Source organism: Monodon monoceros, unplaced genomic scaffold, assembly GCF_005190385.1.
Source record: "Monodon monoceros isolate NGI ecotype Baffin Bay Population unplaced genomic scaffold, NGI_Narwhal_1 Super_Scaffold_2, whole genome shotgun sequence".
NCBI classification, from domain to species: Eukaryota; Metazoa; Chordata; class Mammalia; order Artiodactyla; family Monodontidae; genus Monodon; species Monodon monoceros.
In genome coordinates, this window is record NW_021703776.1 from 48,256,869 (window position 1) to 48,328,957 (window position 72,089).

A 72,089-nucleotide genomic window follows, 5' to 3' on the forward strand; every position below is an offset into this window, starting at 1 on the left:
CCCTCTGGGGTCACTAACGAAAACTTTTCTTCTTGGAAACTCCTTTCCTTATAGGCTAATTGCTTTAAAACCTTGTTTCCCACCTCACTGTCTTGTCTCCTAGCCTTGGCCTTCAGTTCCAGTTTGCAATCACTGAGTTTCTGAAGGGAATCAGAAGGAAGAGGTGGAAGTTGGTCTTTGGAGCCAGTAAGTTTAAGGAGCTGATGGGGAAAACGGGTCCTAAGAATGAAGTAGGTATAAGATATTGGTCTCAGGTCTTTCCTTTCATTAAGTTTGACCTCCTCTTAACCTACATCCTAAATAAGACTATATTATACTTTCTGTCTACCTGGAGTCGTAAAAAAAAAAAAAAAAGCAAAACTTTACCCCCCTACTTCTATTATATGACAGTTTCCAGTAACAGGAAAAGTAAGCAATTCTGACATTATTATGTCTTTATTCATCTCATAGCTTGAGGAGGTAGAGTATATCTTAAATACATTTTTTCAAGAAGGTTACATCAATGGTATATTTTCTGAAAAACTCTGTCTTTCTTTGTCTTCATACATGAGGAAGGATATGGCTGGGATGTCATTCACTTCCAGTTCATAGATACATTATTTAATTGCTTTTGTCATTTAGTGTCTTGGAGAAGAATCCTGCATATGTCCGGCTCTGTTCTTTAACACTGTAGCAATCTATGAACCTTTCCTACCCATATACTTAGGAAGGCTTTCTGCCATGGGCATACCTAGAATTCTACAGTAGTCTTTTTTTTCTTGCTTGTCTATTTACCTCTCTCTCTCTCTCCCTCTCTCTTGCATTCGAAAAAAAGCTTACATAGTTTTTCCTCTTTATTCATTTTATTTTGTCAGTTTCAATTCCACTCTTTCTTTTCTTCTTCCAGTTTTCCCTGAAATTCTGGTACTTCATTTTTCATTTTCTTACAATCTTATCTTGCCTTTTACCCCTCTCTTCTAATTAAGATTCTTCTCATCACAGTCTGTGCAACCTATGTGCACAAAGGTCTTCTTTTTCACAAAGGCTGTATATTGGCATTCTGTTTTCTGAAATGTTTTTCCTGCAGTAAATCATGTTTGCTTTTCCTTTGAGTCTTTAAGGACTTGTTCATTTAATATGAATTGAGTGTAGTTTCATAGATCCCATGCTGGTTTTTATACCTTATGCCTTTTTGTAGGAGAAGAAATCAATTCCTCCATTAAGATAGTATATGTAGACTTCCCTTGGCATTTTTAGTTACTACCATTCTCTTTAGTGCCCAGATCTCTACCTCAGAATTGCAGCTGGAGATGCATCTATGTACAGAGAGCAATTATCAGAGTTCAGCAGATAATAAACTGACCCAGATTTCTTAGGTGATATAAGGTATTCTTGTGTTCCCACTTCAAGATGCTTCCCGAGATTCTGAACTGGAATAAAAAACGAAGACAAAACAGAAAACCTCACACTATAGCTCTTGTTGCAGGCTTGCCAATAGCATTTATTTGGAAAACCATAACTTGCAAGATGCAGTGTTTATTGGTGATCCCTCTTCTCCCTTCTCCATTTCCTTTTGCATTGTTTACCGGGAGTCACAAATTCTAACTGATTACATATAGAAAGAGTGCTGCCGATGAGGGATTGTGATTCCCTGCTTCCAAGGTAGCCCCAAGACTTCCCTGCTTTGTGCTAGGCCCCTCCTGTGTGGTCCCTTTCCACATTGGACGAGGGTTGGTCTCTGAGAGCAACAGCATACAGCAAAACACCATGGGATTTAACTTCTGTGATTCGAAAAGCCTCCATCTTGAATATTTTCTCAGTCTCTTTTTCTTTCTCTTTTCTGGTTACTCATTCTGGGCGAGGCCAGTTTCCACATCTTGTAGACACTCAGGTAGCCCATGGAAAGAACCATTTGGTGAGGAATAGAAGCCTGTCAGCAGCTACGTGAGGGAGCTAGGAAGTGGATTCTCTGGCACCAGTCAGGTTTGAGATGACTGCCGTCCTGGCTGGCAACTTAACTGCAATCCTGTGAGAGGTGCTGAGCCAAAATCCTCCAGATGAGCTGCTCTCGGATTCCTGACACTCAGAAACTCTGTGACGTAAGAAATGATAGTTGTTTGAAATTGCTCGATCTGGGGATAATTTGTTATGGAGCGACAGATAACTAATATAAGAATGGAGAAAAACATTTTGGGTAACCTCAAAAAATAGCAGTCATAAAGTATATGGATAGTTGACAAGATGTGTGGTGGTTTACCCCAAAAATGTTTTTTCTAAACTGGGAAACAAAGAATAAGGAAAGAATAAAGTCTCTTTCATTCAGAAAAGGGAGTTTTCTCCTTTCTAGCATGGCTGCTGAAGTGGGCAGGAGTTTTTCAATCTAGCTCTTTTAGTATCACAATTAATACAAATTTCTCTCAGACACTGATAACAGATTTTCTAAAAATGTTGGTTTATAGCATCATTATGAGTTTCTTTATTTTTCTATATCTTCATAGGTATTTTTGTGACTATTTGGGAAAATCTATAACAGGATTTAGTAAGCCAACTCAATTTTGAAGTAGAATTTCTGTAATAAAATTAATTATATATGATTTCAATTATTTTAAATTTACTTATGTTCATTTTAGGGGTCAGGATATGGTATCTTGGTGAATGTTCCCCAACTATGATGGTCAATTTTTCTATTTCTTTTGTCAGCTCCATCAGCTTTTGCTCTATTCATTTCAAGAATTTTGTTTGGTGTGTACACTTGGCATCATTATGTGTTTCTGGTAGATTGATCCTTTTATCATTATGTAATGTCATTCTTTCTTTTCAGCAATTTCTCTTTCTCTGAAGTCCATTTTACTGGACATTAATAAAACTAATCCCTCTTTTTTTAAATTCACGTTTAAGTGGTATAACTTTTCCATCCTTTTACTTTCAATCTACCTATGTCATTGAATTTAAAGTGTCAGTTTCTTGTACACAGTTTATAATTGGGACATGTTTTCTTTATCCACCCCGTCTTTTGCTCAGTGTATTTAGACTATTTACATTTAAGGTAATTATTGATATGCTACAACCAATTTGCCATTTTGTTTTCTCTTTGTTTCTTCTTGTTTTTGTTCCTTTATTTCTTTTTTCTGCCTTTCTGTAGGGTATTGCAATACATTTTTAGGATTTCATCTCGATTTATTTAAGGTCTGCTGAGCAGAGAGGAGCAGGGAGAAATGAGTCTATGCCATCTTACTTGGAGTGTTAGCCTCATTCGTCTACTCTTGATTTCTTGACACACTACTCTTGACATAGTACCTGATATAATCCACACCTAGTCTAGTTGAAATTATACTTCCTATTTATTCAGAAAATGTGCAGTGTTGGGCTATTCTTTTTGTAGGGCTGGCCACAAGGCATATTATATGAAAAAGAGCAGTTGCAGGCTATTCATTGACTGTTTATTGGTCAAAAAGAAAGGGCATTGCTCAGTGGGGGGAATTTCCTAGATCAATCAGATTAGCTCCATCCAAAAATCTTGACAGATTAATCTGTATAAAACTATACAACTAGCAGTAAGAAATGTCAGTGATGAAGATCATGAAGGCAAAGAGAGAGACAGAGAGAGACAGAGAGAGAGAGAAATTGGCAAAAACCCATCTACAGAGTTGCCTAGAAACCTAAACATCTATGTGTCTTCATACAATAAGCACCCACACTGTCTCTAGAATGTGACTTGAATAAGTGTTTGTCCCTGTCAATAATATTATAGAACCACCAAAATAATGCACTACACCTAGAAACTCTAATGAGATATGATTGGGAAATATTAACCTATTCTTTTATCTTGATCTTTCCCCCCATTCAAGAACTAGATTGTGGGACATCCTCAGGAATGGGACGTTACAACAGAAAATCAGGGGAAAAGTTTTGTAATTTCAAAAGCTCAGAACATAAAAAAAAAAAAAGAATGTGGTAAGGCTGAGCTAGACTTCTTACTCCTAGAGGAAATACAAGACTTCAGATAGCCTCATATGTCCTGGGTACAGCATGATGATTCTGGTGTGTCCAAGAATGGAACAAAAATGTCAAGTACAGAGCAAAATCTGGCAACACACACATTCTATTGGCCAGAACTAATCATATGATCCAAACTAGACACAAGGAGGCTAGCAAATTCTAGTCTCTGGCTGGGCAGCAGCTTCCCAACGATTCTACATTATGGAAAGGGAGCATAAATTTGTAGTGGTACTGAAAGTGCGTTCTGCCACAGATAGGTTGTAAAGTGTTCATGGCAATTTTGCCAGATAATTATAATGTGCTTTCTAAGAGGTGATAATAATTTGTATTCTCACTAGCAGGGTAGGAGTTCCAGTTGCTTCATATCTTTGTCTGTGCTTGATACCATGCAAGTTACTTCACTGAACAATTATACAGATCATCAGTTTGTAAAGTTTTTTATTTAAAATGTGAATTCCCAGAAGGCCTTTCTTAAATAAATCATTAACTGTTTTATGATGAAGCAAATGAAAAACAAATCATATAATTTATTAAGGTCAGGCCAGTAGTACCCAGACTTTATTCTCCATAGCCCAGCCATCTTTTCTGAGGGTTTTAGTAATTACAAATGTATTCAGTGAAAGATTTTTTTATTGTTTGTTTTTTTGCCCCTATGGATTTAAATATTTAGCATAGTGCCTTGTAAATTATTGGCAATTAATAACTATTCTTTGAATGAATGAATAATGAATTTCTAGGAAGCAATCACATTTCAAAGCTTCATAATATGCTTGTATTATAGTCCCCTCTATTTCAGGTTGGACTCTTTGGTCTTTAAAAAGGACTTGAAAATCACCAGTTGGGGGCGGGTATGTGTGTGTGTGTGTGTGTGTGTGTGTGTGTGTGTGTGTGTGTGGCAATGACCTGATGGTATAAATGGCCAATTTTTCCCTCCTTGGGAATAAAAAGCAGAAGTCAGTTTGTGTCAGACTGTGATGCTTCTTGCTTAATCACCATAGTTACCTATTTTGAGCAAGAAATAACTAGTGTGGCTTCCTCCCCCTGCCATGTTTCTATTCTCACCTACAGATTAATCACTACTGGCACCACAGAGGCTTGTACAAATAGCACTTGTTCACTGTGAAACTTATAAATCAAATACTGCAAACATTCTTTCTTCCTCAGAGAAGTCAGGAGCAGGAAATGCTAAGTTCATAGAAAAGTGACATGCCCTTCAACCACATAGAGTGAGAGAGTAGATCAGTTTAAAATCTATGGGGCTTTTATTACTTTTAGAAGGTGTAAAGGAGAAAGGAACTAAAGAAATACAAGTTAGCCTGCAGTAGTGGTTACTTTTTGCCTTTTCTTATTAACACTTTTCCTAGGCTATGAATAGATGATTACAAATAGATACTTTGATTTTCTATAGGACTTGCAAAACTGTATTAGGGGAAAAAAATCAATTTTGTTCCTTCAGAATAATCTCACATTTCTTATTATGTTAAAAAAAAGGGGGGGGGGGAAAGTAACTTTTCTTTCTTTGTAATGTCAAGCATAATTAAAGAGAGAGATTTGGATTGCTCAATGCTGAGACTCATACTCCCTAGTGCATAAATCACCTTTTGCAGAGAAGTGAGTTGTACACTATTTAATGGTGTGGCAGCATAATTGCCTCAGATCAGTTTGCTCAGCTTGCAAGGCCAAGGGTTCATACGTCAAGGAGCAGTCAGTTTTACTCCGTTGCAAAACAGACTTTTGGCCTGAGGTGGGTAGGGCTGAAGGGGAGAGGCGGATGTATTTACTCTCCCAGGAGAAGAGCAGAGAGAGTTCATGACAAAGGACACTTTAAGGCAGAGTGAGGAGTTCTGTTTTAAGAAGCCTTGGGGGCAAGTCTCTCCAGTGTTCTAGCATGGTAGATTTGGACACATTGAGTCTGGAGTCAGTACATTTTCCCCCATTAAATATGATACTTCATTTGATTTTAAGGAATTTTAATTGTTATAATTCTCTATTTCTTGGAAACATTAGCCTGAGACCACAGTTCAGTTAGGATTCCCTTTCCTTATCCTGCTTTTCAATTTGAAAAAGGAATTTTATTGACCTTTATTGGTAACACAGATGCTAAATTGCCAAATGTCCTACTTCTCCCGTCGGTTTGAACTTTGAGTCTGTCAAGCTATTGATTTGTTTTTGTCAGCATGAATCTTAAATAGCACCTAATGTTGTTCACCCAAACTTTTTACCAGATAAGCACACTTTTCCCCATTATTTCTTCTTCCCATGAACTTGTGTTTTTAAAAAATATTTGTAATCCAGCAAACCACATTTGTTAGGCAGTATCTTGTTTTGCCTTATAACACAAGATATATCTATATCTATACATATATATATATATATATATTAATTTTTTACATCATGGAAAATAACTTGTAAGCAGACACTACTTTTGGATAAGTGATATAATGCAGGGATCTCAATGGGGATATGGTAAGTAAAAGAGCTAGAATACAATGGTTTCCTTGAAAGCAACATCTATTTCATTAGAAACATTTTGAAGACTGAGTTTAAATAAAGAGACATCACTAACAGGGTCAATACTTTCTGCTGATTTCTAGGAAAGAAAATTGGCTGCATGACACAGTCACAAATAATATTTTATGGTGACATTTTATTGAATGTATTTAATTTTTAAGTCAATAAGTAAGGTAAAAGTAAATCTCACAGAATATTAAATATTTAAATGCATCTAAATACCCTCAACATCATTGTTTCCACAAATTTTTCATTTCCTGATATGTCAGTTGTTTCAGCTTTCATGGATCTGCCTTGGTACAAAAAAATTCTCCCTGTTAAGAGGTGACAGGAATGCACTCTCTAAATAGGTAATCCTCATGTACTTTCATTTATAAAGATTACACTTACACTCTATTATAGTTTGGTGAAATTATAAAGTTTACATCTGTACTACTTCATAAAATTTCTACAGTGTCCCTGTGGGTTTCCAGATACCACTTCTCCTGGCCTTGTGGTCCCTTATCTGTAGATTTCTTTCCTTATTCCTCTTCCAGCCTCCATCAAAACTTATCCTTTCCATCACTGCCACCACACAGTGCTAGCTCTAAGATGGTATAGGGCTAACTCATATAATAAATGCACTTAGGTTTTACATCCCTCAGTAGAATGTGAACCCTCTGATGGTGGAAGTTCCATCTTTATCTTCAGTTTTCCTCAAGAACAGGAAATGTGGTCTTCCCTGGTGGCGCAGTGGTTGAGAGTCCGCTTGCCGATGCAGGGGACACGGGTTTGTGCCCCGGTCCGGGAGGACCGCGCGTGCCGCGGAGCGGCTGGGCCTGTGGGCCATGGCCGCTGGGTCTGCACGTGCGGAGCCTGTGCTCCGCAACGGCAGAGGCCACAACAGTGAGAGGCCCGCGTACCGCAAAAAAAAAAAAAAAAAAAAAAAAGAACAGGAAATGTAGTTAGTATTTCTACCTACTTCACTCTCCTAAAACTGCTCTTGTAAGAGATCCGCTGATCTTCTAATAGTCGTATGTAATATTTAAGCTTTTACTTTACTTGCCATTTCCTCAGCATTGACAGATTGGCTACTTCTTTTTTCAACTGTCTCTCCCCTTGTGTTTGAAAATACGGCTCTATCCAGGTTTCCTTCCATCTGTCTTGACTTCTCTTTCTCCATTTGCTTAATTGGGTCCTCTGCCCTGAACTAGCGGTGATTCCCAGGCTTCTATCCTCACCACTTTTTTCTTCTATTTTTTTTCTCACTCCCTGAATAAACTGATTTATTTCATTCTTTCTGTGTATTTTAGCAGACTAGGACTTTTTGTTTTTTGTCTGTCAAACTCTTATAGTCTTTCATGATCCAGTTGGCTGTCAGTTCTTCTTAATGATACTTGACAGCCCAACTCAGGCATCGCCTCGTCTGTGAACTCTTCCCTGATCTTTCTATACAGAGCAAATCAACCCCTATTCTACAAGATGGCTGATTAATATATATACTTCTGTTATTGTTCCTATTATACTATTAATATATTACCTTTTTCCTGTGACTCTGTGAGCTAGTAGATGGCAAAGTTTGTGTTTTATTTATCTTTGTATATCCAGTGCCTAACACAATGCATAATATATGGTACATTCTCAATAATTTTATGTGGAATGATTGAGGGGGTACATGAACAGACACGCAAATGAAAAAGTAAATGCTACTTAACTATTGATTCAAACTGTTTTAGTCACCACAGCCAGTTTACACAGCTACAGAAGCAGTAAGGAATTGGAACATTCCAGTCCCAGATGTATGTAAGTGGTAAGTTTGACCTGAAAATCATTCCTCATATCTGCTTCCACAGTATATAAACTCATGTAAACTAAGCAAAGAAAGTCTTCCCTTTGTTCCTATCAATCTTATAATTTGCATTGTCTAATAGTCTTTAGAAAGGTTCTACTGACAAACCCACCATGTCCCCATTCTATGTACTATCTTTACTTATGCTTTGTTTGTATGACATTTAAGTACTTTTAACTGTTTGAATTCATTTGGCTGCAAATTTAATCTGACTAGGAAGTAAGAAAGAAATACCAAAGGAGAGACTATTTTCTTTTCAGAAATAAAATATGATATAGTTTTTTTCACTTGTTAATACAATCAAGCTTTCAACACTCAGAAAAAAAAAACATGCATTTACTGTCAATGGTTAGAGACTTCATGATAAATAATTTTGTGTTTAATAATACATTTGAGATAATTTCTTAATGAGTCCATTGGAAATCTCTGGTGAAATTAACTGGTCTTTTAATATTGTGCCAGCCATTTTTAAGAAATAACCTGACACTTTCATTTAAACCACCCTAAAAATAGCAACACTGACAAAAAAATTTAATCCTTGGCACACACCATCTCGTACATTCTTAGATCAACCATTGCCAGTTATCTAGCTTTAGAGAAATAACTAATTTGAAGTAATTGGTTGCTTTTCCTTAAAAGAGGTCCAGTTTTGTGCTTCATAACTTCATGTCTAAGACGAAAATATAATTTTCTGAAGTTGATTTGCACAGCAAGTTAAGGAGATAGTAGCAACATTATTTATTTTATTGGATAAGATAAACGCAATGGGCAGCAGGAAAGTTTTCCTCTGTTTCCTTCCCTGAATCTGCTTTAAAGCCCAGCTTATAAAGGAAAGAACTAAAAGTCCAACTACTATTTCTCACAGTATTGGGAAAGAAAAGGATGGCAGCCACATATAAGAAAGAACAAAATTATAATAACTGTGTGGTTACTTCATGGTAAAGTGCAAGAAAATCTCTGGAAACATCTCAAAGGAGTAAATGAATTTTCCTTGAATGTACTTAGAGTACAGACAACTCATCACAGAGATCTTCCTTTGGGATTTCTATAATGGACATAATGACAAATCTGGTAAGTTCACATATGACTCTAAGATATAGCCATGGAGTTGTGTTTTTATATCATATTCCCTAAAGGCTCTGTGCATAAGCCAGCAGCTGGAATTGGCTTTGTCATGTTGATTAAAATCCTAAACCCAGTTCGTTATAGATGGTTATGATGAGTCAATTCAGACACTGAAGAAATATCTGAAGATCTAGAAATCTTCCTGATATGCCATTTTTGTCTATCAAAGTCCAGGTCAGTTGGAATTCTGTGAACCTGGATATAAGAAGCGGATCATTGTTCAGCATAGTCTTCCTAACCCAAGAATGCAAAATATTTTAAAGGCCAAATCAAATGCAAAATTTGGGAAAAACTCAAGGCTAAGGATAATGCAAAGAGATGGAAAGAAACTAGAAGTATTGTGTTCATTTATTCTCAAAGAGCAATGATTCCAAACTGAAGAAGAGGATTACAAAATGCAATACGGATGTCATGTTATCCTACGGAGTTCTGATAATGATAGGAATCAACTTAGATCAGCATCCACAAACCCTAAAAAAAATTATCCCAAAACCCCCCAAATCAAACCATGCAAAACTTCATTGTACATAAACCAAAATAGTCTAACTAAATAACTTATAAATCATAGTTACAGAGGAAATGACATGGTCTTATCAGAGAAGGGACATAAGTTTTTACATAATGTCAGAAGAGAGTCCACTATAAAAACCTCTGAAGAGATCACCGTCCTCTGCAGGAGGCTGGCAGAGCTGCTTCTCATCCAACCTCCTACAAGGCAACATAATGTTCTTTTGCATTTTTTTAGGAAGCAATAAATCCCATGTGCATGCCCACTTGTGTGCATGAGCACATGCATACATACACACACACACACACACACACACAACAGAGTTATATCTGCATTAAGCCTTCCCCAAACGATTAAAACTTTACTGAGTTTGCTGAGAGAGTTTAATATTTTTCTAGACAAAATCCATCCTAGATACTGAAGATTACTTTGTTTGGAAGTTTCATTGCTGCGTGTAGAAGCATGGGAGATTTTCCCATATATATACTCAAAGAAAGAAAATGAGGTGAATCTTGGGAACATGACCTTATATTTCTGGTGGTATTTTTAATTCTAGTCTAATTAACATGAAGTCATATTTTCAGAAGTCCCAGAATATGTATTGTGAATGAAGATGATTGAGATGTACATATTTGCCCATGTTAAGTAAATTATAGGTCCCTTAATCAACAGTCTGAGAGAAAATATGCAAATTAATTATTTTTCAGTTAGAGACTAGAGAAAAAATTATCAAAAGATGAATAGCTGAAGCAGTTAGGTAGCTGGTTTTATTTATTCTCAATTTACCTTTGAAGTGATAACATATACAACATATTTAAAATCAATTAACTTGTGAATACTATAATTCAGTTTTCTAGCAAACATATCAAACTTACACTTACAGTATTTCAAAATAAATTTCTTAAGGGAGACTTGGCTTCTGGCTATTTTTAAACTGTTTAATCATTTGAACTACTTGGATGAAATAAGATAAACAGACGTTAGTAAATAAAAGTTCTGATTTTGTTGTTATACGTGTAAATCCCTGATGAAGTCGTACTTATAGAATGGACTTTTTGCTTTAGATGCTTTCTTATGCCAAAAATTATTACCAGTGAACCCTTTATGAGAATTGAGAGAAACTAATGGGCTGTAATGCAATCACCCCTCCTAGAGTGGATTTGGTGAGATTAGAACAAGCCAATCTGCCTGGGTACACACACAGGTAATACATCTTGTCCATGGCAACCTGGAAATCTTTCACTTGGCAAATTACCTTCCCTGACCCCACTCGTATAATGGTATCTTAGCAAACATATAGTAACCTAAGTTCCAGAAAAAAATAACAAAACTACATAAATTATATTTTTATAATGCTAAAGAAAACTGTTGCACATTGTATAAAATTAAGGTATGAGGACAACCAAATTGGATAATTTTGGACAAAAGTCCATTTGGGGAAGGAAGTCACCCAAATCAATATTTCGCAGTCATTCTATAAACCACATATTTGCTAAATAACTCCTTTAATTTGGGCATAGACAATCTACAAATAACAAGGGATAGTTTACAAGAAAGGTTAATACAGTATGATAGATTCCTACTGGTGAGGTAAATTATAATCTTAGTAAGGTTTATCAGCTTTCAGTAAATACTTGGAGCGAGTTTTTGAGATATTTTCCTACCTGAATGCCTCAGAGCCTGTCATTCATATAATTATAGTCAGTATTCTAGGTTAGAAGGAGCTTACAGCCTGGGAGGAGAAAGATGTTAATATTTTATAAAGAATTAACTGTTATTAGAAGGATGTCACCCAGCACATCATATTCAGGGTTGTAAAACAGAAGGAAAATAAGAGATTTTGAACACAGAGATAGAAAGAGTAGAAACTTTACAATGTCTAGGGGAAGGCTGGTCATTGAAAGACAGAATGGGGAACTAGTACCAGAACACCCCTCTCAAAAAGAAACCTGAATACCTATGGAGGAGGAGGGATACGAGAGGGCAGGAAAAATAGAGCATAAACTTTGAATATCCAAATTTGGGTTTGGAGATGGTCTCTATTGAATCATCATGAGAGGAATGAAAAGTCTGGCAGGAAAATAACACCTGTTAGAATTTGTCATTAATAGAGCTGAGAGTGGGTTTCTAAAGAAGATTCCTTGTAAGCACAAAATCACAAAAAGACTGGCAGATTCTGCTTCCAAATAAAGTCTGACAGGCAGAAATTTACAATGTATCAATCTGTGGGTGACCAAGTTTCCTCCTGTGAAGTACAGGAACCATGCCTGGATGAAAAAAGGAAATGGAAGGTGGCCATTAAAGTAGATAACATTTTTGTTGCTGGGTTTCCGCCTTCATATTGACAACTATTAACCACTTGTTGCTTTAGATGAATTAGGGTATCAGGACATCAGACTTCCCTTCAATCTCAGAACACCGTCATGGTATTTTCTTGGTTAGCCTCTTTCCTTTAATGTGGGCTTTAAATTTTTAAATATTATTACTCTCTTCATTTGCCTAAAGGGCCATCAGTACAGCCATACACCTCCTAGTCAGAGGGCCCGAGGCTTGACAAGAGCCATTGAAGAGGACATTTATGTCTAACTTTTGGAATTGAGATGAGCATGGGCATGTTCCCATTATTCTGATAATCATGATATTCTGCCTAGGGCATAACATTTTTCACTACAATGAATAATACTACAATAAATATTCAGCTCTTATAATTCTTACATCACAGAATTTGATAGTTGAGAGAGACTACGAATATTATCTTAATCCAATGGTTTCCCACTTATAGTAGCTGAATTCTTTTTCTCAAATGAAATCCTACATGGAATTCTTTATCTCCATTCCACCTTTCTCTGATGTCATACAATACTTGTTCAGAGAAAGGAGAGACATATCTTTTACGTTCCATCTTTTAATGAACTTTCCATGACATCTGGTACCTTTTCCTAAAAGAGTTCCTCTATTTTCCATTTTTTCTGGGCGACATCTTTACGTTTCCTCACACTGGACCCTCTTTTTAAAATCCTGAACACATGGGTGGAGATGTCCTTCCAGTAGATTTCCTTTGACAATTTTCAGAGAGGAAAAGTAGTCTTCCTGAGCAATCTCAGTAACTCCCATGAGCCTCCTTTCCCCAAGCCTAAATAACTTATTTTTCATATCTCAGGGGTTCCTATTTTATTTACTGGGATGCCTTCAAAAGAAAGGCTCCAAACTTGACATATGGATTAAAAAAAATCCTAACACAGACTATTTTTATTATTAACAAACAGTGTAGAATGATGTGGACACAAAATTGTGTTCTTCCTGAAATCATACAGTTTAGAAAAATATTAACTCTTCAAACCAGATAATAATAGCAACCATGTATGCAGACCCCCAAATAGAAGTATTTATCCTACAGTTCTGGGCATTGTGTATATAAGAAACTGGTTTTTGTTGTTGTTGGTGCTTGTGTAGAGGAGCACAACTTGCCACCCCAAAATATCTCTTTGGCATGCGATTGTTTCAAGCTGAAAACAATCAAGCTGTGTCCCATTGTCTCGACATGGTCCAGAGAATATTTGTTTATCAAACATTTGCTTTTCCCTCTCCATGTGAATTGCCTTTCTCCACTCTGAAGTCACAACCCACTACAACTAACATACTCTTTTGTCTTTAGCTGAAGATGGTACTGTAGGTAACGGCTTCAGCCATCTTGGTGAGTTACTCAGTTCTCCTGGGTCTCTCCCATATTTACATGTTATTAAACTTTTGTTTGATTTTTCTCCTGTTAATCTGTCTCATGCCTATTTAATTCTTAGAGGAGCCAGAAGAACCTAGAAGGGTAAAGGAAAATTTCATCCTCCCCGACACTCGTGTGTGGGTGTGTATTTGTGTGTTTTACTCACACATGGTTATATTTTCTACCATCTCAATCCAAAATAGGAATTTTTTTTTGAAGAGCACAGTGAGGGAGATAGATAGATAGATGATAGGTAGATAGATAGAGTTACATATATAGATTTTTTTCCTTGCAAAGGTGGCCACCTGAAACTAATAAGAAGATTGAAAAAAATCTGAATATTTAACATTGTCCTCATATTAAATAAGACTACATGAAGCAAAGATTTATTATATTGTTGCTTACATTCTTTCTTACCTTCTCTTTCTCTCTTTCTCGTTCCTTTATCCCATAAGCTAACTGTTTTTTGCTTTTGTTCTTCAGTGCTGCCATTTAGCCACCTATATATGGTTCCTGTGGAAAAAACAAATTGAATGTTTTCTTGGCTTTTGTGTCTGGCAGAAGTAGGACAATAAAATAATTCCAGCACAAATAGTTGGATGTCTAGGAGACCTTCCCACAAAACAAAAATAGGAAAGAGTAAAACAAAAGTTAGCTGTCAGGAACAGCTGTCTGGCAAACTTTCTTGCATTTACAAGTAGTCCCTGAAATGACCATTTGGGAGAAGCCATTCCCCTGGTTTGCATGGCTCACTGGGTCAAAATGGAATTTCCTTCCATACTTGCTTCGACCCCTCCAAACATCTACTAGTCATACCCCAATCAGTCTTCATTCTAATTGGTAGAGTCTTCAGTATCCAGGCAATAAAGATAATCCTACACCTTAGTTCTTGGGTATTCTTTCCACATTTGAAAAGCTGAACTGTACAATATTCAGAGCAAAATTTCAGTATTGAAATTCTTACAGGGACTTGACTCATAGTACTATTTCCCTCAAGTAAAGCAAATTAATTTTATGGTTGAATCAATACCATGCCCACACATAAAAATAAAAAGGAAGAAGTCAGCTCTCAAAATCAGCATTTCCAAAACGTATCTGAAAATTATAAAGAACTGATTGAAGTCTGACAGGATAACATGAGTATAATTCAACCTTGAATTTAGATAAATACAGAAGGTACTGATAATACATTTGCTATGGTGCAATGGGAAAGAGATGTTTTTCTCCTCTTTGGGAATATCCCTTCATCTGAGTGGATGAACACCAACGTGCTAGGATGATGCTTAGTGCAGCGAGAATCTCAGAAGGACTTGGGTGGGTGTTCAAGCCAAAATAAACTTTTATTGTTATTTAAGCCTTGGTTTTTCAGGATTATTAACTTAGTAGGGATTGTGGAAAGATGCAAATCGTTGATCTGAACAGAAACCCATTTTGTTTTGAAAGCAAATGTACTTCTTCTCCAGTCTCTTATTTCCACTAACCATAGTATTCTCTGGGGGATTATTTCTTACACTTGCCTTTGAGATATTTGCCATTTCCTTGTAAGCTGGAACTTTGATGATTAGCATTGCAGATGTTATATATTCTCCAAAAAAAATTTTCCAGGGAAAGAGTACTAGCAACTAGGCATTTTAGTTCCGACAGAAAAGCATTTCTATTAAGTTTGAAGTACTAAAATGTGAGAAGTCAAAATTGTCCCGAGTGAAAAGATGCAGAGTTTGAAGAAATGAAAAATTAATCTCACTGGGCTCTTTTTAGTTGATTTAAAATAAGTTATTTATTCATTTATTATTGAGCCTCAATTGAGCCTGGAGTATGTCTCCAAAGATAAAGAACTGGAATCCTTTCACATGTGGTCAATTTAATTCTTAGGCTATCTAGTGCATCAAATGAGCTCTTATAGTAATCCAAAGACAATTTTTAATATTAACTCTTGGTCAATCCATTTGATTTTCCCAATAATCTGGTTCATATTTGCTTATAAGTATTTTCCTGTCATGCTACTTCTTCCAGTATTAACTTCTGCTGCACATGCTAATATCACTCTAATGATTTATCTTCTATTAATAAATTGAACAAGACTTCTTCTGTCTCCTTCAGGGAAGCAGTCTCCTCACTATAATCATTTGTCTCTAGTCATAGAGGAAATGCATCTCTGTCTTAGTGACTCTCTTTCCCTCTCCCTCCTCTCTTACTAAATAAAACTTAACCTCTGAGGAACTTCCTGTTACATGATCATGGTAGCAGTAGTTCTTTAAATCTCCCTGAAACTCCTCCCTAAAACCAAACTGATTATCCATAAGAGTAGAAGAAAAAAGAACTCAGATGACATTTTCAACCAGTTTTATATCACAGTCCAAAATCCAGCATTTTACTTTATGGGGAAACACTAGAGGGTTTCCAACAAAAGCCAAGAATAATGCAAGGATGCTCACTATCAGCGCCTGTGTTAGACATGGTACTGAAGATATTAACCAATGTAATTAGGAAAAAATAATTAGGGGCCAAAGAGCGGAAAGTAAGATGTTAAATTAGCATTGCTAGCGGGTAATAATGTATGATTGAATTTTTTTCAAAATCCAAGAGAATCTATGAAAAAAAGTGGTAAAATCCATGAGAATTTAGTAACGGAGAATATAAAGTTAGTATACATAAATTAATCATCTTCATGTATGTAAACAATAATCTGTTAGAAATATAAGAAAAGGCTCATTTACAGTAGCAAGAAAAATAAAATTCTCAGGCAAAGCCATTACATAAAAATACCTTAACAAAGCCTTAACTTTAAAACATTACTAAAATTATACAAACTATACTTGAATAAAAAGATTGAATTATGTTTTTGAACAGAAAGACAGTATCAGAAATGTATCAGTTGACTGTTAATTTATGAGTTAATAATTAAAATTTTTTAATTTTTTAAATGTTTTAAACTAGAAATAATGTGGAAAAATAAACAAGTAGCCAAGAAAACAGCAATTCATGATAAAAGTTCTCAGCAAACTAAGTAAACATGGAAACTACTTAATCTGATAAAGAGCGTACATGGGGAGTGGTGGGAGGAACCCTATAGCTAACATCATACTTAATATTCAAATACTGAAGGTATTTCACCTAATATTAAGAACAAGGCAAGGATGCTTATGCTCATCAATTCTATTCAACGTCATACTGGAAGTCCTAGCCATTGTAATAAGGCAAGGAAAGGAAATATAAGTCATGCAGACTGAAAAAGGAAGACATAAAAGATTATTTATTTTAAAAATAGCCAGAAAAACTTTGGAAAGAAATAACAATATCAGTGAGCTTGCTTCTATAATTTAAAATGTGTGTTGATGCATGAAGAGACATAACAGTAGAATAGAATAGAAATTCCAATAATAGAGCCAAGTATATGCAGAAATGTAGTGTATTATACAAGGGGGCTTCCCAAATCCCTGAGGAAAAGATGTACTTTTTATTACAGGGAGTTCTCACTTTCCATGGTAATATAGGAACACAAAAATATGACTATGCAAGCTGATATCATGTAGAGCAATCTTAATAGTTAATGGAAAACTTTATGTTATCAAGTATTTTTGGCTGCATATGTAGAGCTTCTCAAATGGCAGAAGTGTCACCATTCCCAAAGTCAGCTATTTTTTTATATAATGTCATTTTTGTTTGATTCAAATTTACTTCAGCATTATTATTTTTATTTCTTCAGCACACTTTTTACTTTGTGCAGCAATTCTCTCTTAATTATCTATTTTTATAAAATGGCACATGGATTTATCACTGGAGGCCAAGAAGGCAAACGACTATATGCTTCACTGTGCATGAACTGAATAATTGATGTACAGTAACCAATTACCAATAGGCTTTGAAAGAAGTAACATGATTTGTCACTGACCAAGATGTCCATTTGTTGTTTATGTAGTGATTTATAAACTGAGGAGCTAGCAGCAAAGTTTGTACTGTATGTAATTATTCACAGTTAATATACTGTGGTAACTGAAATTTGAGCTACATTATTGAGGAACAATGTTATTTAACTAAACCATGGTAATTGAAATCCATGCATATTTGAACCATGAAAACTGGGATTGCCTGTTAATTATTAGTATAACTGGTTAGCCATTTGAAAAAAGATAAAATCATATTTGTACCTCACTTCCACACAAGAATACATTCCACAACTGATCACAGTTCTAAATATAATACAATGAAAATCTCACATAAACTAGGAGAAAATATAGATGAATTCCTCTGTAACCTGAGTATTGGAAATATTGTCTAATCATTACTCAATATGTAAAATGAGAGAAATGATTGATAGATTTGACTACATTAAAATTTCTTCAGTGTGAAACACAAAACAAAGAAAATTTCCATAAGCAAAATCAAGGGACAAATTAACAGTTAAAAAAAAAGATATTTCCATTTATATAATGTCAGGCATATGAAAAACTGCATAGCTCCACATATAATGAGAGAAATAAGAATTTAAACTATACTGAGATACCACTTCTCACCTATCACATTTGCAAAAATAAAAAAAAGATAGAATCTTGCAAAACTGTACTACTGTATCACCAGAGTATTAACATTGATACAGTCAAGATACATGATATTTTTATCACCACAAAGATCTCTCATCTTGTCATTTTATAGCTACAACTTTACTCCTTGTTTAATAACTGGCAACCAGTAATTTTCTCTTTTATAATTTGGTCATTTTAAGAATGTTATATATATGTAATTATGTAGTCTGTAACTTTTGAGGACTGGCTTTTTCTTACTCAGCATATTTTTCTGAAGATTAATCTAGGTGTTTTTAATGTGTCAATAGCTTTTTTTGTAGTTAATTTATTTATTTATTTATTTTTGGCTGCACTGGGTCTTCATTGCTGCACACGGGCTTTCTCTAGTTGCAGCGAGCGGGGGCTACTCTTCGTTGCAGTGTGCAGGCTTCTCATTGCAGTGGCTTCTCTTGTTGCAGAGCACGGGCTCTAGGTGTGGCGCACGGGCTTAGTTGCTCCGCGGCATGTGGGATCTTCCAGGACCAGGGATCGAACCCATGTCCTCTGCATTGGCAGACAGATTCTTAATCACTGTGCCACCAGGGAAGTCCCCCCTTTGTTTTTTAATTGCTGAGTAGTATTCCATGTTATAGATGTACCACCATCTGTTTAACCATTTACCCACTGAAGGACATCTGGGTGGTTTCCAGCATGGTTTCCAATTTTCGCACAGATTTTTTGTTTGTGAGTATAAATCTTGATTTGTCTGGGATTAATGCCCAGGAGTGAATTTGCTGGGTTTTATAGTAATTGCATATTTAGGTTTTTATTAAAGAAGCTGACACACTATTTTGGCAGAGTGGCTGTAGCAAGGTATATAATCCACTCTGATAATCTCTGTCATTTAATTGGGTTATTTAGACTTAAAATATCATATAATTACTTATATATTAGTAGTTAAGTCTGCCATTTAAATTTTTGTTTTCTGTGTGTTCTGTTCGTGTGTGTTTTTTCTTTTTTTTTCTGCTTTTCTAAGGGTTACTTGAACAGTTTTTAGAATTTCCTTTTGATTATTTAGTGTTTTTCTCTAATTTTTTTTTTTTTTGCGGTACGCGGGCCTCTCACTATTGCGGCCTCTCCTGTTGCGAAGCACAGGCTCCGGACACGCAGGCTCAATGGCCATGGCTCACAGGACCAGCCGCTCCACGGCATGTGGGATCCTCCCGGACTGGGGCACGAACCTGCGTCCCCTGCATCGGCAGGCAGACTCTCAACCACTGCGCCACCAGGGAAGCCCTTATTTAGTGTTTTGAATGTATTCTTATATGTTTTTTAAGGGATGCTCTGGAGATTGCATTATGTATACATAACTTATCAATCACAGTATGCTGGTGTCATCATTTGACCAGTTTGAGTGAAGTATAGAAACCTTACTTTTTGTACTTTTTATCTTCACTCATTTATAATATAATGGTCTTAAGTATTTCCTTACATACATTTAGGACCCTGTCATACAGTGTTATAATTTTGCTTCCACTGTGAAACATAATTTAGGAAATTTTGAGAAGAAAAGCCTACTGTATTTACTCATGTTATTGTTTATCATTTGATTCTTTCTTTCTGACGTTATAAGCTTTCTTCATTTATTATTCCATTTCTGTTTAACAGATAACTTCCTTTAGCCATTAATTTAGGGTAGGTCTACTCATAACGAGTTCTCTTACTTTAACCTCATCTGAAAATGTATTGATTTTCCCTTCATTTCTGAAGGATATTTTCACCAGGTATATGACTATAAGTTTATGTTTCTTTTCTTTTAGCACTTGAAAAATGTGCCATTTTCTTTTAGTTTCCATTTTCTGATGAGAAATTTTCTGCCATTCAAAATTTTTTTTTCTATAGGAAAGGTGTTATTTGTTCTCCTGCTGTCTTCTTTGTTTTTAGTTTTCAGAAGTATAATTATTAGTGTCTTGGCATTGAATTCTTTGAGTTTACCCTGTTTGAAATATTTTCAAATTTGTGTACTGTAGATTTATTTCTCTTGCTGAATTTGGAAAGTTTTCAGTCATTATTTCTTCTAGTACTTTTTAAGTCCTGCTCTCTTTGTCCTCTCCTTCTTACACACTGATGACACACAATTTACTTTTTAAAAATATAATCCCACAGGTCCCTGAGGCTTTTATGTTTCTAACTTATTGTCTCTCTGTTGTTCAGATTGATTTGTATTATTTTGTCTTCCAGTTCATCGATCCTTTCCTTTGACTTATTCTGTTGTTGAGCCCATCCAGTGAGCTTTTTACTTCAGCTTTTTTTTTTATTTCTGAAATGTTTATTTGTATGTTATTTATATTTTATAGTTCTTTGCTAAAACTTTCTATTTTTTCATTTGTTTCAAGTGAGTTTGTAATTGCTTGTTGAAGAATCTTTATCAAGGCTGCTTTAAAATCTTTTTTGTGCAAGTCAGATAAGTCTAGCATCTCTGTCATGTTTGTGGATGAATAATCATGTTTTAAAATATTGATAATTCTTTTTCATATGTATTCCTAGTGCAGCTCCATGAAGTAGGTACTATTACAACTACCATTTTCCAAGTGAGATAACCCTCTCCCCTCCAACTTCCAGTCTTTGACTTGGTATTTTGGTATATGCAAAAAAGAAAGAAGGTGACTACATACATTTCCAAGAATGGAAAATATGCACACCTTGTGTATTAAATTCCTACATTAAAAGAAAAAAGTGTTACATTGGAAGCAATTCTAAAAATAAAATAGACAACATATTAGTTAATATTGTGGTTCCTTTCCTGGTCCCCCCCAAAAAGAAAAAAATCCCATTGTGGATCAGGATTGTAAAACAGATATGTGCTTTTGGTTAGGTTGACACCATCTTGAAAATCTATTGGTAGGCACTGACAATCAGCAGAATGTCATCTTTTAGCTACAGTAATTGGCTCAAAGAGGAATATATAACTTATGTTAGCCCACTCATCCTAAAGTCCAGGATTTGTGCCTGAAGGTAGAGAAAGATAAATTTTTTTGTCTTCTAGATGGTATTACCTGGAGCTGCAGCCTTTTAGCTAATTTAAGGAATGTGAGACCAAGAATAAAGATAATTGAGAGGGGCAGAGACAAGAAAACAGCAAGGAAAGGAAACCGGAACTCTGATCAAACTCAGGTGAATCTAACTCTATCTCTAGAATTTTCAGTTAAATGAGTCAATAAATTATCTTTATGGTTTAAAAAAGTTTTAAGTGATCCCAAATGTCCCCAAGGATAAAATCTTTTATCTTTATGCTTTATTGAAGAGACAATGCTTCTACAAACTCTTTATCAGTACTAGTCTTGAAACTTTTTAAAAACATTCTTTAGTCTTAGCCTCAGGAGGCATAAGTATAAGTAACTGCCAAGTCTTGTAATGTATCAACGTGGCTGACAAGACTTTACCAAAAAAAAAAAAAAGTATACTGAGAAATTTATAATGTGCTATAGCTTTTCTTTTTGAACTAATTTTATGAGCATTTGTGCCTTACATTTTAGATTTTCTGTATTTTTGTAAAGATAATACAATATGGAAAAAAAGTCAAATATCCTAAGATATAATTAATAGGTTTTGTCCCACCTCTGATATGCAGGGCTATAGTTCCTTCACCTAGAGGAAATCACTGATATTATTTACTTGATTAAACACAAGGAAATACCTTATACATATATAAGCATACATGTGACTATCTGTCCATTTTTTGTGTACTCAAATGATTACTAGCTGCACATACCCTTCTGCACCTTGCTTCTTTTATTTAACAATATATTTTTATTTTCCAGCCATTCCATATTAGTACTTACTGGTCATTTGTTCATTCATATGAACTCTGTAATTTATAATCAATCTTCATTTTAGGGATGTTAGGTTTGTTTTCAGTATTTGATATTACAAGTAGTACTTTCATAAATAGCCTTGTACATACTTCTTTGCAAATATACTAACATATATCTACTATAAATTCCTAGAATGATAACCATAGTATAAGTACATTCTGAATTTTAATAGATATTGCCAAGCTGCCTTCCAGAGATTCTATTTTTTTCCATAAATTCTCCCCAATTCAATTTTGTTAAAATTTTACCATCTGATAGACAAAAGCCTGTTATATTTAAAATTTTTATTATGAGTGATATTTAGCATTGTTTTACACATTTATAAACTACCTGTATCTGTTTTCCTGGGAACTTTCTATTTATGTTCAACTTTTGCTTATTGATTTATAAGATCTCCTTATACATTAAAGAATGAGCCATTAATTGCCATATGTGTTTATGGTTGATAATATGGACTGGTTTACTTAAACTCTATTCCCCCTCTCTCTGGTATGCCTTCTTTTCTGCAACTATTGGAAAACTAATAACTGCTTTCCCAGACTACCTTAGAACTAAACTTCTGTAGTAAATTGGTATTGTACTTAGGTGTATTTGCATGAGATTTGGATGGAAGCAGTTAACAGTGAACCTGTGTTCACTTTCCTGACTGTTAAGCAAAATTTTGGAGATGTGAGGTCATATAGAGTATTGGCTATTCTTCATCTTCTTGATAAAAAGTGGCTGTTTTGGTGGAAGAAGCAATGGGATCTCATACTCCCATTCCCATATACCAGTTTTGTAGGTGGCAAGAGGCATTTTAGGAATAGCAAGTAAACTCATACACCAGTGCCAATTCACCAGCTTTGTAGCTTCCTGACAACATCTCCTAATCTCTGAATTCCAGCTACAGAGGTGTGTAGTTCACAGTGGCAGTTTTGGAGGTAAAACATCCTCTGATGGGACGTGTTTGGGGGATGATTCTTGATACCAGCTTCCAGCTCATTCCTCCACTTTCCAATGACATTGTAAAATGCATACTGTCCTTTATCAAATAGATTTCTTCTTAATATTTCTTAAATAGTTTCTGCTTCTTGCACTGAATCCTGCCTGAGACAATGTTGCAAAATCTCTTTTACAGTTTCCTGGCTTGAGTAATTTGAGTCTTTTCTCTCTCTCTCTCTCTTTTTTTTTTTAAATTAACCAGTCTAGTTAGAGTTTTAGAACTCTAGTTAAAGAACTAACTTTCGGTTTTATTGTTCTCTATTGTTTTTTCTGTTCTCTATGTCATTTAATTTTACCCTATCTTTATTGTTTCCTTCCTTTTGTTTGCTTTAGACTTAGTTTGCTTTTCTTTTCCTTTTTTTTTTAAAGTTTCTTAAAATGGAAATTTAGATCACTAAGAACTTTCTTTTTTCAACACAGTAAATTTTTTATACCTGTATCACAGCTGTAAATTTCCCCCCAAGCACTGCTTAGCAAAATCAGTCACAGTGTACAAACTTTTCTTACCTTGTCTATAATGGAAATTCCTCTATAATATCATTTCACCATGATATTTTAATTTTGACTCAAACTACACAGAGACATATAAAAACATACCAAATAATATATATTTACATTTTATATACTATATCATTAAGGAAATGCCTGGATTGCATCAATCTTTCATGATCTTGGAAGATAACTATATATATATATATATATATATATATATATTTATATTTTTTTTTTTTTTTTTTTTTTTCTTTTGCAGTACACGGGCCTCTCACTGTTGTGGCCTCTCCCGTTGTGGAGCACAGGCTCCAGACGCGCAGGCTCAGTGGCCGTGGCTCACGGGCGTAGCCGCTCTGCGGCATGTGGGATCTTCCTGGACCGGGGCACGAACCCGTGTCCCCTGCATCAGCAGGCGGACTCTCAACCACTGCGCTACCAGGGAAGCCCAAGATAACTATATTTTTACCTCACTCTCAACCTTTTGTGGCTGAGCTGAGGCTATTAGCTGCTGAGATCCTGAGACAGCAGCTATCTGGAATTTTTATTTTGGGTGTCTGCAAACTCAGCAAGGAAGTTCAGATGTTGACTACCAAAACAGTAAAAAAAGAAAAGACAAGTGTCCAAGTCAACACAGATGTGGCCAATGCCAAAATGAAAATTCAAGTAGAAGCACTGAAGTCCTACAATTTCTAAAATTTATCTGCAAGACATTATTAATCCACTAGGTTATTCTTCAGCTATCTAGGTATTACTTCAGGTATAAAAACATAACTCAGCATACCTTATGAAGGGTAAAGGTATATTAAATAGAGCATTAATGGGGTACTGATGCTAACAACAAAAAAAGATACAACTATTTTCTAGAGAAGAAATTTTACTCTTCAGACACAATAAGATATAAAACACAGAAGAGAATTTGGTCTTTTCCTTATGAGTTGGAGTTGATTAGATAGATTGTGTGACTCTCAAAAAGTTTATATACAACAATCTTAGCTCAATTTTTCATTTTATTTTGGATAGAAGGAATCTGCTTTTACCAATCAATAAACTGTAATGTATCATCTGAACTTAAATGAGAACTACCTCCTATTGCTAGTTTAATGTCCTGCTGTTACCCTTGCTCTCTAGCCATGAGAACAGCACATACTATTTGCCCTCAGATTGACATTCATATGGAAACATTAATTGCCCAGTGGGTGGTCAAGATACTCTTGTTTTTCTTCTACAGCCTGATGAACAACCTCCTCTGCTGTCATTTTACAGTTTGTGCAGAGCTCTGAACCTTTCTATTTTAGGTGCATTACTCTGCTGATGCTTGAATGTTTGTATAAAACAGACCCAAGTAGGTGTTATCTCAACCCACAGAGAGTATTGGGTTCATTCTAATTAGTTAGCACTAGTAATTAATCTAAAGTCTTCTCTTATAATTCAAGGTTTGAGAATCCTGTTTATTGTTAAAATAGGGGTAGGTATTATTTTTTCTTGGTGAGCTAAGATCATTTCTTTTCCTAGATCATTTAACTCTATGAGTTGTAGATCATTATTATCTACTTTTTACAGATGATGAAATTCAGGCTTACAGAAATGAGATCTTTTCCCCAGGATCTTACAGCTATTATGAGGCAAAGGCAATATTCAAATCCAGAGTTTCTGAGCGTATTCACTTCATCTCTAACTTCAGATTCCTCCTAACCATTCCATCTGTTGTCCCTTCATTAGTCATTTCATGCTATAGATTAGGTGTTTCACTAAGGAGAGAGCAATGGAAAAGGAAAGAGGAAACTCAAAGGAATTTATCTCCTAATCATAGGAAAGAAGTAACATTATAGTGACAAGCAAAATGTTCCAGGTTTTGATATTTTGTGTATTTTCCAGTAAGTGATTTTCACTTTTGCAAACCAATAAAACCTGATAAAAATACCCACTCATCCTTTCATTGGGTATAAAGAATTTGAGATTTGCAATTGTCCCTTTTATTATCAAAGTCATGGTGAGAGAGACTAAGCTTTATCTATTAATACCTTTATTGACAGGCATTTAAAGGCAAAACACTGGAGAAAAGACATGGATACACAGTCATTTGTTTTTTACCCCCCATGTTGCGCTATAAGATGCTCATTTTCCTTACACCACTCACTTGCCCTCGTATCGTGTACTCACTCTATTTCCTATTTCTTTGAAATCAGTGATAGAGGTGAAAGATTTATTTTCCCCTGGAAGCCAACAGAAGAAAGAGGATTTGTTTCATTCAACAAATATTTATTGAGCATCTATTGTATTTAGGCATACAAGCAGTAAAAAATAAAAAAGACAGAAAGGTCTCTATTCTTATGGAATTTACATTCTAGAGACCATCAGGCAATCAAGTCTGAGTATTTTGAGGTGGATTTCTCTAGATTTTATTTGTGAAATTTAACTTTAGGAAAGGTGTGACCATATTTTATCTCTTTGGTAATCAAATCTTTCCAAGAGTTGACTTTATCACCATAGATTTCTATGAGGCAAGCTTGGCTTAATAAGTTATTCATAAATAATAAAAAATAACTGATAGAAAAAAATATGAAATTAGCCATTGTTTCCCTATTTAACAATTGAATGTAGTAAAATTTAATAAAAGAGTTCTTTGGCTTTATAATTAGGTAATATATTATTTTTATGGCTATTACGTCCTGTTCATAGATAGATATTGTAGCTTAGAAGCATGATCTGTCACAGAATTTCATGGTGACACATTTTGCTTAAGCAAGGATAGTACCTGCTCTCCTCTAAAATCACATGGTTCAGGTGAATTTCCAGTAAACTAAATTGTGATTCTAACTAGTATATATACAGGATGAGGTAGATGAAAAAATGCTTTGAGGCTTTTCAAGCACCATTCGAATGTGAATTATCATTGTGAAAGACCTTTCCAAGGTCACACAAAGTTATCGGGAAGCCAGAAGAAAACCCAGGTTTTAGTTTCCTAGACTGGGGCTCTTTCTATTGCACAATCCTCCTTATAAGAGCATAAACCCGAAAGATGCACGAGGCACAATGGATAAGCTTTCTTAGTATGGTAGCTTAATTGTAAAAACTCCATTTTCATTCTATGAGAATGACTCAATTTGCCACATAGGCCCACTTAAGATTTTTTTTAAGTTAAAGAAAGTAACTAATGGCTTTTAAAATATGTCCTTCACATGGGCCAGATATGAAATAGTTTTTGAAATAAAATGCCAAAAGCACTACACTTTTCAATAATGAATCACTAACCATTTGTCTCTGTGCTAAAACTTGGCTTTTAAGAAGAAATTTTTAAAACTCTAATTACAGCTTACAAAAGCAAAAAGGTCAAAAAAGTGATGTTTAGTAGCTTAATGGGATTTCTTATTGAACCAATACAGCATTATGAGGAGGCTGTTTTTCTCTTCATCAAAAAGCTGCACACATAAACCAATATCACCGGTTCGAAATTATCAATGTGTCATACTAGCATGCTACTCAAATCAATTGTCAAGCTCTTAAGCACCTAAGTTATACACAAAAGGCTAAAAGACTGATTTTCTAAGTGAGCAAATATATATGTTGGGAATGCATGAAAATCTCTCTTGGAACTGAGAAGTGGAACCACTACAAAACATTTTCATCTCAATGAATCTACATTTAGTGATGCAAAAATCACTACTTGGTTGTAATGAAATTGAAAGCACAACTGATTTCTTCATTTCATTGCTTGAATAAATCAACTCTACAAAATATTTCTTTAGTACAAGTCAGGAAAAGTCATAATCCCTTAACTAATGCCTTTTACAGAGTTAAAACTTATGTTTTGCTTGCTATAACTTATTCTTTACTTCTTATATCCTATTCTTTTACTTGCTGGATTTTTATACTGCTCTTATACAATAAAAATGGTACAGCTTTGTCATTGTTCCTAAGAAGGAAAGTGATATGACTGAAGTTTTCCAGAAAGTAATCTTAAATATTGGTTCAATGCATGCTGGGGTTATAGTTTATGTAAGTCATGAGGTGTAAGTATTGATATTTTTTTGTGTCATTTTCAAGTCCAGAAGGCCTATATGGTATACTAGTTGTAGGGCTTTCCTTTGATTCTCTTAGATTATTCTAAACTTTGATCATATTAGGTTATCTTTTCTAATTTCCAAAAACATCCTGTATTAGAACAAGAAATGCCAACTACTGTGAAAAACAACTACCAAGTATCAGTGGCTCAGCATGATCAAAATTTGTTTCTTCCTCACATCACTGTTGACTGCAAGTTAGTTCTCCTTCAAGAATGTGTCAGGAACCTAGGCTTCTTCCATTTTATAATACCGGCATTTTAAAAACACAGCCACAGAAGGAAAACACTGTGGCCAAACACATAGTACATTTTCACAGCAGGCTTCAAAATGAATACATTACTTCTGCCTACAGCCCATTAGCCAGAATCCAGTCATGTGGCCATAACCTAACTTCAAGGGAGGCTCAGAAATATAGTCTTCCTATGTGTCCAGGAAAAGGAAAGAGGATTGGTGAGCTCATAGCTATTTTCTGTCACAATCCCTAAACAACAAATCTGCAACACCTAAACATTTCAGATTGTCATCCCAACCCTTGAAACCTGGTTAATAGTGGTAGGAGGTAGGGTTGTTGGGGACAGATAAATGTAGCAGGCAGGGCACATAAAGATATATGATAAACAAGAGCTGTCAGTTGCTGTCTGCCATAATGTCTCTTTTTCTTCATTCTGTCCTCCCCATCAGCCACCCCTCCTGGTACTTCCCAGAGTCCCCTTGAACTGACTGGAACAGTGTGATCTGGTCCGTAGAGAGCAAAGACTTTCCAAGGTTTCTAAATGCCTTGATTTCTACTTCGTGAGGAAATTAAATAGCCTTAGTAGAGGCAGCAGAAGGGAAGAAACAAAATACGCCTGGAATTTAAACTGTTAATAGAAATGAATGCTTTTTTTGTTGAGATACTGACGTGCACAATTCCAAATCACTCTTATTTAGCTGCATATTGGAATCAACTTGCAAACTACTGTTGTCATATTGAAACCTACTAAGAATCTAGTGAGCTGATAAACTGATACCTCAAAGAAAGGAAAAATGAAAATTAAATTAGAAATAAAAATTAACAACTGAAGGCATTCAAAAATAAATTTCCATCTTATCAGTTCCTTTCAAAGACACCAACGGCGAGTATTGTGAATGGAAGAAGTGATTTTCTTTTCAAAGTTTTCCATTCAGTAAGATGACAAAGGTATCTGAAATTACAGATCTGAAATCAGTGCTTTTCCTGCTGGCAACTTAGCAGCTTTTGTAATTGATGTGACAGTTTCATTTCCCCACTGCTGCAGACAATCAGCATGTTACTCCATCTCTCAAGCAAATCTAAGAAAAAGATTTTCAGGTTTATTTTTTAGCAGATATTAACATTTTCCAAACAAGATATGGTGGCAATGACAGACTATATAGATTCAAGGCTTTGACAACATCCTGCTTTGGATGATACAAAACAAAAAGCTGTCAGTGTGACTTCATCAACATACCTAACAATTGCTTCAACAGGACAACTGATCATTTAAAATCTTTCTCTAGGGGCTTCCCTGGTGGCGCAGTGGTTGAGAGTCCACCTGCCGATGCAGGGGACACAGGTTTGTGCCCGGGTCCGGGAAGATCCCACATGCCGTGGAGCGGCTGGGCCCATGAGCCATGGCCGCTGAGCCTGCGCGTCTGGAGCCTGTGCTCCGCAATGGGAGAGGCCACACAGTGGGAGGCCCGCGTACCGCAAAAAAAAAAAAAAAAGGGTAATATAAAGTTTTTCAAGTCCAAATAAAAATCATTTCAATAATGTTGTGTACAAATTTATATTAGAGTCTATCTCCACTGATTGTGTCAAAGATTGGCTTTGAGTTTTAAAAAAATAAGCTAGCAATAACTAGTTGATTTTGGTCTTTTTTTCTCCCTTAGGAGAGCCATACCTGACTGAAGAGGATAGTTTTGTATTCCCCTTTTAATTTCTGGTTCAGTTCACTTTAACTAATAATTACTTAGCCTCTATTATGTACCACTTGCACTAGTGCTGGGGAGGCTAAAGGCACATTAGACATGACCCACATCTTTGAAGAACTTCCAGGAGATAGTCACAGAGATTTTTTAAAAAATTATAGTATATTATAGTGACTAGTTAGGATATAATAGGCATAAAATAAATACATCTCGATTGATAGATTAGAAGTATGTTCAGGATTTCAGGGAAATCTTTCAGTGCAAAGGTTCCTACCTGCACCTTGGGCTTCCTGAAGGAAATAATAGCAGACATGAAGGATAGAAAGCTAGGTGAAACAAGGTAGGAAGTGCATATAAGGCAGTGCTCATTGAACTGTGAAATTCCTGTAGGTTTACTAGAAGCATTCTGGCATTTTGGGGGCTTACAGTGGTAGGTGATAAGTGATCAGACAGAATGAAACTGATCTTTGATTTATTATTAACAAGATTTGAATTTACTCTGTAGGAAATGAGTTACCTTGGGAAGGTTGAAAGCTTGAGAATAACATTCTTATGTTTATTATTAATACTCAGTGATTAAAATATTTAGGAGGGTAGAGTTGAGACTGGTAGCAAGGAATCTTCTTAGGATGCTAGTATAGTTAGTTGACCCTTGAACAATGTGGCGGTTAAGGGCGCCTACCTTCAGTGTAGTCACAAACCTGAGTATAACCCATAGTCAACCTTCTCCACGCGTGGTTCCTCCATATCTGCAGTTCCACATACATGAAGTCAACCAACCCTGACCCTGCAGTATTTATTATTGAAAAAAAATGTGCGTATAAATGGACCACAGATTTCAAACCCGTGTTGTTCAAGGGTTAACTGTAAATTAATTCCAAGTGGGGGAAGATAAAAGTGTGAGCAAGTCCTATTTATCAAGGGATTTGAAAACTGAAAAAAATCATGTCCCATTTCTACCTATGCAGAAATGCATGTTTCCTGATAACCATGGGGATATATTGGGTCATGTAAGAAACCCAGATGTTCTTGTTGAACAGGGGCTGAAACTGTTCAAGCCCCAGAGGCTAGAACTGAAGATGTCTACAATGACTTAGGAACTTATCACAATCTCAGGTTGATTTCAACTAAACTACTATTTCTTGGGTGATTACAGGACCAAAACTTGAAGGTCATAATGGGTTTTGCAAAAGTGACTTAAGCATCATTTGAGAATAAAGATTGCTGATTTACATCTAGAGAGAAGTTCTAGAACTCAGAGAAGAGAGAGACGTAAGGTTCAGGTGTTGTAACACTAGCAGTGTCATATGTGGAATATGTTTATCACTCCCACCAAAGACTTCATTTTATTTCCCAAAGTAGCATATTACAGAAGAGGAAGTATAAAAATAATTAAAGCATTATTTGAGTACTAATTGGTCACATTAAATAAAAGCACTCAGCATAACTCCTGTTGAAACAGGATGCAATGGCACTATTAATAATGCAAGTCTAAAAATTTTTTTTTCTTTTGAAACCTTATTAAACTCAAGACAGCAACAATAACACATGGATCAAAAATTCACAGTACAATTTATTACACAAGCCCAACCTCCTTAAAATGGAAGGTACTGATAAAGGAAAAATATCTCCCCACATATTTCCACATATTTTGAATTGCTCAAGGTTTCCACACAGAAGGTAAAATAGAGGGGGAAAGAAACACTTTTATTTAAAAATTTAGTTCAACAAACATTAACCAAATGCCTACTATTTGCAAAGTCCAGTGCTAGTATTGTAAGAACTAAAGCGTCTTCATGAATCCTACCATCTTGTTGAAGAAGAAGACAGGGAATTAAACTGTCATAAAAAAGTACGGTAAGTACTATGAAAATTACAGCCCCTCCCCACTAACGTGCCCCCCGCACCAACACACACACACACACACACACACACACACAAAGAAACAAGTAGAGGTAATGCCCTGTGTTTGTTATCACATACTAACAGAGGAGTTCACAGGTAGGGATGTCATTATACTTCTTTAGATCTCAGAAACGTACCTTCTAGGAATTAGTAGGAAGGCATATAATTAACAAAAAAAGCAATGCCTTTGCAATAGGTAAATCATATTTCTTTGAAGTTAAACCTATATTTGGAAGTTTATCACCTAGACCTTTTGCAGGGTTTCAGGGTGAGAATCTAAGCAATTTTTACCTGAGGGTTCAGAGAGATCTGTACTTGTATGAACTTTAGTCTGATGGACCAGCCTACCAGGAGTCTAAGGAAAGAGAGATGCCAAGAAGGGCAAGTCTGGTTAATGACAGTGTTTTTCTATCCTAGAGAGAAATGTTTTCAAGACACCTGGGAATGTTATCTGAAATATCTAGGACATTAACAGATGGAATAACGATGGGAGAGATTTAATTATTAGATGCTTCAGGAATCGAAGTGTAGATGGAATTTTATACTGCATGGTTTTGAAAATGGTCTCCTTGAGAGGACTAAACTGACAACAAAATATAATTCAGCTTTCTAACACTTATGGTAAGCTTTGTTCCTTAAAAACATATTTTCAATGCTGTGAGAGTTTTCGTGTGACCCACCCATTTAAGGAACATATTTCACATAGCTTTTGAACTTGAAAGTTGATTACGGATTGAGTAATCAGAGTGATAAGGACCTTTAAATAAATTCCACTTAGGATTATAGTCAATTAAAACCCATCTCCCAGACACAATTTTACATTGATTTAAGAGGATATGAAGCACTACTTTGGAGGGAGATCTGATAGTTTCTTTTTCCTTTGAATCTTCAAAAAAATTCAAAATACTTCAAGCATAATAAATGAATAATTTAGAAGACCCAAATCTGGACTTTTAATATGTGTTAGTGGAAGAAATGAGAACTACTTCAGACATAAAGTGTTTGAACAACAGTTTGTGAATCAGTGGAATTAAGTGCTATTAGAATTAGATATGTCTAAGAGATTTTTCTTTTTTTTTTTTTTTTACCATTCATTGAAACAGCTTTTAAACTATGAAGCAGAGTTTTGAAGAATTTTTCATTTGAAAAATGAAAAAAAAATAACAGAAAGTACTCAGAGATAATCTCATTTATTTCCAAATAGAGATCTAGTATCTCTAACCCTAGCAGGGACAGTGCAATTTGGTAAGAAACACACAAGTCTTTCGAAATAACTAGGCGTGAACCCTGGCTCTTCTGCTGCTTGAATTTGAGCAAAAGTATTACATTCTCTGAACCTTGGTTTGCTTGCCTATAAAATGTAGATAAGTGTCTTTCTCAGAGAATATATTTAAATATCAAATGAGGGCTTCCCTGGTGGCGCAGTGGTTGAGAGTCTGCCTGCCGATGCAGGGGATGCCGGTTTGTGCCCCGGTCTGGGAAGATCCCACATGCCACGGAGCGGCTGGGCCCGTGAGCCATGGCCGCTGAGCCTGTGCGTCCGGAGCCTCCAGAGGCCACAACAGTGAGAGACCCGCGTACCGCAAAAAAATATCAAGTGAGATATACTATGAGAAAGTAGTCTTTAAAGTCAGAAACCCCATAAAATTCATATATTCATTTAGCTAATGTTTGCACAGTACCCTATGCTATGGACCCTATGACATGAACTGGACTAGGTACCATGTATGCTTCTCCATATGGACTACAGTGGTGAATATTGATTATGTGAGTTATTATCTTTAAAAGTTGGCTTGTTAAAATTCCACAATGTAAAAAAAAATAAAATGTCTTACTTTTCAGGGTGAGTTGTCATGTAAAGCTTTGCTCTCATCCTTCTATTTCCCTTCGGAAGGTATTATAAATGCCCAGTTGGCCTCTGAGGTGGTCCAGTGATGCACCATAGTATCTTCCACAACATGTTACCTAAACTCCCCTAAGCTTATACGGTCTACAACTTTCCTTGGCAATTCACTCCATTAACAACAGTTGTGTCCAGAAATCCCTCTGTAATGGAGTCTGACTTCAATTTTGATGTTTAACTGCTGAGAACTTTTAAAACTCACCATTACTCTTTTATTCCTGCCTCACACCTTGGCAAGCTAATAAGAAAGCCTAGGTGCTCCCTCCTCTGGAAGAAGGTTCAAACCACAAAAGCCCCTTCCTGTCATCCCTTAATCATCATTAAAACCCCAAAGCAGTCTCTTTTCTCTGTTCTCTCAAGCCACTTTCGGACCTGCTTGGGAAACCTGCTGCCCTCTTTCCAGAAAGTCGCATTGTGTAAATAATAAACCTTTCTCATACCCTCTTGGTGTGTGCCTGAAGTCTTCAGACTTGACATCCAAAACAAATTTTGGTGGGGGCCCGTTCTGTGTCTGTGTATGGTCCTTGTCTCTGCAGAATGACCACTGTTGGCTCTAAGAGTGGAGTGCCGAGACAAAGATCACCATCACTTGGGCAGGGTGAGGTGGTGGTGGGGAAGAGGTGTTCCTTCTTTTTCTTTGGCTTGCTCACTGGCTCTGCTGCCTAGATAGCAGGCGTGCACTTTGAGCTGCTGGCTAGCCTGCAATTTGAGCTGTGCTACTTTGTGCTACAGTTGCTGGGTTCTACTGAGTTTCTGTTATAGTTCTAACTAATCTAAGTCAGAAGTTTCAATAATTAATTGGCTTTTTGGGAAAGAAGTATGGGATTCAGGTCCTCATTAAAGCAACCCTGGGTCATGTGTCTCATATGCCCAGACACATCTGTGTGTCTTAGATTAAATCATGTGTGTCAGTTCAAGCATAAGCTGTTACTGACCCTAGATTCAGAGAATGTGACCAACTGTGACCTGGTTTGTTTCATTCAGGTGTATGCCCTCATTCTATAGGGCATTCAGGGGAAAGATTACACCCTATGTAATAAATGTGGGTTCATTGGGTGGTAACTCACATAGAGGAAGAACAGTCACTCACTATGTGAATAGCAGTCATTATTTGAAAATTTGAATTGTGGAATTTCACACTCCTAAAAGCAGGTGGCTCATTAGGACCCTACAAAACGCCTTTACTGGTGCTGCTACTGTTGTACTTATTTCTTCGCTGCCAAAAAAGATGCTGATCATCAGAAGTACAGGGAAAAATACCCATGGCATTCCTGTAGTACAATCATGGATTAATTCAACTGTTGCCAGGGGTGAGGTCCTTAACCCTGATGATACTGATTTGAGGCTCTCTGGAGCAAGGAGTATATAAATATGACCAGGGTAGAGAGGAACCCAGTAACCCCCCCCCCGACACACACACAGGCACACACAAAGCAAGCAAGCAAGAAACCTGGATACAAAGGGAGGAAACATATAAAAATGAATAAAAAAGAGGTTCACAGTTTGATCCAACTGGAAATCCAAAAGTTACTAAAATAATTTACACAGCATAAGAAAAAAAAAGGGTGCTGATTGGGTTTTGTGCCTCTACAGCAAAGGTTCTCAACTTTAACATCTGCTGGAATGCACAAACTGGCAAAACTTCATGGTCTTTCATCATATGGAGGCTCAATTTACAGTTACACTGGGGAATCCCACTAAACTGAAACAAAGTACACCCCCTAAGATCTTAGAGGAGTTATTGAACATAAAGTAGAGGACAGGTGCTTCATTTTAGCCATTGGAACTACTGCCTTACCTAAATTCCCCATATTCATAGCAACTATTGCCCTAAAATATTCTATAATGAGCATAAGTGCCCTGACTTAATGAACAGTAAATTAAAATTAAACTGTCTTTGCACTTACAAATTAATTTGACAAAATGGGACCACATGGGCCCTTCTCTCTAGTTAAAATAGTTAATACAGCTCAAGGGTAAACCAGAACCGGGGACTTCAAGGATTGATCCCCATTATAAAAGACCTATTTAGGAAACAGTGGTTATTCTCACTGTTTCTCCATTTAGTAGTCTAATTTCGCATCCTCTTATACCTGGAAAGAATGAATGGCATCACACAGTAGTTTACCACAAACTTGATGCCTTGGTCTCATGCATTAAGGTTTCCATACCCAATAATACTGAAATTATTGACTCCACACAAACAGCAACTGGTGAATATTTCGCTATTGTAGATTATAGCAAAAAGCTCTAGAATCTATCCAAATTGTGACACAGCAGGCACTCTTGTAAGTGTCCCCAGAGAATCCTTTACTGTAAAGCCTTTAGTAACTTCCTCTCATGTCTTTTGGCATTTCTGGACCACCTATAATGGTCATAAGTTGTTCATAGGCTTCGGGAAAAACTGCCCTCCTTCATCCCATGTTATATGTCATTATTGTGGCAATTTCTGGACACACACTGGGCATGTGACCTGATCCTCCATACCCACCTACCTAAATTGTTGGGTCATGGAAGCAGCAACTCTCAAGCTCAGCATGACTACTGAGACTTCTTGTTATGGGACAGAGCCAAACCTGGGTCCTCTGACTTATCCCACCTTTAGGAGTGGTTGCCCTCTTCTGTCAAATGTCTTTTGCTATATGTCAGAGTGCTAGAGAATGTAACTCCTCTCCATGTTCCTCTGGCTACCTGAGCTCCTTGGAATCAACTAAATGAACAGCAAAGGGCATTTGTAAACTTTATGGATGACATTATCACTATCACAAATGATGAAGCTCACTGGAGAGCAGCTGCTTTGCATCCCTTAACCAGGATGTCCTTGATGAAGGACAGGACACAAGGGTCAACACAATTGGTAAAACTTCAGGCACGGAAGCATCAGATGTCAGGCATCTTAGCACTGGATGCCTTGGCCAGGAATCAGCCCTATCTGTACAATATTAGTCTCTTGAGCCATTGCAAATGATCTGGCTGTCTGATCCACCCAATGGCCACACAGCAATCCTTTACGCGTTATTGCCCACTTATGGGTAAAGAATTCTGACAATTTCTTGCCTCACAGATACTCAAAACATAAATCAAGGCCACACGTGTCTCCATAAAAACTAAAGTACAGCCCAAGTCCTCACCAAGATGCTCCTGATTCCCTTCAGAGTTCCAGGTTTTACTGATAGTGACCAAAGCCTTTATTTTACTTTTCAGAATATATAATGCTGGGCCTTTGAAGAAGACATTTTTTCTTTCTCTTGTCAGTCTCATAAAATATAGGCCTCATAGAGTGCAACAATGGCTTACTTAAATAAGTTCAAATTCAATTACATGAACATGGCACATTTCAGGCATCAGTCAAACATCAGGAGGTGGATTATAGCAAAAAAATTGACTCAATTTTTGGATGTTTGATTGTTGAAAGCTTTTGAGCCTCACTACTGCTTCTTCCCCTTTGTCTTACACCTGGACAGGCTTATAAGAAAGCCCAGATGCTCCCTTCTTTGGCACTGACAGGAAATTCATGCTCTTTTTTGCAAGGGAACCCTTACTGCAGCCCCAGTCCCTCTCCCAACCATAAAAATCCCAAGCCCACATAATACTTTGCCTGTATCAAAATTTTCTTTACCAATGCAAAATATAGAAACGCAAACCTTAACAAATTTTGTTTTTTCTTGACCTTTCTATTGAAACTAATACACAGAAGGAATGTTTCTATTTCCTGCCCCTCAGACATGACCTATGTCCCCAAAAGCTAAAAAGTATTTACCCCTTTGTTGTTCAATGAGACCATATTATCTCATCTCACTTGTTAAAAGAATACCTGGTGTAATGGTACATAATTAGTCTGAGGGCACCCATGGCAGACTGTGTTTGGGTATATACAATGACATTCTTTGGATTTCCCTCAAGAACACTGCTAGGTTACCAGAGTCTTTATCTTTTCCTGGCTTTGCCTGTGATTGCCCCTCTTCTTCAATTCCAGTTACATTTATATTGTTTCCGTATAAATATCCCAAAACTTAGTGGCTTGACACAACCACCATTTTATTTGCTCATGATTCTGTGGGACAGGAATTTGGATAGAGGATGGTGGGAATGGCTCAGCTCATCTTTGTAGCACACGGGACCAGCTGGTGCAACTCAAGTGATTGGGGGCTGGTTACGTCAGTTTCAATAGGGTCATATGCCACAGGCCTCTGTTCTTACTGTTGACTGGGCACCTCATCTTTCATCCATGTGGACTCTTCACATGATCAGCTTGACCCTCCTCAGTGCATAGTATTCTCAAGGTAGCTGGACTTCTTACACGGCAGCTGGTTCCTCTTAAAATGCAAAGTGCAAAATGCAAAGTGCAAAAGCAAAAATTTCTGGGTTTTCCTAAGGCTTCAGGCAGGAACTGGCACAGTGTTACTCCTACTACATTTTATTAATTAAAGCAGATTCAGAGCCAGCCCAGATTTAGAGGGGAAACTTCACAAGGATGAGGGTACTGGGAGGCTAGTTAATTAGCTGATAACCAAAGTAACAGTCTACCCTACCCGCCAAAGCACTATCTATTTCCAGAGCTCCTACATTCTCCACACAAACTAGCCTGACTCCTGGCAAATTGGATGTGTTTTGGCCACATTATTTGTGAATAGCATAATTCTGTAGTGGTAGACACCATAAAGTACCACACATAAGATCAAGTGTGCTAGAGAACATGAAAAATATTGGCTAAAAAACAGAGAGAACAGGAAAGCAGAGCTCAGATTGCCTTTCTCTTAATAAGACTGTGAGGTTGAACAACTATGAGTAGTTTTCCAAAATCTAACTGGCCCAAGGTCTCATTTCTATCATATTATAATATCTTGAGCTCCCTATATTTTAACAGAATATATTGTGAGAAATAATAGCTACCATTGAACTCTATGGGGTTTTCTATTTCATATCAGTTTTATCTTTTAAAAGTAAACAGTGTCTGCTTAAAACTTATGTGGGGGAGGGAGAGAGCAAGAAAAAGGGGGCACTCATATGTGCATAGATTATAAAGAGAGGGGAAGCGAAGTGATCAAGTGAAAATGAAATGAATTGCTGAGTGTTCATTTAGATAACAAGCAGGATAGTGTTATTTACTGTTCTGCTCCATTACTGACATTTTCTTTCACACCACAGGTTGCCATGACCCCTCATTTTATAGCATTTCATGATTGGAATTCTGCCACATGACATTTCACTAAGCACATTTCACTGAACATCTCTTAACCCTTGACATTTGGGCACTGATGATATATTTGAACCTGAAATCCTTTTCTAAGAGCAAGTAATGTTTTAGAGTCAATGAAAGGGATGGACATGTCCACTCTATTTTAAAAAGACATTTTCAATATGTAAGATTTTCTATTAATATTCTTTAGATGCAAGTTAAAAATATGATTTTCCCCTCTATCATGATTTTCTTAGCATATGTTATAATCTTTAGTAACTACTAAAAGCTGTTCAGAAGAAATATCTTTTCTTTTAAGAACTATAGGTAGCTTATTATTTTTTAACTGTTCTTTGCTCATCAGAGTCTACTTGCCAAATAGACTTTTTCCCAGCTTTACTGAGGTATAAAATTATATATATTTAAGATATACAACTTAATGATTTGAAATACATGTACATTATGAAATAATCAAAGCTATTTAGCATACCCATCACTTCATAAAGTTGCTATTTTCTTTTCCTTTCTTTCTTTTTTTTATGTTGAGAATACTTAAGATATACCCTCTTAGCAAATTTCAAGTATACAATACAGTATTGTTAACTTTAGTTACACTGTTTGTTATACATTAGATCTCTGGAACTTACCAAATAGACTCTGATTCAGAATTTTTATTTGTAAATTTCCATTGTGTTCTACAATTTTTAAAAAGCTGAATTACAATTTAATTTTATTAAAATTTTAATTTTCCTGTTGAATTTCTATGTAATCTTTAGAAATCCAATTAACTTTCATGTCTTCCTCAAATAGCTGACAATACTTCATAACCAACTATATCAGAAATTGGCAAACTATAGTTCATGGGCCAGTTACGACCCATTACCTGTTCTTGTAAATAAAGTTTTATTGGAATATAGCTATGCAATTCATTTACGTATTATCAATATCTACTTTTGCTTTCCAATGGCAGAACTGAGTGGTTGCAAAAAACACTGTGTGGGCTGCAAAATCTAAAATATTTACTATCTGGCCCTTTACAGAAAAAGTTTGCTGAACATGAGAATATTGTATAACTTAATAAGAGAGCATTTTGAAATATTCTGACTAACTTCTGAAAAACAGTAATAGTTCTCTATCTCAAAATGAGATCAAATATACACAAACTTCTTGACACCTACAGAAATTTACCTGTTCTTCTCTGTCACCCACTTTTGTATTTTATTTTCCTTTCTTTTCCTCTGTGCAATCTCATTGATTCTTCTCTTTAGTTGCACTTCTTTTAACGTTTCTCAAAATGTGATCCTGGACCACCTCAAGATCCCCCAGTCCTCATAAAAAGGCAGATTATTGAGTCCCATGTCAGACCAGCTGATGATTCTTCAGCTTTCCAAAGGCATTTAGGGTAGGCATTCCCATTCCACTATACTTCCCACTGGTCAACACAGATGGCAGGTTTATAGTAACCTCTAACTCCTTTCGTGATTCGCTATCAGAATCAGTTAATAGTTTTTGATATCACTAGAAAGCTTGGGGGATCAGCTGTCTAAAAGCAAAGGCTGTTCTTACTCTTGCAATTTAGCTTTACCGGAAACAAAATGGGTATCTTGATCACTCTCTGACTTTTGTCCCTACTTCTCAGTTGAGTTGAACTCCAAACATAAGGGGTGAGTGATAATCACACTGAGCCAGACAGGAAGTTCCTTGCCATCTGCAAGGAACTTGTACTGGGACACAAGGACTCTAATTAATTAGTCTCCTCGGAGCACATGGCTTTGAAATTTAGGCCAAGCCAAATAGGACAATCCCAGTTGAAATGGATTAGCTTTTAAACATAAGTTAGTAAATGGATTAGCATAGAACTACAAATACATAAAATACCAGAAATTTTATTACATAAATGTATTCGGAAATATTTGCTATAATTGAAAAATCTTAATGAGAGAGAGAGACAGAAATGTATCTGTGTGTAGAGAGAAGGTTGAAGGCTGAAGCAGAGAAACTATGGCATAGAAATGGAAGGGATGGTTATGATTAATAAAAGAGTCTAGTTTTTGCTCCAGAAACTTATTAGGCCCAGTTATAGCCCTTGAGATATGTATAATACCCATGTATCCATATAATAAATTTCCATATTGATCTTAATCAGTTAAAAAAAAAGCAAGGGTGGGGAATTTGGTGAAGGGGGTCAAAAGGTACAAACTTCCAGTTATAAGATAAATAAGTACTAGGGATGTAATGTACAACATGATGACTGTAGTTAACAGTGCTTTATGGTATATTTGCAAGTTGCTGAGACAGTAAATCCTAAAAGTTCTCACCACAAGAAAAAAACATAACTTTTTTTGTAACTATATGAGTTGATAGATGCTAACTAAACTTATTGTGGTAATCATTTCACTATACATATATATGTTAAGTTATTATGCTGTACACCTTAAACTTACACTGTGTTGTATGTCAATTATATATCAATAAAATTAGGGGGGAAAAGAAAATGTTATTCATTTGAACCAGATTGTTCACATAAGAGAAGAACTTACATGGTTTCAACAAACTGGAATAACTTCTTGACATTTGGTAGTTGTATTAGTTATCATTTCTGCATAGTACAAATTACCTCTAGAATTTAGCAGCTTAAGATAACAATCATTATGTTGGGAAAGCTGGCACGGCTTATCTGGATGCCTCTGGCTCACGGTCTCTCAGAAGGCTGCAATCAAGCTTCTGGCCAGGATGGTAGTCATCATAAGGCTTATTTCCAAGTGCACTCATGTGGCAGTTAGAAGGCTTCAATCCTCCGGGAAAGCTCACAGCATGGCAGGTGACTTCACTCAGAGCAAGCGAGCAAGAGAGCAAGAGAGGCCATCACAGATGCCACATTTCAAGCTGCCCTCATGGAAAAACCCATACAGGAAGGGACTGATGTCAAGGGCCAGCAGTCTGTGAAGCCACGTGAGGGCTCTTGGAAGCTTACTCCCTTTGAGCCTTGTGATGAATGTAGCCCCTGCCAACACTGCAGCCTTGTGAAAGACATGGAGCTAAGAAATGCTCCAGAGAACCTATTTAATACAAACATTATCCAAAGAAAGTTTGTGTTGCTATATCAAATATCAAACAAAAAGGGCTGTAAGGCAAAAAATATAACCATAAATTAAGAGAGGCCTATCATAATACAATAAGGCTTAATTCACCAGGAAGATAAATAATTCCACCTTTTCATGCACCTAACTTACATAGCCTCATTAAATATAAAGCAAAATTTAATACAAGTAAAAAGAAAGACAGACAAATGTGCAGTTATAATGGGTCAAATTTACATACTTTTACCAGTAATTGATTGAGCAGACCAAAAATTAGCAAAGACATAAAAATTTTAAACCATGCCATTAGCAAAACTCACCTAATGGAAATGTAGAGAATAGCTCGTAGAACAGTCATTCTTTCCAGGTATAGAAAGAACATTTAAAAAATTCACCATATGCTCTGCCATAACGTTAGTCTGAACAGATTTTAAAGGTCGAAAGAAAAAAAAAATATGTATCTATTTTTATCTCAGCTCAATTACAGTATAAATGGAAAAAACCCAACACTCTGTACTTACCATTATGGATTTCACATTCTAGAATACTATATAGTTATTTATTTATTTTCTCTATTGTCTACTTTATATTTCCCTCCACTACAGAACTGAAATTTTTAACTTTTGGGTTTTTGTTTGCTTGCTTTTTGTTTTCGCTGATGCATCCATCTCCAAGCACCTACAACAGTGTCTGGAACATAGTGATATTCAATATATATTTGTTTGTGTTGATGTTGTTGATTGTTAGGGTCCAAAAGAGAAGTTATATGTCACCTAGAAGAACACTCCCCCCCCCATTTTTGTTTTTTTGAGTTATGGCTCAGCAACTCGTAACTGTGTGACTAAAGCAGGGGTACTGAGGAAGGAATATGGTCTTCCAGGGGTAGTTGTAGAAAGGGGAGAGGCTGAGGAGATGGCTGCGGAATACCGATGGAGGCTGATGCAAAATTAGCACTGAGGCACTGAAGGTAACAGAACAACATTGTTCAGGTGAGGGTGGGGACGATTGCTGGACAATTGCTTAAATAGTTAAAGGAGCGTTAGTAAAAGTAGAGCTTACACTCAATTATACATGATGTTTTCTTTGCGTAGTTATTCTAATTTCTTTGTTTAGCTGTGTCTAACATACTGACAAACTTCCATCAAGTCCTTAATTTTATATTTGCAATTTTTCAAATTGTCAGTTTTATAATTGCCACTTGTCTCTTTTTTAGAGTTTCCAATTTTATGCATGAACTTCCTATCTTACGTTTTATTTCCTTAAACATATTAAGCAAAGTTAATTTAGATGGTGTCTGATAACTATGAATCTCTTTTGATTCTGTTTCTGTTGTCTTTTATCCTGTTTTTTTTTAATTACATTGGTTAGTTTTTACTGAGTGCCAAACATAAACAAAATGTTTTAAAGATAATTTGAAACCTGATATGATATGATATTCCTCCAGACAGACATAAATTCACTTTGGCAGATAATTATAGACACTAGCTATCCTGGAATTCCATAATTCAATTACAGATTAGACAATTTATATGTGGCTTTCACACTTGAAGAGGAAGGTTCTATTTTACTTTCATTCTTATTTTTAGGCTAGAGGTTTCAAGGTCCCCACCCAAACTTGGAGGTTTAATACTTCCCTTCCTTAGTGATCCTGAATTCCAAATTTTTTCCTTAGTCCAATAAGTCCTATTGAAAGTCCTTTTCATCTTTCTCTACCTCCTTTCCACTTCTACTGCAATCAAATGATGCTCCTTGGGGAAAAGTGTCCCCAAATGCCAAATTCATCTCTGGATTTTCTTCTTTGCCCTGACGTTTGCTCCATAATTCTCCCCTGCCTTAGCAGCCTTCAGATACCTTCACATAGGATTTTTTTTTAATAATTTGACCAGCTTTCTAAATTGTTCTCAGTGGAAGGATTGGCACAAATGGCAAATTTTGCCATTATCAGAAGTGGAACCACATTTACTTGACCTTCTGGCACAATATAATTTCAAGGTTCTGGCACAAACTCATGGAAATTATTGTGAATAAAATCACAGTTATTACTTTATATTAGACTCTTGTCTATTCTGATAGGTTGTTACTCAGAGAAGACAATTTTAATTATACAATAAAACATAAGACAGATTCACACATGGAAGAACTTTTCAAACCTCTCATAATTGACTAAGTTATCTTAGGGCATCTAGAGTGGAGACTTGGTATTAAAAGAATATTAAGAAGTCTAGTCAGAAAAGGTTTAAGAATAAAATAAGGGGAATTCATGCAGAAATTTTCATCTATCCAATTAGCAGAAATTATTTCAATGATCACTTCCCATGCCAGCGAGGTCTCAAACAACCTGCCTATACTATAATGGTAGAAGTATAAATTGATATTACCAATTCTAGCAAGTAATCAAGAGTTTTCTAAATGTTTATACTCTCTAACCAGTTAATTCCACTTTTAGGAATTTACCTTAAGGAAATAATGAGAAATGCACACAAATATGTCTATGCATGGATATTCAACATAGCAATATTTGTAATACTGAAAAAAATGAATACAACCTAACAAAAGGGGAATGGATAAATTATTTATGATCCACTTATATGACTGAATGTTATATAGTCATCTTATCTTCAAAAATACTCACTGAAATATTAGCCGATGAAATGATGTTCTCTAGACTTTGCTTCAGATAAATAATCCAGAGAGGGAGAGAGTAGAGTTATACATGAAATGAGATTGGCTGGTTGAGAAATACTGAAGCTGGTTGATGGATTCACAGGGTTGGCTAAACTATTCAGTATAGTTTGAAGTTTTCCGTAATAAAGTAAAAAAAATACATGGGGAATTAAAAAAAAAAAAGTCTAGTCTTGACCACGTGTCTTCCATTTATTCTTCCTCTTCTCCCTCAGTTCTAATGTTCCTCCCTCTTTATGTCTCGGAAACACTGAGGACTAGTGATACATTTGCATCACGTTCTCTCTCTTCCACGTGCCACCAACACCTTCAATTGCTCCTTTTAATGTCTGTGTCTCACTCTTTACATGTAAGTCACATTCGGGATTACTGTAAGAGTACCTGGCCAGCACTCCTCAGCACCTAAGCATACAGGCTTATAGGCCACATCATATTCTGTCTCAGGCCTTCCAGAAAGAGAGAATTGCTGATGTTGGCAAGTAAGGTTCAGAAATTTGGGCATCACTTTATATGTGGGTGTGTGCCTGCCTATGGAAGTGTGTGAAAGTGATTAAAATTTTTGACATTGATACTGATTATGGGTACCAGGAAACTGGCAAAATGAACCCAGGAAAATTTTTTTAATTGTTTTGTCTGCATAAAATTAATGTTAATTACTGTCATTTCTGTGAACTACTTACCATTTATTCTTAATTACAATATAGCAAAATAATAATTATGTGTGATTAAACATGTTTTAGATTTACTTTAGTATAAAAAGCTTTTTTTTTAATAAAAGCTGAAAAATTTGCATATCAGCATTAAAAATTTCCTGGATTCTAACAGCTGGTGACTAAAGAATGGATCCAAATTAAGAGAACTCAAATTTTACAATTTTGCTTACTTTTCTCATATGCAGGACATATTCTATGACCTCTTGAGTGGGAACTTGGTATCAGAAGAGTTTAGGAAGTCTGGGCTTGGCTATCTTTACATGCATGAAATGACTTCAGCCTCTAGCAAAGGCTCCGAGTTCCCCTATAGTTCTATGATAGTCTGAGAATGTCCCGTGTGTGCTCATAAATAAGCAAGATCAGTGCTTTGCTGGGCTCCACAGTCCTAGTCAGGGTCAATGTTGCTCTTCTAGGCACTTGTTCCTGCACCAGGGTTATCTCTGGACTATGCCTGTACCTTACTTGATATAGCATTCCATCCAAGTACCACGACCTCTGACGTTGCCACCTTTGGCATCGTATTCTCTGCTGTGGTTTTATCAGATTCATCAGGGTAAGAGAAGTCTGCTTGTATCTCCAAATGTTTTATAGAATTGGCGGGGGGGAGAATTTGTCTGTGTCTCAATTATAGCTTCCCTATTCTGCATAAGACTCTTACATGGAGGTATTGGGGAGCTGCACTGAAAGACAAGTCTGAGTGGTAGACACCATACAATATTCATAATCATCTCTTTTTCCCCAGTGATTACTTATTTGATGCAGATCGATCTTTCCAAAGCAAATAAATATCATTCATCATGGGCTGTCGTACCATTCTTCAGATAGGCTCAGAAATGTTTGAGCCCCATTGGTGAATTTGCAAAATCCTAAATTCAAGATGAGATTGCTGCTCTATTAAACTGTATAGTATGTGGCAGCATGAAGTTGTAGTACTGACAACCTAAAGACTTTAGTAAAACATTGTCTCTAAGTTTGTAAGAAACACTCCAGAGAATAGTTGCCAGAGGCAAGGTATATATTTGCCATATTGTGCTATAATCAGTAAAGTATACACAAGATCAGAGTGCATTAGAGTTGTATTTTTAAAATTCATAAACTAATAGCAATTTGTAATAACACATGTATGAAATCAGAAAGCACACTTTTTATTTGTTTGCTTGTTTTTAACTCCTATTAGCATGAGCCCAGCATATGGTGGGTCTTCAGTAGATGCTGGTTGAAAAATTAAATTAAAAGAAGTTAGTTTCCCATTTAGGATGAACTTTCTAGCTGTATGCATGTTTTCAGATGATAATTTAAAAATCCTTAAATCAGAAAGTCTGGGAAATGTCTTTTTTGGTCAGGCCGGTCACTGATAGAGGGTTTACGATCTCTTCTATGGTGTATCTTGTTCAGTGATAGGGGCAATTCTTTCTTATATCAGTTGACACAAGGACAATTATTTCTGTAAAAGCCCTTTCTGTTCAAAGTTCTGGAATAAGTACCTTTAAGTAATATACATTTTTCCCTGAGTAAAATCCAACTTGCCCTTCAAAACCAACTTTAAAATTGCGCTAAAAAGGGTCAATCTTCTAAGTGCATAGCACTTTTCAAAAACTGTGATAGCAGACTAAAATGATGGCAAAATTTACTTGAAAAAATGTAAGAAGCAAGTTTTATGTTATAAAAATTGAATTTTCCCTCAGCCTTATGAGGTATACCTGACAAATAAAAATTGTATGATTTAAGGTATACAGCGCATTGTTTTGATACATGTATACAATGTAAAATGATTATTTCAATCAAGCTAATTAACATTTCCATCTCTTCACATGGTTATCTTTGTGTGTGTCTGTAGTGGGAACACTTAAGATATAATCTTTTAGCAAATTTCAACTATACAATACAATATTATTAACTGTAGTTACCATGCTGTACATTAGAGCTCCAGAACTCTTTCATCCTGCACAACTGAAACTTTACCCTCTGACCAATATCTTCCTATTTCCCTGACTCTCCACTCCCTGACAACCACCATTCTACTCTCTGTTTCTATGAGTTCTACTTTTTTAGATTTTACATATAAGTGAATGGCTTATTTCTTTCTGTGTCTGGCTTATTTCACTTAGCATAATGTCCTCTAAGTTCATCCATGTTGTTGCAAATGGCAGGAATTCCTTCCTTTTTGAGGCTGAATAATATTTTATTATGTATATTATATACCATATATTACATATATAGTATATGTATTATAATAGGCTATATGCTTCATATATATATATAAAATATACCATATTTTCTTTATCCATAGATCTGACTTAGGTTTATAATGATTGAATTTTCCAGGACATTTTGCATACACTGATAAGCTGGTGATAAGGAGGCAGAACTCTGAAGTAAATGCAAATCTCCTGTCTATTTAGGTCAGTGTTAGCTCCACTGAAGTAACTGATATAACTGAGATGAAAAAGTTCCAAGATCATAATATAATCTTACTTTAAATTTTTAAAAATTTCTTCCCTTGCAGAATATTATAGTAGAATATTAGGAATTGGCATAAAGCAATTCATTTATGCTAAACATTGTTGGTAGTTACCAAAACACATCATAGCTTTATGAACTAGATTACTAAAACTTCCCTTGGACAAGATTAATTCAACATTTTAGTATTTGAGATATTTACAGTCCCTGATGATCTGCCAACTCTGTTAGTGAGATAATTCATAGTTTTTTGGTACTTCTCCAAAGTGATTACAATTTACCTCATGGCTGTACAGATAATGTTAGACAGATATCTCTGATTTTATCTATTTGGGAAAATACTATAACTTCCTATTAACAGGGTGTAATTTGATTCCATTTCCAAAAATACATATGTTGAATTTTCTTTGATATTGTGATAATATCTCAAATTATACATACCTGAGAAATAAAGAAATGTGATGTCTTTTTCTAAAAACTATCAGTTCATAGACGTTTTCTTCTGTCATCAAAAACAACATCATGGAGAGACCTTCAAGATGGCAGAGGAGTAAGACATGGAGATCACCTTCCTCCCCACAAATACATCAGAAATATCTACATGTGGAACAACTCCTACAGAACACCTACTGAACGCTGGCAGAAGACCTCAGACTTCCCAAAAGGCAAGAAACTCCCCACCTACCTGGGGGTAGGGCAAAAGAAAAAAGAAAAAACAGAGACAAAAGAATAGGGAAGGGACCTGCACTTCTGGGAGGGAGCTTTGAAAGAGGAAAAGTTTCCACACACTAGGAAGCCCCTTCACTGGCTGAGACAGGGTGTCGGCAGGCGGGAAGCTTCGGAGCCACGGAGGAGAGCACAGCAACAGGGGTGCAGAGGGCAAAGCAGAGATATTCCCACACAGAGGATCACTGCCGACCAGGACTCACCAGCCTGAGAGGCTTGTCTGCTCACCAGCCGGGGAAGGTGGGGGGCTGGGAACTGAGGCTCAGGCTTCGGAGGTCAGATCCCAGGGAGAGGACTGGGGTTGGCTGCGTCAACACAGACTGAAGGGAGCTAGTGCGCCACAGCTAGCTGGGAGAGAGTCCGGGAAAAGGTCTGTAACTGCCGAAGAGGCAAGAGACCACTGTTTCGGGGTAGGCGAGGAGAGGGGATTCAGAGCACTGCCTAAACAAGCTCCAGAGATGGGCACGAACTGCAGCTATCAGTGCAGACACCAGAGACCGACATGAAATGCTAAGGCTGCTGCTGCAGCCACCAAGAAGCCTGTGTGCAAGCACAGGTCACTATCCACACCTCCCCTCCTGGAAGCCTGTGCAGCCCGCCACTGCCAGGGTCCCGTGATCCAGGGACAACTTCCCCGGAACACACGGCACGCCTCAAGATGCTGCAATGTCAGGACGGCCTCTGCCACCACAGCCTCACTTGCATTCCAAACCACTCCCTCCCCCCAGCCTGAGTGAGCCAGAGACCCCGAATCAGCTGCTCCTTTAACCCCATCCTGTTTGGGCAGAAACAGACGCCCTCAGGTAACCTACACACAGAGGCAGGGCCAATCCAAAACTGAACCACAGGAGCTGTGCCAAAAAAGAAGAGAAGGGGAAATTTCTCCCAGCAGCCTGAGGAGCAGCGGATTAAACCTCCAAAATCAACTTGATGTACCCTGCATCTGTGGAATACATGAATAGACAACGAATCATCCCAAAATTGAGGCGGTGGACTTTGGGAGCAACTGTAGACCTGGGGTTTGCTTTCTTAATATAATTTGTTTCTGGTTTTATGTTTATCTTAGTTTAGTATTTAGAGTTTATTATTATTGGTAGATTTGTTTATTGATTTGGTTGCTCTCTTCCTTTTTATATACATATATTTTTTCCTTTTCCTCTTTTTGCAAGTGTGTATGTTTATGCTTCTTTGTGTAATTTTATCTGTATAGCTTTGCTTCTACCATTTGTCCTAGGGTTCCGTCTGTCCGTTTTGGTTTTTTTGTATAGTTTTTAGTGCTTGTTATCATTTGTGGATTTGTTTTTTGGTTTGGTTGCTCTCTTCTTTCTATTAATTACTTTTTAATTTTTTTATTTTTAATAATCTTTTTAATTGTTTATTTTAATAACTTTATTTTATTTATTTCTTTCTTTTTTTCTCCCTTTTCTTCAGAGCTGTGTGGCTGACAGGGTCTTGGTGCTCCACCCGGTTTCAGGTCTGTGCCTCTGAGGTGGGAGAGCCGAGTCTGGACATTGGTCCACCAGAGACCTCCCAGCTCCATGAAATAACAAACAGCAAAAGCTCTCCCAAAGATCATCATTTCAATGCTAAGACCCAGCTCCATTCAACGACCAGCAAGCAACAGGGCTGGACACCGATGCCAAACAACTAGCAAGACAGGCACACACCACCACCCATGAACAGAGAGGTTGCCTAAAATCATAATAAGGTAAAAGACACGCCAAAACACACCACCAGATGGGGTCCTGCCCACCAGAGAGACTAGATCCAGCCCCATCCACCAGAACACAAGCACCAGTACCCTCCACCAGGAAGCCTACACAAGCCACTGAACCAATCTTAGCCACTGGGGGCTGACACCAAAAACAACAGGAAGTATGAACCTGCAGCCTGCGAAAAGGAGACCCCAAAGACAGTAAATTAAGCAAAATGAGAAGACAGAAAAACACACAGCAGATGAAGAAGCAAGGTAAAAACCCACCAGACCAAACAAATGAAGAGGAAACAGGCAGTCTACCTGAAAAAGAATTCAGAGTAATGATAGTAAAGATGATCCAAAATCTGGAAATAGGATGGAGAAAATACAAGAAACATTTAACAAGGACCTAGAAGAACTAGCAAAAAAACAATGATGAACAAGACAATAAATGAAATTTAAAATTATCTAGAAGGAATCAATAGCAGAATAACTGAGGCAGAAGAACGGAGAAGTGACCTGGAAGATAAAATAGTGGAAATAACTATCGCAGAGCAGAATAAAGAAAAAACAATGAAAAGAATTGAGGACAATCTCAGAGACCTCTAGGACAACATTAAACGCACCAACATTCGAATTATAGGGGTCCAAGAAGAAGAAGAGAAAAAGAAAGGGAGTAGGAAATATTTGAAGAGATTATAGTTGAAAACTTCCCTAATATGGGAAAGGAAATAGTCAGTGAAGTCCAGGAGGCACAGAGAGTCCCATACAGAATAAATCCAAGGAGAAACATGCCAAGAAACATATTAATCAAACTATCAAACATTAAATACAAAGAAAAAATATTAAAAGCACCAAGGGAAAAACAACAACATACAAGGGAATCCCTATAAGGTTAACAGCTGATCTTTTAGCAGAAACTCTGCAAGCCAGAAGGGAGTGGCAGGATATACTGGAAGTGATGAAAGGGAAAAACCTACAACCAAGATTACTCTACACAGCAAGGATCTCATTCAGATTCAATGGAGAAATTAAAACCTTTACAGATAAGCAACAGCTAAGAGAATTCAGCACCACCAAACCAACTTTACAACAAATGCTAAAGGAACTTCTGTAGGCAGGAATCACAAGAGAAGAAAAAGACCTACAATAAAAAACCCAAAACAATTAAGAAAATGGTAACAGGAACATACATATAGATAACTACCTTAAATGTAAATGGATTAAATGCTCCAGCCAAAAGACATAGACTGGCTAAATGGAAACAAAAACAAGACCTGTATATATGCTGTCTACAAGAGACCCACTTCAGACCTAGGGACACATACAGACTGAAAGTGAGGGGATGGAAAAAGATATTCCATGCAAATGGAAATCAAAAGAAACCTGGAGTAGCAATCCTCGTATCAGATGAAATAGACTTTAAAATAAAGACTATTACAAGAGACAAAGAAGGACATTACATAATGATCAAGTGATCAATACAAGAAGAAGATATCACAATTGTAAATATTTATGCACTCAACATAGGAGCACCTGAATACATAAGGCAAATGCTAACAGCCATAAAAGGAGAAATCGACAGTAACATAATCATGGGAGGGGACTTTAATACCCCACTTTCACCAACGGACAGATCATCCAAAATGAAAATAAATAAGGAAACACAAGCTTTAAGTGATACATTAAACAAGATGGACCTAATTGATATTTAGAGGACACTCCATCCAAAAACAACACAATACACTTTCATCTCAAATGCTCATGGAACATTCTCCACGATAGATCATGTCTTGGGTCACAAATCAAGCCTTGGTAAATTTAAGAAAATTGAAGTCATATCAAGTATCTTTTCTGACCACAATGCTATGAGACTAGATATCAATTACAGGAAAAAATCTGTAAAAATACAAACACATGGAGGCTAAACAATACACTACTTAAAAACCAAGAGATCACTGAAGAAATCAAGGAGGAAATCAAAAAATACCTAGAAACAAATGACAATGAAAACACGATGACCCCAAACCTATGGGATACAGCAAAGGCAGTTCTAAGAGGGAAGCTTAGAGTAATACAATCCTACCTCAAGAAACATCTGAAATAAACAATCTAACCTTATACCTAAAGCAGTTAGAGAAAGAAAAACAAAAACCCCAAAGTTAGCAGAAGGAAAGAAATCATAAAGATCAGATCAGAAATAAATGAAAAAGAAATGAAGGAAACCATAGCAAAGATCAATAAAACTAAAAGCTGGTTCTTTGACAAGATAAACAAAATTGATAAGCCATTAGCCAGACTCATCAAGAAAAAAAGGGAGAAGACTCAAATTAACAGAATTAGATATGAAAAAGGAGAAGTAACAACTGACACTGCAGAAATACAAAGGATCATGAGAGATTACTACAAGCAGCTATATGCCAATAAAACGGACAACCTGGAAGAAATGGACAAATTCTTAGAAAAGCACAACCTTCCAAGACTGAACCAGGAAGAATTAGAAAGTATAAACTGACCAATCACAAGCACTGAAATTGAAACTGTGATTAAAAATCTTCCAACAAACAAAAGCCCAGGACCAGATAGCTTCACAGGTGAATTCTATCAAACATTTAGAGAAGAGCTAACACCTATCCTTCTCAAACTCTATTAAAATATAGCAGAGGGAGGAACACTCCCATACCCATTCTACGAGGTCACAATCACCCTGACACAAAAACCAGACAAAGATGTCACAAAGAAAGAAAACTACAGGCCAATATCAATGATGAATATAGATGCAAAAATTCTCAACAAAATACTAGCAAACAGAATCCAACAGCAAATTAAAAGGATCATATACCATGACCAAGTGGGGTGTATCCCAGGAATGCAAGGGTTCTTAAATATATGCAAATCAATCAATGTGATAAACCATATTAACAAATTGAAGGAGAAAAACCATATGATCATCTCAATAGATGCAAAAAAAGCTTTTCATAAAATACAACACCCATTTATGATAAAAACTCTCCAGAAAGTAGGCATAGAGGAAACTTACCTCAACATAATAAAGGCCACATATGACAAACCCACAGCCAACATCGTTCTCAATGGTGAAAAACTGAAACCATTTCCTCCAAGATCAGGAACAAGACAAGGTGGTCCACTCTCACCACTCTTATTCAACATAGTTTTGGAAGTTTTAGCCATGGCAATCAGAGAAGAAAGAGAAATAAAAGGAATACAAATTGGAAAAGAAGAAGTAAAGCTGTCACTGTTTGCAGATGACATGATACTATACATAGAGAATCCTAAAGACACTACCAGAATACTACTAGAGCTAATCAATGCATTTGGTAAAGTAGCAGGATACAAAATTAATGCACAGAAATCTCTGGCATTCCTATACACTAACGATAAAAAATCTGAAAGTGAAATCAAGAAAACACTCCCATTTACCACTGCAACAAAAAGAATAAAATATCTAGGAATAAACCTACCTAAGGAGACAAAAGACCTGTATGCAGAAAATTATAAGACACTGATGAAAGAAATTAAAGATGATACAAATAGATGGAGAGATATACCATGTTCTTGGATTGGAAGAATCCACATTGTGAAAATGACTCTACTACCCAAAGCAATCTACAGATTCAATGCAATCCCTATCAAACTACCACTGGCATTTTTCACAGAACTAGAACAAAAAATTTCACAATTTGTATGGAAACACAAAAGACCCCGAAGAGCCAAAGCAATCTTGAGAACCAAAAACGGAGCTGGAGGAATCAGGCTCCTGGACTTCAGACTATACTACAAAGCTACAGTAATCAAAACAGTATGGTACTGGCACAAAAACAGAAATATAGATCAATGGAACAGGATAGAGATACAATGGAGAAAAGACACCCTCTTCAATAAGTGGTGCTGGGAAAATTGTACAGCTACATGTAAAAGAATGAAATTAGAACACTCCATAACACCATACACAAAAATAAACTCAAAATGGATTAAAGACCTAAATGTAAGGGCAGGCACTGTAAAACTCTTAGAGGAAAACATAGGCAGAACACTGTATGACATAAATCACAGCAAGATCGTTTTTGACCCACTCCCTAGAGAAATAAAAACAAAAATAAACAAATGAGACCTAATGAAACTTAAAAGCTTTTGCACAGCAAAGGAAACCATAAACAAGACCAAAAGGCAACCCTCAGAGTGGGAGGAAATATTTGCAAATGAAGCAACTGACAAAGGATTAATCTCCAAAATTTACAAGCAGCTCATGCAGCTCAATATCAAAAAAACAAGCAACCCAATCCAAAAATGGCCACAAGACCTAAATAGACATTTCCCCAAAGAAGATATACAGATTGCCAACAAACACGTGAAAGGATGCTCAACATCAGTAATCATTAGAGAAATGCAAATCAAAACTACAATGAGGTACCACCTCACACTGGTCAGAATGGCCATCATCAAAAAATCTACAAACACAAATGCTGGAGAAGGTTTGGAGAAAAGGGAACCCTCTTGCACTGTTGGTGGGAATGTAAATTGATACAGCCACTATGGAGAACACTATGGAGGTTCCTTAAAAAACTAAAAATAGAACTACCATATGACCCAGCAATCCCACTACTGGGCATATACCCTGAGAAAACCAAAATTCAAAAAGATACATGTACCACAATGCTCATTGCAGCTCTATTTACAATAGCCAGGACATGGAATCAACCTAAGTGTTCATCAACAGATGAATGAATAAAGAAGATGTGACATATATATACAATGGAATATTACTCAGCCATGAAAAGAAACAAAATTGAGTTATCTGTAGTGAGGTGGATGGACCTAGAGTTTGTCATACAGAGTGAAGTAAGTCAGAAAGAGAAAAACAAATACCATATGCTAACACATATATATGGAATCCAAAGAAAAAAAAAAAGGTTCCAAAAAACCTAGGGACAGGACAAGAATAAAGATGTAGATGTAGAGAACGGACTTGAGGACATGGGGAGGGGGAAGGGTAAGCTGGGACAAAGAGAGAGAGGCATGGACATATATACACTACCAAATGTAAAATAGATAGCTAGTGCGAAGCAGCTGCATAGCACAGGGAGAACAGCTCTGTGCTTTGTGTCCACCTAGAGTGGTGGGATAGGGAGGGTGGGAGGGAGGGAGACGCAAGAGGGAAGAGATATGGGGATATATGTATATGTATAGCTGATTTACTTTGCTATAAAGCAGAAACTAACACACCACTGTAAAGCAATTATACTCCAATAAAGATGTTTAAAAAAAAACTGGTTTCTTCCAGAGCAATAAAATTTCATTTCCTCACAAGGGCGATAAATAAAAAATCATTATTATCACTATTAAAGCTTAGAGTTAAAAAGTGAAAAAAAAAAAAAGAAATGTATCTCCCATCACATAAAACCTTACTAATAATATATAGAGAAAGGGAGCTAAACAGGCTGATTTTAATAATATTTTTCAAAGCCAAATCACAAGAAAAAGATCTGAAGTTTTAAAATAAATACTGCCACATAAGTTTTTAAAATAAAATTGTACATTATTTTTAAAGGAAAAGAAAAAAAAAATCACCCTGAATTTAAAGTAAGTGTTCTTTAAATCCTTTAAAAGTATTCATCCTGGAGGTCTGGTCTCTAACTTCCACAATGCAGGAAGTTCTCATATGTTGTAGAGTACTTCTTTTGGAACTATTGTTAGAACTAGGCTGTGAAAATAACAACAACAATAACAAAAAAACACAAAAAAGAAAAACAACATCATGAGGTAGGCTTTCTCTAGTCAACTGATGTAGGTCATAAAAAAATTCAAAATCTGATGATGCTTTAGATTAATTCCAAAAGAAAAATATGGCCAGACCTGTTTACCCTCAATTTTGAACAGGATGAGCATATTATGTCCTATTTGCTCCAATTCTGAAGAAAGCACAGACATTTACAATTACCCCTGGCTCTTCAGAGAGATGCCAATATTTTTCCCATACCATTTTGTGCCTTTTCTGCTTCTACTTCTCAGGCAGAAGTTCTGCAGAAGAGCCAGGAATGAATGTACCTATTTAATCAGTGGCTCTCAACCCCTAGCTACACATTATAATCACCCACCAGGGAAGTGTTTATAAAATAGCAATTCCCAAATCCCATCTCAAGATAATTAAATCAGAATTGATTAGAGGTACAGCCTGAAGAATGATAGCTTTTAATATCTCCTTGAGTAATTCTCTTGTGGATACAAGAATGGGAATCACTGCTTTAGATGACACTAATGGGTGGGGAGGGATTATTAGTGTTCACTCATGCCAGCTCTATTCTCATTTCTTGGCACTTTCCAGTCCCTTGAATTAAGAGGGGCCATGTCACAAGCTTTGGCCAATGGACTGTAACTGATAGTAAATGGGACACTTCTGAGTTCAGTTAGCAAAAAGTTTCTGCTTAAATCTCTCGCTGTCTCATTTTTTGATGCCAACTTTGGAAACTCCATTGACATGGAAGAGCTGCAAAGTAGAAGCAATGTGGATCCCTGAGTTACTGAATGAAGGAGAACTGCCCTGGAGAGTGTCCTAAACTTTTCAAAAGAGGAAAGAAAATTTTGTTGCATTAAACTACTAAGATTACATTGTGTTATTGTGTTGTTGTTAATAATGCAGCCTATAACCTTGTTACCCAATGAGTCCACAGACTCAAAGCATTTACATTAACCTAGAAGCTTGGCAGAAATGCAGATTCACAGGCCTTATCCTAAAGTTACTGAATCCCAAGGAGATTTATGTTCACATTAAGGTTTAAGAAGTACTGATATAGCATATTCTAATCCATTATCATTTTGTGAGATATCCTGGAGGCAAAAGCATAGCCAGAGGCAACGGCCAGTCAGGAGAGTCTCTGGGGCAGAATTACTCATTCATTCATTCATTCATGCACCCGTATATCTATCCTTCTATCCAGGAATTAAGTAAAAGAATGTATTTAGCTTTTTTTTTTTTTAACATCAATTCACTACATATTTGTTGAGAACCTATACTCAAAGGCACTGGAAATATAGCAATAAACAAGTCAGATAAGGTTGCACACACACAAGTTATAAACTAGTTTCAGGATAGAAACAAGTATGTAGAGACTTCCCTGGTGGCACCGTGGTTAGGAATTCGCCTGCCAATGCAGGGGACACAGGTTCGAGCCCTGGTCCGGGAAGATCCCACATGCTGCAGAGCAACTAAGCCCGTGCACCACAACTACTGAGCCTTCACTCTAGAGCCCGGGAGCCACAACTGCTGAGCCCACGTGCCACAACTACTGAAGCCCACATGCCTAGAGCCTGTGCTCTGCAACAAGAGGAGCCACCGCAATAAGAAGCCCACACTCCACAACGAAGAGTAGCCCCTGCTCGCCGCAACAAAGACCCAACACAGCCAAAATTAATTAATTAATTAAAAATTTAAAAAAAGAAACAAGTATGTAAGCAAAAATTATAGTAGCATGGGGAATGCTCTGATTATCAATGGTCAAGGTAGACGGTGACATGGATGCACATGGGAGACATAAGGGAAGGTTTCCTAGAAGATGTGACATTTAAGCTAAGATCTGAAGGATGTGTAGGAGGTATTCAAATTAAGTTGTGAGAAAGCTATTAAATATAGCTGGAATACAGTGGAATTTGTGCAGGAGGACAAAGAAAGAGCACGGATAGGTAAGCAAGGGCCTGGGTTCTGTGCTCAAACATATAAAGAAGAGCAAGGATAACTGCAAAAAGGGTTAAAATAATTTTTCAGTGGCATGAATAAAGTTTGTATTCAGACCATTCAAATCTTGCAAGAACTCAAGTTGGTTGGTCCACTGAAGAAGATCGGTGAGTTTGGCAAAGACACAAATATGTTTCATGCCCCTGCATAGTCTTTTCCATTTCAGGTGTCAAGTAAAGAATGTTCCTAGCTTTCCACTGACATCAAAATATTCTGACCTATGCTTGTTGCCCTTGGACCTGGTGAATTGGTAGGTGAGCATCTCTTTCTTCTGAAATCCTGAGGAGCTTTTCCCAAGGCATGTATTAATGGCATGTTAATATAGCACATATTGAAATGGAGTTGGATGGATATCTTATTAAACAAATTGGTCATGACTAGTTTATTTGTAAGAATTAGAGGCAACAAGCTTTGGAGCAATAATTTAAAAATCTAGAAGTGTTTCAATTCAGAAGGTGAATATTGCTAGTTTATTTGTAAGAATTAGAGGCAACAAGCTTTGGAGCAATAATTTAAAAATCTAGAAGTGTTTCAATTCAGAAGGTGAATATTGCCATAACCATGAAAACAGAAGAACAAAGACTCAATATGGTACGGTTTGCACAGGAATCAAAAGAGCTGGGAATAGCAGGGAGGCTGTTAGTGATTTAACAATGTGGTGTCTCTATTTCTATCAACTCCTTTTCCTTAATTTGCCAGTTCAAGGACTTCACAAAGCAGAATAGGCATGCTCATTGATCACATGATATTTTGTAGTTATGGATCTCTTTCCTGATAACTGTTTTCCAAGCAGCCTTTGGGGAATCAAAGGCCCTGGGTACATAAAAAAAGCAAATTTATAGACTGTAAATTCTGGAAAACTTTGTATGAGAGCCCTCATTTAAATGTTGCCAGTGTATCTGCATATATAATGACAGTAGAGTTAGAAGTCAAAGCCCATTATTATGAAATCCAAGAGTTATCCTCCATTCTTCTATTGCTAACATTTTATTAAACTGAACATTTTCAGTTATCAGGATTTAAAAATATGTTTTGCAGATATATTTGATATTTTAGCTGCATCACACAAGTTTGGTATGCTGTCTTTTCATTATCATTTGGTTAAAAATATTTTCTAATGTCTTTTGGATTATTCACAGATTATTTAGAAGTGTGTTAATTTTAAATATTTGTAGTTTTCCTAGGTATCATCCTGTTAAGTTCTAATTTAATTTTAATGTTTTCAGGGAACATACTCTATGATTTTAATCCTCCTAAATTTATTGAGGCTTGTTTTAAAGCCCAGCTATTGTTTAGCTTAGTGAATGCCCATGTGTACTTGAAAAGAATATGTATTGTGCAGTTGGTGGATGTAGGACTCTATAAATATTAGTGAATCATGATAGTTGTGTGTTGTCCAAATCATCTTTCTTTACTCCCATCAAATTTTTAATTGGAATGTATAGCCTATTAATTTTTACTGTAATTATTGATATGATTGGATATAGAATTACTATTTTGTTATTTTTTTCTGTTTGTCACCTCTGCTTTGCTTTTCTGTTTCTCCTTTCTTTTCCACTTTTATATTATTAAATACTTTTTAGAATTTCATTTTAATTATCTATTTTTTTAGCTATACCTTTCTGTAGTATCCTTAGTAGTTATTCAAATTACAATACACCTACTTAACTTTTCAACATCTACACAGGTTCTCTCCTCTCTTACTGGGACTATAATTCCTTGAATGATAGACCTTTTGCACAGGTCCCTTAGTACTCAATTTTCTTCCCATGCTTTTTGCTCTCTACTTCAGATTGGATCATTTTTATTGATCTATGTTCAAACTTACTATTTCTTTTTTCATCTCCATCTTCCAAATAAGTCCATTCTGTGAACTGTTTATCTCAAACCTATGTTTTATATTTATAAAATATCCCTCTCTTTTATACTTTTATTTTTCTGATAAAATGTCTTATAGTTTTATTTGTTAAGATTTTTTTTTTCATCTCACTGAACATGGTTATAGTAGCAGCTTTAAAGTCCTTGACTGAAAATTCCAACATCGAGGTTACCTCAGAGTTGGGCTCTACTGATCATCTTTTCATTTTAGCATAGTTCCTTATATGTCAAGTAAACTTGGATTGCATTTCAAACATTGTGAATATTATATTGTAGAGCCCCTAAATTCTGGTACACTACTCCAAAAAGTGTTGATGCTTTTGTCTTAGCAGGGAAATAACAGGCTCAAACTCCACCTCTGATTTAACTTAGGTAGGCATTATTTTCAGTGGGCTTTCTGGCTTAGGCTCTCTCCTCTCTACACTCTCTGAGATCTATTGTTGCCAGAGCTCTGTCTCCTGGTTCCTCATCCTGTAAAGATAGGAGACTTTCTATAGAAGTTTTAACTGCCTACCCTACTCTGCAATTGCGGTTTGCTATCAGGCCAAAGTTGCAAAATGAGAATCTCACATTTTATATTTCATGTTCTCTTAAAATGAGAAAATGGCAGTCTCTCTCCAAAGTTTAACTATCTGTTTCTGATCACTCTCTAGAGTCCTCAAATAGTTGTTTATTTTGTATTTTTTCACAGTTTAGTATTTATTTACTAGATACTTGGTTATGAGTTTCCTCTATCACATCAGAAACAATATCCATTCTGTTTTCACTATAGAGTATCTCTTAATACTTGAAGGAACTAGCTTCCCTCATCAGCTTTGACCCTGGATTCACTTGTCTCTCTAGGTTTCAGGGAGGCTGTTTGTCTTGTAACCTTAGTTCTCTAATGAGACAAAGAAAAATCACTGATTTTCAGTTTGTTCAGCTTTCACTTATTGTAAGGACAGGAGTGATGACTTCCAAGCTCTTACATGCTGAGGCTTGAAACTAAAAGTCCCTATTATGTTTAAAATGTCTCTTCAGTTTATCATCTTTAATTCACAGTGTTCTCTCTTACCTCCAATTACATTGTTTCATTCATACTGACACGTACAACACTATATTCTCTGCCTCAAATGTTTGTGTGTGTGTATCATTTGCTGAAACACATTGATACTTATTTCCTGTTTTCTTCATGTGATGTGGTTAAATGGATTCTGGGTTGCTTATTCTGTTCATGAGGATATCTGATCAATTTTCTGAATAGCCAATAGCAGGTGATCTTAAGGGGGTGGAGGGGGTATTTGTAAAGTTTACTACATTTCCTCCTGAAATTTACCAAATTCTTACTTCACTACCTTCCTCTTTGGTATCCACAGTAAAAGTGAAGTTTCCTTAATAAAGGGTGTTGGCTTTTTTTCTTTTTCTGTTTTCATCTAATTCTTTGAAACTATTTCATTTCCTTAGAGCCTTTTTTTCTGCCACTTCCTTCTTTGCCTCTTACCATCATGCCTCCAAGGGATATCTTTCTTTTCAAGGTTCTCCCACTTCTCCAAACTAGTGCCTTCTTTTTTTGCTGTATGCAGGCCTCTCACTGTTGTGGCCTCTCCCGTTGAGGAGCACAGGCTCCGGACGCGCAGGCTCAGCAGGCATGGCTCACGGGCCTAGCCACTCCGCGGCATGTGGGATCTTCCCGGACCGGGGCATGAACCCGTGTCCCTGCATCGGCAGGCGGACTCTCAACCACTGTGCCACCAGGGAAGCCCAACAGTGCCTTCTTAATACTGTTGCTTCTGGGCTGCATACTTTCCAATTTTTTAGTGTTCACTATTTAGTAGCCAAGTGTTTTGATCAGATCTTAGACCTGTTCTCAGCGTTTCCTGAGTCAGGATGGAGACCACTTCCTCTGGGCTTGAACCCTAGTGTGCTGTCTGTGACCCATCACTTCTCTTGCATTTTCTGTTCATTTCTTGCCTGAATCTGTTTTTATGTGAGCCCTAGAGACAATGCTGCTGGTTTCAGATTTTTATTTCTCTACCTAAAGGTAAATTTAAGATTATTTTATCACCCATCTCCCAGTTGTGCTGTAGGAATAAGCAATGGGTAGTTTTATTCTCTCCCATTTTATTCTCTATGGTTTTATTTTAGATGTGTGAAGATATGAGAAACATAAGTAGCCCACTTTCTTTACAAAGGGAAAAGAAAGTCTTTTACTGGTTCCCTTTATATTATTTTGTGTTTAACCTTTACAAGAAGCCTATGAAATAGATATTTTATAACCCCCATTTTGCAGACGAGGAAACTCTGAAAAGTTAGTTTACCTGTAATTATTTCCTTGGAAAATGAGAGAGTAAGGGTTAAATCTATTTTTAACTCTATAGTTCTTAATCACAGTATTATACCATGTGCCAGCTGTGACCTTCAGCAAGTCATGGAACCCAGAGGGCTTAGAGAACCTCTAGTTATTCATCCATAAATGAGGATGGTGTAGTCCTTTTCCTTAAAGGAATATGTTAGTATTAGATGCAATAATCCATAGCAAATATTAAGTACTTAATATATATTATTTATATTAATTCCTGAAGAATATTAAACTGGTTGAGGCTGTTAGTGTTTTCAAGTATCTTCGTGGTTTCTAAATTTGAGCACATAAAAAACAACAATATTACAATATTAAGTATTTGACCGCAAACTTCTTGAGGCCAAATTCAAAACAAACTCCAATTTGCTGATGTCTCCTCTCTACTTGACCCCGGAACCATTAACTCATTTTAGACTTCCTCTAAGAGATAACCCTGCTAACAGCTTCCGGTTTTCAAGGTCTAACTGCACTCTAATCACGGTGGAGTGCTGCTCTCTCTGTTCATGGGACAGTTTCCCTACAGCATCCTTTTGCAATCAGATTAAATCCCCTTGCTTTTAGTAGCTCCAAAAGGTAGTTGAATTACAAATTTTCCCACTGAAAATGATCATGCTGAAGAAAACAAACATATCTCAAATTGGTCACACTAGAGGTATAGATTTGAAGTAAATATTCCTGAGTGAAGCTAAAAGAAGCATTTTAATAAAGCTACTAGTTGGAATCTTCCATGACACTGAAATGATTGTTGCTGAGAGAAGAGAGGAAATGATTGTTTATTTAGATAGTTTACATCCTGATGTCTCCTAAGATAAATCTGAGGAAGTAAAAAAATATGTAAATTATTTATGTAATTATATATATATTAAAAATATGTAATTATATATTTTTATATATATAAATATTTTTGGCATTCATTTTATTTATATTTTTATATATTTATTTATATATATTTATACATAATATAAAACGAATGCCAAAAATATTCAAAAGAGCAGAATTATTGCACAGCCTTTCCTCTAGAACAGATTGTTTGGGTCATGAGTTGTCAGTGAAGAATTCTCCTTGAAATGATGTCTAATATTTCTTCTCATATAAAATATGACATTTCTATCCATAGGCCAGCAAACTGCGCTATCACAGTTACAAAACAAAAGTGAGAATTTATTTTTAAAATGGTAAAATGGAACCGAGTGCTCATCCGCTCTAGGATTCTATGCCTCAATATAATCTCATGTTCACTTTAGAACTGCTGAAAACTTGGCAGAGCAGAAAAGATTTTGCTATTCTATTATATTGTAAATCTACAATGTTTGTGAGGTTGCCTAGTCTAAAAAATCACGGGTACTTCAAATAAAAGAACTATTGAGAGGATGAGGTAGTAAATGTGCTTTTTGGATTTATTTTTCAGGGAAAATATGCCTCTTCAACTGAAGTTGGAATCTCTACAGTGCATCAGGGAAAATGTTCTGACTTAGCTCTATGTTCAGTGTAGATAAACTAAATTATATTCTGAGCTCTCCCATCCCTAAGATGCATTGTTGGATTGTGGTTTACAGAATTGTTCAGATTTTGGAACTATTATTAATAATTATACATTAGTGCAAGGCTATTTTTACTCAATTATTTTCTGACTCCTCCCCTCATCTCTCCATTTCTAGGAACACACATATGTTAAAATAATAACTACCTGCCAAGATACATCACCCTAGGGTGAAAAGTGGGGAGGGAGGATAGTGGGGTCATTTTGTTTAACTTAACATTTTCTGCCAATAGTAAGAAACAGCAAAGAGAGGAAAGATGATATAAAGCAGGAGGGCTGGGAGGCCAATCTGATGCAGCAAAGCATACCTGCTCTCTCTGCCTCCAGAGACACAGCTGCTTATCCTCTTGGTATAACTCCTCTTCAGTCACATATGCTCTAGCGTATTCAAACTACAAATGACCTTATTGATAACAGCTCAGAAATAGGGCCTGGGTATGTAATATACTCAAAAGCTGCACAGTTGTATCTGTTATATCACCACAACTGAGAGCCATCAGTGCAGACAGAAGGACTTGATGAATGCATTGTTCTCTTACAAGTCTAAGATTTGTGGATATTACAGAAATTGAGTTTGCTACAGCCTCAGGAGTACACATTTAATTCCTTCATAACACGTGAAATTGGTCCAGAGTGGAAGATACTTCAGTACAGTGAACGTTTCAAGATGCATGGTGGGCAAATCACGCCACTGACAAAAGAGATGAGCTCTTCAACTTTTCCCAAATTTTAGTTTCATGCTGGGTGCTGTCACAGCATAAGCATCAAAGCCAGAGAACAGCCTGATTTGAATTGCTTTGTATTGTTTGCAGCCTAGTGTGATCTATATAGATATTTTGATAGTATTTTTTCTATAACATTAATTAAGGTACTAAATAGTGTTTCTAAAAATAACAATTAAATGGATGCCCAAATTTAAAATGCATGTTTTAGCATTAAAATATGTCTATATATACACACACATGAAAGGTTATATATAACACATATATATATAAGTACTTTTATACTTTTATTTCAAAGTAAAAGATCTATATTTGAAGGCACCATTATCTGTTTATCAATATATTGTTAGTGGGGTAAATGATATAAAAGAAACAAAGATGAATGAGACGTTCCTTGCCATCAAGAAGTATGCCATATTACAAGGAAGATTTTTAAAGTTACCTAAATGTCCCCAGACTTGCAAAACTCTGGCTAAAAAGAGTTTAATTTAATTTTTATATATAGATTATTGTGACCTATTGGTGTGAAATTACCCTCATCTATGTACACCAGGTTTGGGAGAGTTTTCAAGCCACACATTTGTTCTGGAAAAAACTCCTCAGTTTACATTGTTCTCATTTCTGTCTGTCATGATGCTGGTTAACTTCATGAGCCACATAAAGGTAGTGGCTCAGACAATCACAGCTTATCTAAGAGAGGTGACACTGCTCAAGGTCAAGTAAACATTTGCCTGATCACCTTTTTCCTTCTTAAAATTTCAACCTCATGTCACTTTAATTCAAGAATGATGATTAAATTGGAATGTTTTATATTGTGAAGAAGCCACATGGTGGACCCATATTATTCATTTTCTCTCTCTCTCTCCATATATGTGTGTGTATATATATATATATATATATATACACACACACATATATATATAATTTCTATATATATATAACTTCTATATATAGTTTACATATGTAAATATATATAGTTTATATATAAAATACATACTATGCAAATGAAGACATAAATATATACAGTTTATATAAAACTTCAAATATATATTATATATAGTTTCTTTCTTTAGGTGTAGTTTCTGTCATGCTAGAACTAAGAGGGGCAGGGCAGTAAGACATATGAGTGCTGTTCTCAAGGAGCTTACAGGTCATGAAAGGACTGGAGATAAATATAAATAACCATGATATCAATAAAAAGGAATATAAATAAAATTATATGGAGATCAGAATCAGGAGATATTACTTCTGGTTGAAGAACTCATAGATAAGGTGACAGTATAATTCATTATATAAACTTGCACACTTTTAAGAATGAAAGGGAGAACAATTGACAATAATGCCGGGAAAACAGGTGTTAACCACGATTGTTGCAGGCAAACCAGGACATATGAGTCACCTTGGAGGGAGGGTCTTGGAGAAGAGATATTTCATTTAAAGATCGAAAAATGGCCAGAAGCTGGACAAACAGAAATAAGGCAAGGGTCAGATAGAAGCAACACTATAAGCAAACTCATAGACATGATTTTTAAAATATGGATGGTTTTTTAAAATCAAAGATGATAAATTTATATACTGAAAAACACCAACAAATATAGGTGCTGTTTTGTGATCCTGGAAGGAATCAGTTGGCATGATAAAACTGGGTAATTCAATAAAGTGACTATTTACAGACATGCATGAAGGTTTATGAAACTATAATGGATAATTAAATCTCCCACACCAGCACCAACTGTGGGTTGTTTCCACCCTCTAAGCTTGAAGTGGCAAAGGGAATGGAGAGTTTCTGGAACCTGATGAGGGCTACTTGATAGGACCCATGACTTTCAGTAAGGACCATCACCCACTTGCAGTGACCTAGAATAGAGACGATGATACTGGAATAAATACCCGAAGTCACAAGTCACTCCCCTCACACCCACTGATCTCTTGCTGTTACATTTCACTGGCCAAATCTAAACGGAAGCCAGCGGGTAAAAGAACTGTTGAAAACATATTGTTCAGCTACCTGGGGCACAATACAGGATGGAGAAGGGTGGGGAATGGATCTGGAGGTGCAAAGAGAATATATCTAAAACAGATATCCTAGCTGGGAGCAAGTTCAGTAAAGGAGAAGATGAAAAGCTGATTCTGAACATGGATAGATCTAGGAGTGGAAAGAAAATATAGGATTGAAATTTGGAAAAGGTCAAAATTCTTTTGGGATCAACTAAATAATGTTGAGATTAACACATTTAACCCTGGTATCCTTTACTTCTTGGGGTCTGGACTGGTTTTTATGTTATAATGTTTTTACATAATGTTTGTAATGGTGACTTTAACGATTACTAGTTCAGATAGATTTGTGTAGCTCCTTCATATGTATGAATGAATGAAAGTATGTAAAACAAGAGCACCTCCTGAAAAGTGAAAATTTAAAGACCTTATATTAAGATAGAATCAAAGATGACTCTTGCTCAAATCCAGTGTCATGCCCTGAGGGAATTTTCAACTAGAGCAACTTGAGAAGTTCCTATAAGCCTGTAAGTCATAAGGATGAAATGACCAATACATTTTACTCATGGTATTATTTTGGAACTTCAGTCCTGGTATGGCTAAAACAATTTTATTAAGTAAGCTCTGTCTGTATCCTGTACCTGGATTTTTGACTTATCTTTGTTACCATTCTGCCTAGCTCTTATTCCTCCTTGTCCCTATTATCTTTTTCTCTTACAATCCCTAGCGTTCCAGTTTATTGACTGGAACCTCACTAACATATATTAGACTTTCCTGAGGCCAAAATTTTTGTTGCTAATGCTAAGTATCATTTAGGTTTTGTGCTATTTTTGAGCCCCATTTCGTATTAGTACAGCTTGTTTTTTGTGGGGTTTTTTTGCGGTACGCGGGCCTCTCACTGCTGTGGCCTCTCCCGTTGCGGAGCACAGGCTCCGGACGCGCAGGCTCAGCGGCCATGGCTCACGGGCCTAGCCGCTCTGCGGCATGTGGGATCTTCCCGGACCGGGGCACGAACCTGTGTCCCCTGCATCGGCAGGCGGACTCTCCACCACTGCGCCACCATGGAAGCCCCAGTACGGCTTGTTTTTAATGTAACTTCTCATTCCTATCCCGCAGTAACAGCTGCTCAACTGGATTATCATCTGTTCTCTTCTATTGTTCCTATTTAATTTATTGCACTTATCACAGACTGGACTTCATCAAAATTTGCAAATGAAACAGGTTTAGTTCTAGAATCCAGCTCCTCTCAGCTGCCAAAGCATGCTACAATTGCCTGGGCCATATCTTCTTTCTTTACCATTTCCCTGAAATAATGCTGGCAAAATGCACCATTGATTACCTAAATGTCTAATCCAATGCATACTTCTCAGTTCTTATTCTAATTTTATACTTGCTGCTTGTAATAACTTTTTTTCCATCTTAAAATATCTCCTTTCATTTCTGAGACACTAATCTCCCTTAGTTCTCCCTAAATTTCTGATTCTTTCTTCTCCCTCTCTTTTGCTGACTCTTTTTCTGCTATGGCAGACTGTCTCCAGGATGGTTATCAATGACCCTTGCCTTCTGGTATTTATACTTTGTGTTGGACCTTCCACACTGAGTAGGGCTGACCTATGTAATCAGCTGTAAAGGATATTGCAGAAATGGTCATGTGTGACTCCTGTGGCTAAGTCATAGAAGACATTGTAGCTTCCACCTTACTCTCTAGGATCACTTGCTTTCAAGAAACCAGCTGCCAAATCAGCATACAGTTATTAAAGAAGCTAAAAAGGTAAGTAGACTTTTTATGAATTTCAAAGTCCTGAAAAAACAAACAAAAACTGAAATCAATATGCATTAAAGAGCAGAGAACCTTTAGATTTATTTGAGATACCACAGAGGGTAAGACCTTTGAACTAGGGCAAACTGGAAATAGCTTAGTCTTGAATGCATCAAGTTGATCTACCTCTACTCTTTGCCTACCCAGGAGAAAACTGTATCCTCTCTGGAGGAAAATGGCACCAGTGAAAGCCTCAACCATTTTTTCAGACATGATGTCTAGGATTCAATAAAAAAAATTAGTAGGTACGCCAAGAAACAGGTTCAATTAATAAAAACCAAAGGTAAAAAAAGAAAGTATAAACAAATTAAAACAGTATAAACTTGATTAAAAGGTTTTTAAAATGGAAAGAAAGTATAGGATATCTCACTATAAAGCAAGAATTTATGAAAAATAATCAAATAAAAATTCAAGAATTGAAAAAATAACTCAATATATGATTTTTGAAACAGATTAGAGACTGAAAAAAAGGATATTAATAAACTGGAAGTTAAGTCAGTTAAAATTAAAGGGAAAAAGATGAGGGTGTTGAAAAGAGCATACAGACACATGGGACATGGTGAAAAAGTCTAACATGTATGTAATTGGAGAAGGAGAAGGATGAGAGAATAGAACAGAAACAATATTAGAAAACCTAATGGCTGAGAATTTTCCAAAACTAATAAAAAAATCAAACTACAGATGCAAACATTCATACAAACCTAAAGAAGTATAAATAAAAACACCCACATTTTGGCATGTTTAGTAAAACTGCTGAAAAACAAAGGAGAAGGAGAACATCATAAGTGTAGCTGGAGGAAATAACACATTATTTTAATAAATGAGATTGATTAACCAAATATCCAAGATGATAGAAACTAGAAGACAAAAAGAAAATAATTTCCTAGCAAAATCATCTTTCAAAAATGAAGGAAAAATAAAGACATTTTCATAAAGCAAAAGCCAAAAGATTCAATGTCAGCAAGCTGACACTAGAAGAAATGCTAAAAGCAGTTCTTCAATTAGAAGACACGTGGCCCTTGGAGGAAGTATAATAACTCAGGAAAGAATGAGACATACCAAAAGGTTTATGTCTTTGATAACTCAGACATTTTTGAGGAGTACTAGTCAGGTGTTTTATAGACTATCCCTCAGCTGGAATTTATCTGATGTTTTCTCATGATTAGACTGAGATTATGAGTTTTTGTGGGGGGAAACCACAGAAATAAAGTGCTATTTTCATCACACTGTATCAATGGTATATACTGTCCATTACAAAATGTTGAAGTGAAACTTGGTCACCTGGCTGAGGCAGCTTTTGTTAGATTTCTCCACTGTAAAGTCACCCTTTTTCTCCCCTTTCCATATGGTAATCTTTGGAAGGAAGTAACTATGTATGGGCAATGCACACTTAAGGAGTAGGAAGTTATGTTCCAACTCCTTGAGGGCAAAATATTTACATAAATTATTTAGAATTCTTAAGCATGGGTTACTTGTCTCTTCTCCCTCATCTATTAATTTATTCAACCATTTATTTATATTAGGATGGACTCAATGAATATTTATTTTATACTTTGGATCATAATTTAATACCACTTTATTCTGTTGCTTGAGTCATTCCAGCTTTGGCCATTGGGAGCTTTTTAACTTGGCGCTATAGTTTTGTCTTTCCTGGATATCATATAATTGAAATCATACAGGTCATAGACTTTTTAGACTGGCTTTTTTCACTTAACAATATGCATGTTAGGTTTCCCCATGTCTTTTCATGGTTTGATAATAGATCATTTCTTTTTATTGCTTTATATTCCATTGTATGGATATACTAGTTTGTTCATCCATTTACCTATTAAAAGACACCTGCTTGCCTCCAGGTTTTGGCAATTATGAATAAAGCTGCTATAAACATTCCTATGCAGGTTTTCCTGTGGGCATAAGTTTTCAAATCATATGGGTAAATACCTAAGAGCCTAATTGCTGGGTATACAGTGAGACTATGTTTAGCTTTGTATAAAACTATCAAACTGTCTTCCAAAATGTCTATACCATGTTTCATTCCTACCAGCAATGAATGAGAGTTTCTTTTGCTCTACCTCCCCATCAACAATTTGCATTGTCATTTTTTTGGACTTTAGCCAACCTCAAAAGTGTGTAGTGGCATCTCATTGTTGTCTTAATATGCAATTTTCTAATGACAAATAATGTCCAGCATATTTTTATATGCTCATTTACCATGTCTATATCTTTTTTGATGAGGTGCCTGTCTCTGTTCAGATATTTTGCCCATTTTAAGTTGGGTTGTATATGCATGGCCTTCTAGAGTCATAGTAATTCGTAGGACTTTTCAAAGCCCTCTATAGACATTGCATTGTTCAGATTTTTCTTTACAGTTGGTTGATTAGCCTGTTGTTTTCCCCAATTGTTTTCCACTGCCTCAGGCAGACATGATGTTAATTAATTGCCTCTGATCTTTTTTGACAAACAGCCTCAGGTAAAAGGCTATTAGCACTAGGCAAGCTCTGTATCAGTTCAAATAAAGTCAGCCTTGAAAATGTGGTCTTCCATTGAACCACCAGACATGTCAAATAATGATAGTTCTCTGGGATTGGGATTTTAAAGGAACTTCAATTCCATTCTACCCCTTTCAGTGACTCCAGTTGATTTCTTTTCACTGTGATTGGGGGCTGTTGGTTTTCCAGGCTATTGCGGAGTTAAGGAATAGAAGAAATAGAGCAACCTAAAATGCCACAAAGCCCACTGTTCTTACAGAGATTCAGCTGCTTTTCTCGAATAAATTCTCCACAAGTTTTTGTTTAATTCTCAGAGTTTTACAAAGTTGATTCTAACAAGTTTTGCAACTGTTCTTATTGCTTTCATGGATGAGAGGATTTTTTAAGGTCCTTACTCCACTATTTTCACTTGCTTGTTATTTTAGGCTTTCATTTAATTTCGCTGTAGATTTTGTCAACTTCAGTATCAGAACCCTGTCAGACTTTGATCTTAGAACTTTTTCTGAGAAAGCAAGAGTGAATGAATGCCTGCATACAACTGCACAGTTACTTCCCAACTAAGCCGTTTGAAGTACATTAGCCTACTCTATACGGTCTGTCAGCCTATTGTGCTATAAACTTGATTGATCAGCATGTTATTCTCGGATTGTGGAAGTTTTCTTAAATAATTCATGATACATAGAACCATCTTTCAATGAAAGCTCTCTACTTATGCTATTGATGTAACTATAGGGCATATTCCAGTTCAGTAGTACAAAAACTGGCTCTTTCTAATGACAGCAATGTGTCTATAACCATGAGGAAGTTAACAATCGTTGTAATTTTCAAAAGCAACCCATTATTTTTCTCTTGTCTCAAATTCGCCGTCTTACTCAGATTCCAAGAGAAAATCAGCTAAGGTTTGAATTTTGGATTCTGAGAGCACTGGATCCTACATACTAAAGTGCAATGTATGAAGCACAGTGTAGCAGTGAAGAGCACAGACTCTGAAGCTGGAGTGCCCAGGGTTGAATATTGACTAGGGTTGAATCCACCAGTTTTTTCTGTTGTGTCTTTGGGCAAATTTCTGAAAGTCAGATGACCTCTGTCTTCTCAAATCAGCTTGTCTTTCATGCTTTCTGTGGGTTTTCTTCACTTTCTATCATGCCTCCAGCAGAAAATCAGGGCAATCACAGGAATCACTTCATTTGTTACCCTTTCTTGGGGATAACAGTCCTGTGCTGCCTGTTGTTCGATGTCTGAAAACAGTCATTTCATTTATTCTGTCCATTATTCTACTTATTTACATCAGAAGGGCAGATTCAGAACGAATTACTCTGTCATGGCTGGAAGTGGAAGTCCTTCATTATACTTACATTTTAAATTATCAGATTCTCTCAAACTTTGCCCATGGAAGTCTCTTCAAACTCTCTCACCTTTGCCCCTTTGATTTTCATGCATTATTATTTTTTTGAAGTTTTTAAAAAATATTTTTTGAAGCAAAATATACTCACAGTACATTGCATAGATATAAGCATATGGCTTGATTATTTTTGGTTTTGTCAATAATTGTCTTTATTAAATTGTGATCTGAGCATGATAATGAATTATGCCTAACTTAAAATTTTGTATTCCTTAATGCCCATATATATGGTCAACTTTGTGCATGCTCAATGTGCACTTGAAAAGGAATATCATTCCCTATTTTGGAAAAACAAATTTTG